The following is a 72,089-nucleotide window of genomic DNA, read 5'->3' as shown; positions in this document are numbered from 1 at the left end:
GCTGTTGACGATGTTGAAATTCCAATGAAGGAGACTTGGATCTAGGTTAGAGAGCAGCTCTTTCTCTATTGGCAAGAAATTTTGAAATAAAACTGAATGGCAAACATACACACACATACATCAGGTGTGACTGTGAAGTTTGCTTCACAACCACATTGGTTTTGGGTTCAGTCCCACTGTGACACCTTAAACTTCTAGTATAGTCCTTTAGTGGAAGTTGACAGACAGAAACTGAAAGAAGCTCATCATGTGTGTGAGCGAATATGTATTATTTGGGGGTCATCTTGTCTTGACACTGTAATACTGTCATACTAGTAACAACATTCATTTCCAATATCCTGGGATTGCATGTCTGGTCATGGGGAAATATCACCTTGCTTGGAAACGGGTGAGTAGAAAAACTACTGCAAATAAACTCCATCCAATATATGCAAGCTTGGAAAAGTGGACATTAAATGGTGATGATGACATATATATGTGTGTATATAGACACACACATAAGAGTAAATAATATCTTTAATGGTTTTTAAAAAAACCAACAATTATTTACTGGTAGATTTCGGCATGTAAGTATCACCATTAACGGTAGGAACTTCTATAAAAGTTCAATATATATTTTTGTAAATAAATAAGAGACAGGCAACAGGTTGCTTAGCCACATACCGAAAAAATTAGAAATAGCAGTCAAAGACTGTTTATGTCTATTTTCTACAAATGAGACTCCACATACAATATATCCCTTAAGGAAGAAATAACGAAAACAAAGTCTAACGGTCGTTTACGAACGCATTTCTAGATTAGGAATATAATAAAATATAAATTCCATGTTTTATATATATATAAAGCAAACCATCAATTTAAAGGACTAATACAAGGAAAGGCGTATTCATTAGTGCTGAATATCCATTGAATCAAAACTTAATTTTGTGTTTAAGAGAAATAACCCCTAAGTTTACCTTATACACATTTCATCGCACTTTGCTTTGATTGTCAGCCACTCTTGTAGCATCTGCCATCTCTGTTATTTTTTATGTTCTACTATTAAGCACAAGGACTGAAATTGTGGAGAAGTGGGATAGTCAATCACATTAATACTAGTGCTCAACTGGTATCTGTTTTATCAACCTCGGAAACTGTGAAAGCCAAAGTAGATGTGAAGCAGAATTTGAACTTAGAACATAAATTTGATCATTTTCTCCTGTTTTCTTTCTCACTCAAAATCATCTTTAGTTTATTCCATTTGTTTACATTTTAAGCCTGTAAAATCATTTATTAGTGTTGTTATCCAGTTCATTTGATCTAAGGGCAACTGGTTGTCCAGTACTTTCAGAGACTTGTCGAATATAAAGAGCAGGGAATTGGAAAAACAAGAAGGGCTGGCAACAGGAACAGCATTTGGATATAAAATCCTGCCTCAAAGTCAATTACTGTCCAAGCCACATTAGCATTGGAAAAAAGGCATTAAACAAAATAATCAAATAAAGGCATGTCGTTTTTCTTAAAGACTGTGTGATTTGAGGAAGATTGGCTCTTGTTTCAAGCAAAGTGAGTGACATGGGTCAAATGGAATTTGTTGAAGCAAATTTTGTCTGGATGCCCTTCCTGTCACCAACCTTCAGAGCAGATTGAAAATGAAGGAAACCTCTTGCATGAGTGACACTTGTTTACAACCATCATCTCAAGACAAGGAGAGGGTAACAAACATACAATCCTATACACATTCTTTTATTCCTTTACTTTTGAGTCATTTGTCTGCAGCCATAATGGAGCACAGCCTTGAAGGGATTTTTAGTCAAACAAAGCAACCGCAGGACTTATTCTATCAGTCTCTTAACGTCAAACCACTAAGTTACAGGGATGTGAACACACCCAACGCTGGTTGTCAAGTGGTGATGGACAGACAAACACACATATATATTGACAGGCTTCTTTCAGTTTCTGTCTACCTATTTCACTCACAATACATTTTGTCATTATAGTAGAAGACATTTGCCCAAGGTGCCACAAAGACTATGTTTTGGAAACAAACTTCTTACCATACAACCATCTCAAATTTTTTTCCGCAATACATTTAGAACAGTGAGTCCCCGTTTATACTAGCAGGGTAAAACCTTTGTTGGCAGATAAGGTGACAGATAGGAGTGCCTTTATTTAAATTCATACCATGAGGCACTCTTGAAGTATACTGCCCTTCCCCCACCTGCAAATCCTGATGAATGTTATTTAATGTACAAATTATCCATTGCTCAATCAAGTTTGGTTATGCTTTGCTGATATTCAATAACATCAAAACAGGACTGCAATGTCACCTTGCTTTTAAACGAAGATCAGAGACTTCTCTTATCTTTTTCATTAAATATTATACCCATTTCACATTGTCAATACTTTGACACCATGCTGAAAAGATAAAGTTTAATTCAAAATACGTTTACGTGGATCTTTTCGGTTGGAATGGCAGTTTTTTTCTAGTGGTGTCATATGAAACTGTCACCCATAATTATGACCCTACTATTGATCTATTGCATTTCAATCTGTTTTAGGGTTAGGGGTGGGAGGAAGGGTATCTTTTTTTCTTCACACATGTAAATAAACCCAATCTGTTTCCTAAATGAGGGACATATTCATACGGCACAGAATGTTTTCACCTCAATAGACAGTCATTGATTGGTTCTCAATAAAGCCAAGAGAAAAAGATGTTTTATAAACACATTCTACCAGTATACGAAGTTTAACATTTTTTAGTTACCTAGCAATTATGTTAAAAACTGTCATTCAAACCGAAAAAAATCCGTTTACATAAATCATTCCTTATTTCATTAATCTAAATTCTCATCATTGGCTCACTTCAATTCATTTCCATTTGCTTGACATCTGAAATCCATAAAGATTTTTTGTTTTCAGTCACAAAAGGAACACTCATTCCCTTTGAAACTATTGGAAGAGCCACAACCCATCAATTCCAAACGTTGATATAATTTTTTTTTCCATCATAGGAAGATGGGACACAAATTCCCTTCAAACTACCGAAGAGTCACAATCCGATTATTCCAAACAAATACGGATAGTGAGATTTTGGACTCAAAATGATTATTTACAACATTCACTTTCAGTCTTTGGATATTGGCCCCAGGGGAAACTGCTTTGCAGAATTTAGACATCAACCTCAGTACTTTTTAAATTTTGGTACTTATTCTATCAGTCTACTCTGCCAAACCACCAACTTACAAGGATATAAACAAACAAGTCGTCAAGCGGTAGGAACACACACACACCCCATAGATACAAGCTTCTATACATTTCCTGTCTACCAAATTCACTTGCCTAAAACGCCACGCAGCAGGACAGAACCCAAAGCCCTGTGGTTGCCAAGTAAGCTTCTTAACCACACAATGCCTTGTCTGCAGCAACAGCAAAGACTTGCTAAAAGGTACCAGATGGTTTACCCTGTCACTATCATATTTGTAATGAAATATCCTATGTCATTACAATTTTCAGTCAGTTGCTTTACTAAAATCAGCATTTGGAACCTTCAATTGACCAAAAGAACGGACTATTGCAAGTAAAAATATTGAAAAACATGCATTTGGCCATATAACAGTTCAACATAATAGCAACAATCATCATCGTTTAACGTCCATTTTCCATGCTAGCATTGAAACCATCAAATCAAAAGCAGTTTCAGGTGGGTAGGTAGCAGAAAGATTTAACCAGGATTAAATTTTACCAACTTCCAACTACTCAATTTCAGTCAAAAAGCTTAGGATGTAGCAGGCACTTGCCTACGGTGATAAAGTATTAAACTTAGCACCATATAACTGCTCAGGAATCCAAAGAACAAAACAACTATCTTAAATTGCTAGTGAAGTCAGTAATCCAGGTGCCATAATTTGCATCGAGCCTCAATAATTACTGAAGTATTTTAATTGAAATATACCATTAATATGTAAATAAAAATAAGTCATTATCAATGAAACTCAAAACATTATCTCAATGGTTCTAAATATGCATAGAAATACTGAACTGATGAATTTTATTTACCCTATATGCTAACTGTCTCATCTTTTATGTTCTGGAGTTTTGGCAAGCCCCTTGATGTTTTATAAATTTCTATTACATATCTGTACCTACACACCGATGATGTGTAGATATACATTACTCTATTGAATGGAATATACTAAATATTTCCTGCAGACCAACAGAAATAAAATGCAATGTCAAAGCTGACCTACAGGATTTGAACTTGGTCATTATACAAAATTAATTACTGCTCAACATGCTACCATCTGTTCCACCCTTATAGACCCGATAATAGTAATAATTTTTAGCCTCTCTACAGATTTTCTATAGAACTCAGAACCTGTAATAAAGAGGATTCCAAATTTTGGCACAAGGCCAGTATATTTCATGAGTGGGACTTCAAGATTATAGACTTAAGTTTGCAAGTTTTCAAAATAACTGATTGAAGTTTAACAGTTTCATACTTAGTTACCATTAGTTATGTCTGAGCAACATCTTGCAAGAAGCAAATGGATTTGGTTTCCCCAGCACAGCATAAAAATAGCTTGCTAATAAATGACTACTGTTGAATTGCTGACCATATAGAGATCAGATTAAAAGTAGTTAACAGGTAAAATATTGTGAAATCATTGATAAACAATACCCTAACGTTAAGAATTTTTATACACAGGGCACCTGAAATGTAATAGGTCACACATTCTTCAAAATATTAAGAATATTTCAGATTTACAATATTTTAGTGAAATCCCTACTAGTACTAAAAACTTATGTTAAAAAATGTCTATTTCTCATGTAACAAGATCTATGACGAGTGTCCCAACCCAGCCATGACCATCCAATAAATTTTATGTAGCATATCAATATTGCTATTTTCCTTGAATTTGTTAATCAACTGACGGATTAGAGGCACCATTTGCTTATGAATGTCATTAAAAATTAAATGTTTGTTCACCCCACCTATAGATGGTTGCATTTGGATTTACACAACAGTAACCCAGTCCATTACACAAGCTCAGACACAAAGGATTTTTCCTTTATCGTCAGGGGTGGGATAGGTACACATTCATCAACTATAAAGATTGTTATATATCTATACATATACGCACAAACCTTAGTAATTGTTTAGTACATAAGAACGATTTCTCAAATTATTTCAAATACCATTTTCACATAAATGTAAATATATTTTACTTACTGTTGTAAATTCTAGATGCAGCAAAATTTACCAACACATCAGCTACATAAAAATCACAAAATATGTTACAAATGCCATCTATATTTAAGCTTCATAACACCTCTCAAAAACTCAAAGAGAACCTTTCTGCAAAAAGAAAAAGATTGAATCTTCAAATCTGACATTGGTAACATATCTCCTATGATGTGCATAATTTAGAATCACCATCACATAATCTGAAGAATGTTTTTTTAAAACAAAAAAAAAAAAAAGCCATTGATATCATTTCCAATATCCTTACAGGTGGCTAGTATGAACTATAGGGATATTCCTCATCCCAAATAAAAGCTTAGAATAACCCAGTCAAGATCTGAAAATCAAGTAAGGTAGATAGTTAAATTGACCCCAGTATGCAGCTGGTACCTTTTTTTGCTTTTATATTTTTTTACACTTTTAAATGACCTTTGGCGGCGGAACACCACGAGAACTTAAAGTTTTAAAAAATGCAAATAAACAAGTCAAAAAAATTAAATTACCCCTTCTCTTTTTTTCTTTTATTGAATGAATTAGTCAAAACAGAATATAATCTTTTTATTTCAACAATGGACAAAACCAAGAGTATGAAACATTTCTGTATTCTCTTGTAATTCCATGATTCAGAGAATACAGACATACAACTGTTGTTTCCAAAATATCCATCAATCTGCAGCAAGGAGGAGTCAATAGAGTAATAAAGTCTGTCACCACTTAGGAGAGCAATAATAAGAGAATTGAAACCACAGCCATGTCTTTGGTCAATGTTAAAGAGGAAACACCAACAAAGCACATTTGAGGTTGGCTCAAAAATGCTAACTAGTTTTTCTTGCAGATCTGCAGAAACAAGCAGCATAAAACTTCAATGACAAAAATGGTGAAGAGACCTTAATACACAACCACTAAAAAAATGAGATGGTAAAACAGCTGCAGGAGAGGAATATATATCTTGGTTTAGTTTCCAAACTGCATCTGATAGGAACTGGAAAACAAAAAGCAATCCTTGCTGGCCTGCAATGCTGACTACTTAACCAAACTTAGGCCTTTTTTTTCTTTTTTAATATCTATTTTAACTTAATAAATTTAAATTACAAGGGAGAAAAAAAAAAAACCTTTTGACTGAATAAAAATGTACAATATAGAACTGAAGGAGAAATTTTTTAAAAAACTATTTTAATACCACATGAACAACCAGCCAGCTTGTTAAGGTAAAAACTACCGTATGATCTAAAATATAGCTGGACATATTCATCATCCTCATCACCCCCATTTGTCATCATTATCATCATCATCCCTGCTGACAAAAAAAAAAACAACAAAAAAAACTTGAACCTCACATTTTGTATATACTATATAGTAGCAGTAAAATATTAGTTAGAGATGCTATGAAGGATGGAAAACAGAAAATAGAGAAACATTTCATTTTCAGATTATTTCCATCATCCTCATTCTGGAAGATCCATTTTTAAAATCAAGCATAAAAATAACATTTAGTTCATATGCAGAAAAGAACAACATTTGAAACAGTAAACATTTAATAATATAACTAAACTTCTTAATGACTGCTTGATCAATTATGGAATGTTACCGGAACGCAAGAGTGGAGAATTAACTGTTAGGACAGCCATTTAAAATAAGACCCATTTTTATTAATTCATTTTCCATTCCTTTCACTTTTTCTTTATACATAAAGGATTAAGTAACTTAAACTTAGTAAATATAGTAAAGATTTTTCACCAAAAACACATTTTTTTTTTCTTTTAAATAACAATGACTAGTCAGAACAGGACAAATGAATTTTGATATGGTTTGTGTTATAAAGTATTATATACAATACCTATGAACTTAACAGCTATGTATAATTAAGAAAGAAAAAAAAAGTCATATATATATATGTATATCTACATATATATATATGCCCATACACAATGAGAAATTTATTATAGTTTTACTATGCTAACAAAAAACATAGAACAAGTCAGTAAGACAACCAAGGGATTTTTTTTTCTTTTTCTTTTAATCTTTTTTTCTTTCTTTTCTTTGGAAGAGAATTTCTTTGGAAAAGCTGTAGGAAGTTCATGATCTGCAGAGACAATGATTGTCTTCCAAGATTAAACAGGGTTGCTCCAAAATAAATTTAGATGAGGTCAGCAACATTCATAGGCATTTCAGCAACTGCAGTGTTATAAAAATGTTCGATGTCTCGAAGAGTCCGAATATCGTCCTCAGTTACGAAGTTGATAGCAACTCCTTTACGACCAAATCGACCACCCCTGCCAATACTGAAAAGATATTGGGGAAAAAAAAAAAACAAGTTTTTACTAACCACCACTTTAATAACAATTAAGTGATAAGCACATGCATTGTCTATGAAACTTAAAAAACTTTAATTACTATTTTTAATTTTGTGTTGATGCAAACTTATTTTGAACGAGCAATTTAAAGTGGAGCACTACAATAGAATTATGGAAGCAAGAACCTTCAGCTTCAAAAGCATGTATTTAGCAATAAAAAAACAGAAAAGCATCATAAAAATAAACAAAATTGATAATGAAATAATGAAACTCCACTCACCGATGGATATAATTTTCTCTATTCGAAGGTAAATCATAATTGATAACCAGAGATACTTGTTGCACATCTATTCCACGAGCTAATAAATCTGTGGTAATAAGAACACGGCTGGAACCTGTACGGAACTCCTTCATAATGATGTCTCTCTCCTTTTGCTCCATATCGCCATGCTGGAAAGATATAAATTCTTTGTTCAGAATAGCCAATGATTCAAGAAATCAACCAGTTTAGATAAATTAAAGGAGAAAATCAAGGATACTCCTGTTGCATTTAATGAAATTTAGGCAAAAAAAAAAAAAAAAAAAAAAAAAATCACAAACATTAGAGAGACCAGACAATAGAATGGGATGGAGAAAGTGTGCCACTGATAAGGTTGCAATCAAGTGTAAATGAGAACACAAGAATGGGGTCTCTGGGTGGGCTAAAAAAATTCATAGGCTATGAAGGAGTGGATGCTATGCATTAATTTCAACTCTTCTTAACTGCACCGTTTCTTTCCTGGGAATCTGACATCTAACTGTTCAAGTAATACTTTTCAAAAGTAATTAGTAACTTGTCTTGTGACACATCTGACACCCAATGAAAAGCACGCCAGGCTGATCACATCACAGGGAAACCCGACATTATTTGAGGCAGATCCTACTGGTTTCTTTGAACAACTCCAAACCTATGAGTTGGCTTCATCACTTTAAGCCAAAGACAAAGAGACAATCTATGCAAGGAGTCAGAAGTCATTTCATCTGCAGGGACGGGGATAGTTTCAGTTTTGGGAGATGCTAAAGATATTATTTATTGACTATTTTCAAAAGGGCCACACCATCAAAGGAGAGTATTATGCCATAACTGCTTAGGCAGTTATGAAAGGATATCAAGACCAAATGCCCAGAAAAACTGATGAAAGGGGTCTTGCTTCATTAGGACAATGCACACAAGTCCTTGACTTTAATGGTTGCTGTGCGTGACTATGACTTTGAAGTTGATAATCATCCCCCATATTCTTATGATTTGGCCCCGTCTGACTACAATCTGTTTCTGAACATAAAAAAAGCACTTGACTGGGAACCAGCATCACAGTGAAGATGGCATCACGTCTGCTGTTGGTGATTTTCTTTTTTTGCCTAACATGATGAAAGCTTCAACAATGAGATTCAAGCCCTGCAACACTGAGAGAAGTATGTAGACCACGAGGACAACTATGTTGAAAAAATAAACCTCAATTGGTCATATTCTGTGAGATTATCTTGATCAGCATGTAACCTTTTCAATCAACCCTCATAATTATATCAATCAATCCACCTCCAAATCGTACCCAACCCCACCTTTAAAAAAAAGAATTTGAATCACTACCATCATCATTGGATTGCACATGCTCAGTCCACTGCAGGATGAGGGCCTCAGTACGTTCTCTATACCAACCATGGTCTGATGTGGAGGCCATGAATTTGAACTCGAGTCATACTCATTTGATGAGCCTACTCTGTCACACTGGCTCAATGTGGTTTGGTAGGGGGATGCAGTTTTTATACTCCTACCCAGGAGTAGTTAAGTCAATATCACTGAACTCAGTGTTCAAATGGTACTTATTTTATCAAGCCTGAAAGGTGAAGTCAACCTCAGTAGAATTTGAACTCAGGAAGCAAGGACAGATGAAATACCACTAAGCATGCTAACAATTCTGCCAACTTGCTGCCTACCATCACCATGCCTTGAAAAGTATATCATATATTAACATCTGTTAGTACAATAATGAAAAAATTATACACACACACACAAAACTACATCTGAATAACGATAGAACCCTCAAAAGCCTCAGAGAATGAAAGGTTCCAAGACACTAAAATATTTTCAATGCAATTAGCAGTCATCAGAGGAAACCACCCTTTTCTTCCCCACAGAAATCTATAAATCTATTACATACCATAGCAGAGACAGTGAAATCTCTTTCCAACATTTTGGTAGTCAACCAGTCAACCTTTCTGCGTGTGTTACAGAATATGACAGCCTGGGTGATGGTCAGGGTCTCATACAGATCTGATAAAGTATCCAACTTCCACACCTAGAGAAAGAAAACAACAAACATAGTAAATATAACGCTAGCAACATCAAAATAACTACATTTGATTTAAATTCTATAAAGACAACTTCAACTTCTACCCCAGCAATATTCCATATGAATGCATGGCTCTAATACAGAAGAGTTCAAATCATTGAACAGGATTACCCAAGTACTTGCCATTCATGACCAACATTTTAAATCAATCAAAATTTAATATATATATTCCAAGCACCAGCTTAATAAGGACAAAGTAATTTTAATTAAATTCTTAATTTTCAAAATAACTGAAATAAAAGCAGTGTTTTTCAAAAAAAAAAAAAAGAGAAAATAATGCTAACAAAATAGCCCATCAGCTTTATGTTTCTCCAATGAAAATAGTCATTTTGATCAATTTAGTAAACCACTTACTTCACGTTCTACTTGAATGTAAAATTGTTTGATGCCTTCAAGAGTAAGTTCCTCCTTTTTCACAAGAATTTTTACAGGATCTCTCATAAATTGTTTTGTGACATCTAAGACATCTTTAGGCATGGTGGCTGATAACAAAAGTACCTGAAGAAAAGCAGAACAAAAAACAGTTCAAAGATTGTCAACATTTGACGAGATTTCATCCCTAACTGAAAATTTTTTCTACATTTAATTTTGGGGCAAATGAGCAATTTGCAAAATACAGGTAAGAACATCAGAGAATGTCTCACTGTATTTGCAATGACACTTGGTACTCAAAGTCCAAATTAAAAAAATCAACTTCGCTTTTACTGCCGCTTGGCTTTTATCAACCTTTTAGCATTCACATTTTATAAAATTGATCCTGTATTAAATTTGTAGCTTTGAGATTTCAAAAGATGCAGTTGTTTATTTCTAGAATGATTGCAGGGTGGGTGTGAGAGACTGGATCTGGCCAGTTTGAACATAAAAACAAAATATTTGGGCTGAATATGGCCGGTTTAAATGCTCATGGGTCAGTCCACTTGGTTGCAAGCATTTGGATCTGGTATCCAGTTTGAGGGTAACCTCTCCTTCCTTCCCACTAGTCTCAGAAACTGTAGAGAGTCACGGACACTGTCTTCTCTCCTGATGGAAAAAGGTTTTCTTTGTATAGAGTACAAGTGAACTCTTCATATCAATTCAAGAAAGGCATATCCAAATAATGAACTGCATTTCAGAATACATTCTACCACTACTACTACATGCATGAACTGCACTCAAATTCCACACTATTCAAATAGTTTTGCTGGTGGAGCAAAATCATAAAATATATAAAAAAAAGTCTCACTACTGTAAATTTGATTATCAGTGAGCAACAAGGAAACCTAATGAAAAATCTGCTTAAGAAAACAGCATGCTTACACTGACCCCTGTGAGAACATTTAAAGAAAAAAAGGATATGTGTGCATGTAAATAAAGAGTTTACCATTTCACAGAACCTGAGTTTCAACTGAAAATTTCAAGCATGAAATGTGGAGAAGTAACAAAGGATACTTTAGCTTCAAATAAATGAATATTCTGTATCCATACAATCAGACAAATCAAGAATGGCTTTTCATGCTCTTCTTTTGAGTGTCAGGCCTCATGGAGGTAAGGTGGCTGAGTTCCTTTTGAGCATTGGGCCTCAAGGAGGCAATGACCAAGAACTTTGGCATTATGTTATGCTTGAGAAGACCCATCAAGCTGAGCAAAATCAGTTGTGGCAGATACTGTTGTCATGCAAATCAAAACTCATGACGGTGGCACATAAACACATCCCGTGTCACACAAATGGCACATAAAAACACCCATTACTCTCGGGTGGTTAGCATTGGGAAGGGCATCCAGCCATAGAAACCACACCAAATCAGACTGGAGTCTGGTGCAGCCTTCCAGTGTGCCAGCCCAATCAAACCATCCAACCCATGCCAGCTTGGACAACAGAGCTATCAATTAATGACCCCACCAGGAGCATAGAATGTAACCTGTTAATCTACAAACAACACTTACTACAAAGTAACGACTCTGTCCAGGCCAAACTGTTCTGACCAACACATTTAACACTTAAGGAATTCATTAACTCTTTAGATTTTAACCCAGCCATATCTGACCAAAATATCCTACCAGTTTGGTGCTCAAACTAGGGGAGTTTGGCCTCTCACAGCTACCTGATAATTTGACAAACTAATTAGAATGCTCAAGTGTTAATGCTTAATCCTCCGATTCCCTTAAGGAGAACTCCATTTACTCCGCTGACAAAGTTTTTAAGTCCTTTTTTATTCTTCTTTTTACCTTGCATTAGGTAAAGGATGTCCTAACATTACCACCACTAATGAATTTTAGCAATACCAGCCCTTAAATTGATTTGTTTCAATAACTTCAAGACTTAAATTACTTTTACTTCTACTTCAAACCCCAATAGGTAAATCCATGAAGGTTTTATATGATCATTCAATCCACTAGCTCAGGGATTCTCAATGTTTTGCCTGTGGACCCCACTGATTCCTATTTTACCCTACTAAACCCCCATGTTAAAAAAACATACTTTTATAATTAAATATTACTAGGAATTGTCTATGAAAAATTAAAATATTCTGCATATTGTAGAAATATAACCCATTTATTTATCAAACTTTAACAAAATCTTAAATGGACTCTAGTTAAAAACCACTGCACTAGGTAGAAATAGCACCTAAGTTCTCCCTCAAACTATATCGTCTACTTTACATAAAGGAAGATAAGCAAAGAGAAAGCAATGACTGGTTAGAAGTTTGCTGGTCTAGGGCTAAATAACATGCAACAGTTGTCATATTCACCGAAATCACACGACAAAACTTCAAAGGGTGATATTACCTGAATGTTCTCAGGCATACAGCGGAACACACTATAGATTTGATCTTTAAAACCACGAGACAACATCTCATCAGCTTCATCCAATACAAATAACTTGATTTTATCAGTTTCTGAAATAAAAGAATTTAAAAATATTTTTTAATTTACAAAATTGCTAAGACAAATAATAGTCTTTCTGCCTCTCACTGCTACCACCAACTCAGTTATAAAAGCCTTACAAACAAACAAGTTAAAATTGGTACAATTCCATTATTGCCTAAGCTACTGACCACATGTGAAATACATTCATAAATATAAATTTTTCAACAGCTTTATCAAATGAAAGCCAATGGTTTAAGTTTACTGACTAGACAAAGAAACCAGATTGTGGTCAAATCACAAGACAAAACTGAATTCTGCAATTCAGTCGACATTACATATAAAATAAAATAAATTACAGAAGATGAAATTAAATAAAATAAGGAAATAGTAGTACCCAAGATATACAACCATTCAGTGAGCTGTATATGGCAAAAAGAAACATATCTCACCAACAATTCCTTTGAAGGAAAATATTAAAATCAGTGCTTGTAACCACAAAATGCTATTCGTCACAACACTGCAGCTCACACAAATGCTGTTGAGTTCCAGATGGATATTTGTCATTTTTATGATAGCCTCCACATTCACTAACATCAGGCGAGACCCTAGATCAATGACAAATTGTTTTAGCACCCAGTCTTCCATGATTGCATGGTTCAGATGAAATTCTCTGAGGTAGGATTTTTACAGATGGCAGCTCTTCTTGCTGCTAAACTGCATCTGGCTTCAAGGTAACATTTCTCCAGGTCTTTCAAACATGAACAGCACAATGGCTAAGCATGACTTCATGGAAGATTACAAATGAACACCACTACTTATATTGATGATGATGATGTTCGTTTAATAACTAGCATGTGTGTCAAGATGAAGACACAAGCATGCAGACATAGAACAGTCTTTCAGTTTCTGTCTAGCAAGACTTTCATTACCCCAGGACTATAGTTAAAAAAAAAAAAAAAAACCCTCCTCCAAGTTGCCAGAAAGGAATCGAACCTGAAATCACATGGTTACAAAATGAACTTCTTAATCATGCAGCTCTACATGTGCCCATTTTAATACACTATTACAAAACATGGGATTTTTACCCATTAACTTAGTCCAGTGGGAAAGCATAAAATGATGAGCATGTAATAAAGCCTTGCTTCTTCCTAGTTTTTTTAAGCAGCTACATTACAGAACCTGTTTGCCTGCTGAAGGCCTCCAAATCATCAAGTATGAAGTGTATTCTTTGTAGCTAAAAGATTATCTCGTAATTGGATTTTAGATGGTACTAGTTCCACATCCTGGCAGAATACCCAGCCCATCTCATCTAAGGTAGTTCTTTCTGTTTAGCTTTACAGTCACTTCCATGATTTGGTCCCTCAAATGTCTAGTTATTTCTTAGGCATCTCTTCTGCCTTTATAACAGTGCAGGAGTATGCTACTACAACTATCATCAAGACAGTACCCCTGTCCTGCCTTACTGGGCACGGTTAAAGAACTGGTATTGATTGCTCTTAATATTTCACCTTTGTTATCAAAATGACTGACAGCTGATCCATTACTTTATATCAAGAGCAGATGAAACAACACAACATACTTACTTAAAAAGTTCCGAGTAATCATGTCTTGAACACGGCCGGGTGTTCCTACAATTATATGCACACCTTGGTTGAGACGTATCTTGTCATCACGGACATCTGTACCTCCTATACAAGCATGACATTGTGCTTCCATATAGTCTCCTAGAGCAAGTACAACTTTACGAATCTGAAATTATGAAAAAATACCACAAGTAAAATCTTCTGGAAATATTTTTGTAAGATGGTGTTACATTTAGCTGTAAAATAACAGACACTTGCTTGTCTAATAAGGATGAAATTCTTAGTGCAGTAATTGGTATTAGCTCTACATCCCGGCAGAAAACTCAACCCATCTCGTCTAAGGTAGTTCTCTCTACTTAGCTTTACTACCATTTCCATGATTTGGTCCCTCAAACGTCTAGTTATTTCTAAGGCATCTCTTGTTTTATAACAGTGCACAAGGATGCTACTACAACAATCATTGAACCAATACTCACGTCCTGCCTTACTGGGCTTGGTTAAAGAACAGTGGTATCGATTCCTCTTAATAATTTACCTTGGTTATCAAAACGACATCGGAGAACAGAAAAACAGAGTAAGCAGCTCTAATATTGATATATTTGTAGAAGAGTCAGTGAACACAGACCAGGAGGATAGTACAATTAACAGAGTGCCTGAAATGTTAGTTTGGCAACAAAATGTAAGGAAGGAACCACTCAAGTGCTTTTTCATGTTGGGGAACAGGTGATAGACAGGCAGAGCAAATCAGGAGAATGGGGGGAGGGGAGAGGGGAATCAACCAGTTCAAAGCCAATCACACACAGCAGCCATTGAAACCCAAAGTACTTGTGCACTGGAGGATGGTCCTGATGAAATAAGACTCCTTTTGTCAGTTTTCCTGGGTGTTCGGTCTCGATAGCCTTTCATAACTGCCACAGCAAGTTGGCATGAGGTAAAGTGAACGATAGGTAATAAGTAAATCAAAGAACACCGATTTCTCAAGTGTACAAACAATCCCTCTGCCATCAATTAGATTGAGTGTGAAGGTGATGTCAGCAGAGTAAGAGCAGTCAACTTGATGCTAAAGCAGTCATGAACTCTGTAGATAAAGTCACATCAAACTAGCAACCGATACTAAATCTACTCACACTTCTTAATTAGTGATGGAAGTTACTCTTAATCAGAAGCATTCCATTTACAGAGCAGCATCAGTGTAAAGACATTGCTGTAGAAAGTGTATGCGAAATTACAGCACCACACTTGACTTCACTGGCACTGAGAGAGACATGGAAATCATATTAACATGCAGTTGTGAAAGAGAATATCTGGGGAAGGGAGATAAGACGACAGTGAACTGAGCAGAGGGAGTAACAATTGAGGCTGACTTATGCAATAGAAAAGGCCAATGAAGAGCAGTTGGACCGTCAGTGAACAGTTGTACTTGGTCTGAAAACATCAGGCAAGATAAGATGTACTGATTAGTTGCAGGGAGGTATTGCCCCAATGACTAGTGTGGCAGCATTCTTTTGCACTGTTACAAAGGAGATATAGAAGGAACTAAAGACATTCATTAAATGCAAAGAATTATGAAAGTGGCCACAGTTGCAGTAAAGCTAAACAGAGAATTGGCTTAAATGAATGAACTGGGTTTGGGTTTCTGCCAGGATGTGGAACCACTGACACCACAAGGAAAGATTTTAGCTAAAAGCGATTATACCTTATACTCAATAGGTTTTTGGCATCCTCACCTAAGAGAGTAAACCACAAGAAAAGTTTTTATCAAAAACATTATCAGGTATAATGGTTTTTAGCTAAGCAAACTCTACAGTATGGTGGTTAGCTATAGGTAGAGGAATGGCTTCTTATGACACATTCAAGGTATGTACTGGTTATCTGTCAGTAATGCAAATTACTCACAACCCAAGTGAGGGACTTTTCCTCCTCAGTGTTGGGGGGTGGGGCAATTACAGAGCAAAGAATTCTTGATAAGCTCAACTATGCAATTAGGACAAGACTTCAATTTTCACTCCATTTAAAGTCTGTTTTGCAAGCTGGCAGCTGCTCAGGCGCCAATTACCTGTTTTAGCATGGTTTTTACAGCTGGACGCCCTTCCTAATGCCAACCACTCTACAGAATGTACTGGGTGCTTTTTACATGGCACTGGTATGTATTATAGACCACTCTGAAGTGTAACAGAATAGTATAAGACTAGGCATCCATAAGAATTCTTACACTAGCAATTAAAAAAGACTCAATTATGGAAGCAGAGTCAAGAACTAAAAGCTGCAGCTCAGTTTAGCGCCTATGGAAACTAACAGGCAGAAACCAGCTAGAACGTTAACCCTTTTGATACCAACCCGGCTGAAACTGCTTCTGGCTCTGTAGTACAAATGTCTTGTTTACATAAGTTTTGAATTAAATTCTTCCACCAAACCTTAGTCACAATTTATGTTCCTAACACCAGCTTAATGATAACTAAGTTAAATGAAAGAAACACAGAGCATCTCAAACTAAATACAGTAACAAAAGGGTTAACAGCAGTGAAGAGGCCTTGCTCAAAATACAGAAAGGGAGTAAGTAAAACCTTATAATATAACACCAGTGCAAAAAAATTGGCTTAAATGATGCAATGGGATTTCAGATAAACTGACAAAGAAGTCCTTCATATGTAATAGATTGAAAGCAAAAGATTTCTCCCTTCGAAAAGAGAGTGGGCTATATGATGCTCGTGCACAATGTGTGAAGTTGGCTGATAGCAACATGGGACAAGCACACTAATAGATGTGTAAAGGTGTCTCTCGACAAACAAGGATGCTTAGAAAGGAAGGCAAAAAAACTCATGAGAGTTATTTACTGTTGGGTGCCAGAAACAGGATTGGTATGTGAATGTGATGCGGTTGGGAAAGAAGTTTGAAATGATGAAAGCTGGCCAAAAGATGCTGAATTTTGCAAAGGAGACAACGAAGGACTACATGTGGAGAAAGAGTGTGCTGATAACTTATGCAATCCATGTCAGCATGTGAAAGCAGACATAGAAATGATGCTCCTTTGCCAAATCCAAGCTTTTAAAATGAGACATAACAATGCAGAACATAATCTCAATATTAAATGTACTGAATGCACTTCAATTTTGAGAATCAAGCCAGCTTGTTAGAAAAGAAAGATCAACACTCCAAACATGATACTATAAAAATGGATAGATCTGATTGGACTTCACAAAGAGATATATGGCACAATATGCTTGAAGTTCAGGTGCTGGACATCAGTTCCAATATTACTACACCCATTGTATCATGTCCCTGGACAAAGCAACTGTACTTAGTTCAAGGTGTCTGTAGCTTATTCTATGGGTAAATAAGGTCAACATCCATAAGTAAAAAAACATCTCTAAGTAAATATCCAAATTTTATCTCGTAAAAAGTAAATATAGTTTCTTTTATATACAAAGAAAAGAACTCTACCTGCTGAGCCAATTCTCTTGTTGGGGCGAGCACAAGGGCTTGACATTCTTTCGTACAAATATCAAGTTTCTGCAGAAGTGCAATAGAAAAGGTTGCTGTTTTGCCAGTACCTGATTGGGCCTGTGCAATTACATCTAGTCCTGAGGTAGAGAGGAATACAAACATACAATATATAATTAATCAACACAATCACTGGACACGTATACAAATTTTAACTAATTGTCATAACTGAGTAAGAAATAATTAATCAGTAAATACTTTCATGTGGTAACAAGTTTAATTTTTGAATACATTGGGAAAAAAAACATTATTAAAAACAAATTCTATTTCAAATGGTGTAACATGTCTACATGCACATCATTTCACTGGACTCCATATTAACCCAAAAATATTACACGAAATACATTCTAATGTCTCAATTATCAGCTTCACTCAATTTACAATTTAACCTTTTAGAAGTCAGATAACTCTGTTAAATGTAATATTTATTCACAATTTTAAACTAATCATGCATTATCTTGTAGCTCTGAGATTTTGATGGGGTGTGTCTCTTTTTCTCTTTTTTAAAGGACATTCTAGGGTTGATACAAGGGACCAGATCTGGCCAGTTTGAACATAAAACAAGACTATTATGGCCAGTTTAAATGCTACAGGGTTACATGAAGTAGGGATCACGTGGTCAGTTACAACTGACAGCATGATCCTGGTTCAAATTTTGCTAGTGTAATTTGTGTTCTCTTGAAGTCACTCAAGACTGTCATGACAATTTTTCACAGGCACCACTCACACTTCATAGTCGAGTGCTTAATGTTAGGAAGAAGGCATCATCTGGTTAAGAAAATAGCTACACCCGTTGATAAAACTACCCTGTCAGAAATAGATGTCAAATAGAGACAGGTCATATTTTATTTTGAACAACCTGATCTCAGCAAAGAAGGGACAGTACACACGACTACATTGATAGGCTTAAAATTGGGCCTATCACTAGTTAGCACCTTTGATTCATAAATGAAGCTTTTGAGAAGGCTTTATCATTTCTAACCAGCCATTTCATTGAAAACACATCTAATGAGAAAAAATGTGTATCACCTTTCTATACAACGGCAATCTACATCTTGAAGGTTAACGGCAGCTCACACACAAATGCATGTCTCTGCTCTATGACGATTCCTAAAGACAGTAACAGGTTTTAGAATTTCACTTTAACCATTTCATTTTTTAAATCAAATTACGAACAAGCAAACAACTGTGGTTAAGATCAAATTTCTATATTAGTTGATCAACACAGCTTATATTAAAGTATTGAGCTAATAAAGCACACTTATGACTTAATCCTATTATAAGAGGATTAATACTGATATTAGCCCCCAACGGTTAAATTGATTATTATAAACCTAGTCCATCTATATTGACAGTTGAATCAATAGACTTCCTGTATATAAAGTTAAAATAGTTATACAACAGATGGCCTATGTGTAATAAACTAGGTAAGGTGACACATTAAATTGCTATATATTCAAAACTATCTCAAAGTTGGTATGGCAATATATTAAATTTTTCAATAACTCAGACCAGTACCACAAACGCAGTTCAAGCTAGTGTTGTTGTCTGAGGCTTAAAAAGAAAGAAAAAAAGAAACTAAGTGTTCCTCTGTGTGAGAAACCAAATTTAGTCTCATTTTAGTACAATGTGCACTTTTTTTTATAGCTTTATCAAATGCATTTCTTGAGATTTTCCTTGACTTTTGAGCATCAGGGAAGACAATTCATCAATATTTATTAATGATTAAATTAGAGAAAGAGATCATGGACTCAGAGAATTTCTACTAGTCTTGAGCCTTGTGAGTGGATTTGATAGACAGAAACAAAAAGAAGCTATAGGCCCCTAGCGTTGACATCATATGATTGTTGTAAATGAGCATCACTGATATGAATGATGCACTTCATTTCAAAACTGTGAAAATATGTCCAGCCACGGGGGGGTATTACCTTACTTGGAAACAGATGACAGTTGGTGACATTGAAAGGCTTTCAAATCCATAGGTTTGCATGGGTCAGACAGATTGCCTGACCCATGCAAGCAAACAGAAATGGATATTAGATAAATGATATTTCAGTGTCATCAACACACAATAGCTATCAAGATTTATCAATTCTGAACACGGGTGGGGTTATGTAATTGATCGTTGCACCAATGTTGTCAGTCATTGTGAACCCTTTAAAGCATGCAAGTGAGCTTTTCTTTTTATTTTTTAAACAATTTCTTTTCTGAAAGACATTTGGACAGGGTAGTATAGAGATCACAAAGTATGAGTACCAACAGAGCAATGCCACCCACATTGCAGAAATGGAAGAGATACAGGGCATACTGCACAATGCTTTTACTGATAGTTGCACAGCTTCCAAAGGTACAGGCACTAAACTCCGAGTCTGGAAATTGATGCCCAGGATTCAACATATATTAAACATGCGAAAACACCTGTGTAATTAACTTACCATTATTCAATCTACCTGGCCAGGTGAAAGTAATAGAGCACCAATCATCATGGTATCAAAATTCATGCAATAGTTATAGTTTCATGATTTTTAAACTGAACTGCATTTCATCAAAATCTCTGATTCCCAATAGGACTGGGAGATTTAAGCCATTAGCGTTTAAACCAACCATATCTGGCTGAAATATACTGTTTTATATTCAAATTGGCCAGATCCAGCCTCTCATATCAAACCTATGTCATTCTTAAAAATAAATAATAATATCATCAAAATCTTGAAACTACATGATAATGTATGTTTAATTCAAAACAATATGAGTTAAGAATTACATTTGACAGAATAATCTGAATGGTAAAGGGTCAAAGAAAGTACTACTTGAATTTGAATTTCATTTAATCTGGTTTCTTGTAAAATTTGGGTCAAGCTGATATACTCCCAAAGAATAATGGTTGTATGAAATCTTTTTTAAGCAAGACGTTTTCCTTCCCATAGAAAGGAAGCAACAGTTCCAAAGATAAGCAGAGATCAAATGTCCTATTCATGATGGCATTCACATATCTTAAATTTTTATTAGATTAAAACTCAAAAATATAAACCAACTGAAATGAAAATACACTGAGACATCCATGTATAAAACTATCTCAGCTTTTTATCTTTAATTTTTCAGACAACAGATAACATGAAAGAACTTTAGAAGTTCTTTGTAACTAATACAGCTAAAAACTATGGAAAATCGGAACTTACCTCTAATACAAGGAACAATGGCTCTTTGTTGAATAAGTGAAGGCTTTTCAAAACCATAAGCATAGATACCACGAAGTAGGGCTTCTCTTAAGTTCATATCATCAAAAGTTTCAACAACTTCATCCCAATTGCTCTGCAAAAATACACGAGTATTTATAGGGGTTTCAAATTTTGGCACAGGGCCTGCAGTTAACGAGGAGGGGGAAGTCAATTACATCATCCTCTCCCAGAACTTGACTGGTACTTATTGACTCCGGGAGGATGAAAGGCCAAGTCAAACTCTGTAGAATTTGAGCTCAAAACAAAGACTAACAAAATGCCAAGTATTCTTTGTTCAGCATGCTAACAGCTCCATGTCTTGAGTAATAATAAAAGGAATTATCACATGTTATATGTCACAACTAGCACTATGACCCGGCGTTACCGGGCCATAGTGCTAGTGCCTGCATATACAGCTGCGTGCGTGCGCACATACACGCAAGTACTGTCCAAATCTCCGACCAATCACATACAGCTAGCTGGCATTCAATTGGCGTATCAAGTTTCAGGCATTTTGATTGGGTTTTGGATAGAAAATTCACAAAAGTCACTTCTATTGATTTTTTAATGGCTTTGCAGGGTGACTGGGGGAAATGTAAAGATGTGCACGACCACCCTTGGATGGCTTTGAATGACCATAGAAAGTGTGAGCCCTCTAACTGAAAAATTGTGGATTTGTATAAAGGACACGCATACACAGACACTTTGCCGTTTATATATATAGAGAGAGATAATCAATTCTATCAAATATTACTGAACCTCAGCAAAGGTAATCAAAACTTATCAATCTTTAGGAATCATTCTAAACAAAAGCAATTAAAAACTAAAAGTTGGCTTGCTGAAACAAGGGAATTTATTTGGATTAATGATTCTAAACGTTTCTACCTAACCTCATTCAAATCATCGAACCTTTCTTCTACATTTGAAAATATATTTGAGAACCCTGCAATTAGTAAATTGCTATGTAAAGTATCGAACTTCAGGGAGAGAGAAAGGAGTGGCCTCCAATTTATAGGTTACCAACAATGACTAAGTGATATATTGAGTCTAGTTAGCAAAGGCAATATGTTAAGTTGAACAGTAGTAACCTAACTACTAACATAGGATTTTAGGAAGTAATCAAATTTTATGTTCTACATTGAGTACAGGAAATATTCAGAAGGCATTTTATTTTTTTTTTTAAATTTCTCTGGAATAAATTCCTCCATTTTGCTGTATCTAGGGAGGGTCATTATGTCAATATTACCTACACATGCACTAGTTCAGTTCCACAATAAAATTTGTTTCAACATAAATTCACAAGGAATCTTGCAACCGAAATTCTTCTATATTACATCAAAATATAAAATTAAGGTTTGAACCTCAAAACCATCATCATTTAGGTAAACAATTGTTGCACCCATCTTTTGTGACAGCAATTTCTGTTGGAAATATATATTTGCTTCTAGAAATAACTTGGGTATTTTATATTGTCACGAACTAGCTATTTTTTTCATAAACGACTATCATTAAAAATAAAATTGAAAAACAAACACAAAACAATACTAATATAGTTTGTATCTTAACAACCCTAAAAACATTTTTGAGCTAAATATAAATCTTGTTTTGTAAAGCATTTCAATTGTGCTTAATTCAATGTTGCCAACAAGATATGTACACCATTGTTATGGATTAAACACACAAACAGTGCCAAACACCAGGCATCACACCAAATAAGGCACTGACCACTTCTAAATACCCCCACCACCACCACATCATAACCAACAGTCTTTCATACCATTGTATGCAGAGATGCTGTATTTATTACTAAGCTAAGCTCATACCACATGAACTTACCTACTGCTCAACATCAACATGTTATAAGCACTAATTACTATTATTAGCTAAGAACAGGATTGATACTTTTTTAACGGCAAACACTTGTGCTGACTTATTTGATCTTGCAATGAGTCCATGTCAAAGATGACATAACATTGCAGCATCTCCCTCCTCCCACAAGCTTCATGATCTTGCGGTGAGGCCCAGGTTGAATATGAGAATGCTGCATCATTTCTTTTGCCTCATGAATACCACCAGTATGCAAAATCTGGCCGAACTCCCAACATCTGGCATCTAATTTAATCTGAGGCACTAAAAAAATTCTCAATTGTAAAGATCTTTTTTTGTGAATGGTAGCACAAGTTTTTGCTTCCTTTCTTTCTCTTGGTTTGAGGCTTCACTGAAACTGAAAATTCCTATGAACCCAACATTTGGAAATGGTCAAATTTTAGTTCATTATTCACTCACCAAGGGACCCTGCTGGTCTTTCAATTCTGGGACCAACCACCCCACTCAGAGCATCATAGAGATTTGCAGTGACTGAAATTCTGTTCAATAAGCCTTGCTCAATATACCAATCCCATAACCAAAACCAGTCACTATATTTATCTATATACAATAAGTACCACAAATTTTGGGCATTGAAAATACCAAGGAAAAATTTTTGTTAGTATTATGAAATGTTTAGTGAGATTACCAATAAAAAAAATAATAAAAAATACATAGAAAACTTTCATGCATGTTAAATGAAGCAAAACGATTTGAGAGCAACCTTTCAACTTTACAGGTGTAAGTCATACAAGTACACCTGGTGTGAAGTTAACAATGTGATTTTCACAACCATTTTTTTTTCTATGTATGATACACACAGTTTTACTCTTCAGTCTGTTATAGTGGGGCATAGATAAGCAATGCTGCCACACACACACACACAAAAAGCTAAGACAAAGCATTTAAAATTTTCAGGAAGTGAAAAAAGAAACAATTCAGTCCATATTTCCTACGCAATTCTGTGGAGCAAATCACGCTGGTATTGTATGTGTACTTTGTAATCATAACTTGTTTTTGTCAGATAAAAACAAAAAAGGTTTCATTATTGTCAATTTTATTTTCTGATTACTTTGTATCAACACTTATGAACAAAATTTTGCTTGCTCTACTTAGACATTGAGCAGTACAATCTTCAATGTAAGCATACTTTTAAGAATATAAGGTATTTATTACTGTAAAAAATAACAAAAAATTTTTTTTTAAAACTAACTCTTCATAACATATTACTTAGCTTGGGCATTAAAAATAACTAGCTTCCAATCATATGAACCCAAGTATGGTCACACATTTAACTCAGAAAAAAAAAAGAGTAATATTTAGTTCACAAATATATGTATTGGATTTGATGTGGCTGATTAAACATTGAATTTTTCTACTCTGCAATATGAGTAGTGCTCCAAGAATGGATACACCTTATTTCAGGAGGGTTTTGGAAGTAGTGCAATGAAGCTTGCGAGGGCCAACGAAGAGATTGACCAACCAGACTTCATAATTAATGAAGATTGCATCGTTAGTAACATCTAATTACTGCATGGTAGTTTTAATAAACTCACTTGGTCTTTGAACATCTTTTAGCAGAATTCAGTGTTAACAGCATTAGCCCAGACTCTGAATACTGCTCTGCCCAAATTTTTCATACAGATGTTCAGTCCAGGTTTTAACCTCATTAGTCTAAAATAGTCAACAAAAGCCTCAGGTACTGCTGGTACTACTTAAGAAGGAGTGGTCCCGGTGCGCGCACTCGCGCAAGCTAGTCGTGACTAGTCGATCCTTACTTTGCGTTTTTTGTTTTATTTACTTTGCTAGGTAGTCGTTGTAGGATCGACTAGTCACAACTAGCTAGCGCGGATGCGCGCACCGAGACCACTCCTTAAGTAGTACCGGCAGTACCTGAGGCTTTTGTTGACTATTTTAGACTAATGAGGTTAAAACCTGAACTGAACATCTGTATGAAAAATTCTTAAGCAGTACCGGTACTGCCCACCCCACAACAAATCTATGGATGTATGATCAAGTATGAACACTACTTTTAAAAACTGTTTCACTAAGTACGTCGTATTCTTTTTAAGAGAGACAGTAGCTTTGGCTGAATTAAGTTTAAAATTACGTTTGATTACTAATTAAGCACCATAGATTTAAAACAAAAGTTTCTGAGAAGAGCCAAGTACGGTGCAAATTTAATCCAGAAGGGACCGAAAATGGCCCGAGTTACCACTAAAACAAGCCACAAAATTACAATCACTTGTGTTATAACGGATCATCGAAGACTAGCTCGAACTGGTAGAACTAGTGGTACTACTTAAATACAATGGTCCCTTAAATAAAGGTTGTTACGTACAAAACATTTTAAATGTAAGGTGTGTGCGGGCGTGTAAATGACACCTTAACCCTAACCAATCCTAAAATCAACCCTCCCCTTTCATATCGCTACGCAGATGCATCGGGACCTCTCTATTGAAGTAGTACCGAAATAGCAACCCCCGCTCGGGTAGCATCCATCTTTTAAAAAAATAAATAAAAGGATACGTAAGACAATGTGGCCCTTAATAAACGACACTGAATAATTAATTATCAGAGGGACGCCTTCGATAAAAGCTGCTCGACTGGAGTTAAAACAAGGTTAGAGAGAAAGGAAAGCGAAAACTTCAAAAATACATTACAAAGAAACGTGATTCGAGAAATCTTTGAACAGGCTGTTGAAAACGTGCCCTTCAAATGATTTTTTTCTTAATTGGAAGTAAAAACTTTACGAAATGAATTAAATTGGTTAGGCGTCAAGAGACTCGGGAATTTTCAGTTTTTTAAGTTAACACATACCTCTATTAGATCACAACTCGCGCCGCGACTATCGGATTGTTGTAGATTTTCATCCATTGACCTGAAAAATACAAAAAGGAACGTCGAAATAGTTATTATGGATGTCACTGCCCATCACTCACTCACACGCACGCATTTATGCATGCGTGTGTGTGTAAATGTGTCTGAAAAAGTTCCAAACAGTTGCCTACCGAATTAAATACATTTACTTTCATTTTATATATATATATAATATATATTAAAATGGGAAACACTCACACTCGCACTCAGCACATAACAAAGGATGGATGGGAGAGAAAATTCTCACATCTATTCACATGCTTTTACACTGGTGCGGGTTACAAAAAGGAACGAGATAATGGAAGTTCATTTCAAACACCGATGTCCAATATCAAACAACAACCGAACTTTGCATCTGAATCCATCGACATTGCAAGGGAGACACTGTCGGCATTGTAGAGACGAGCTTTACCTCAGTAAATTACAAGTATTTTCGTCGTCCAACTCTCTCTCTCTCTCTGCCTTTCATCGGGGGAAAATCGAAAGCAGCAAAAAAGTCCAAACTCCTCCAGCGGCATTTTTTAACGAGTTAAAAGCACCAGGAAACGGAATTTAATGTGTTGCAAAAAAAAAAAAATGGGGGGGGGTGAAGGATTGATTCCCTCGGGCGGGTTCGTTCCAAGACATATTGGCTACGAAAATCGTCGATGCGGCTTCTAAAACATACACAGAAAACAACATTGTTCGAATATCTTCGCCCACATTCTTCCTGCCATGTTAGGAATACAGAGTCGCCCTCCCTCCCTCTCTCACGGCGACGAAGGCACTCCTCGTCGAAGACAATCCGCCATCTGTAACCAGAGTTTAGAACATATACTACACACTGGATACCAGTGTAGCAAACTTCTTGTAGATTCTATTGCGTAAAGACAAACGAATATATATATATATATATACATACACAACTAAGCTATACACATATATATATATATATTTATTTATACACACACTCACAGGCATCGGTGGTGCGAGGCATACATAATATAGACATCGATATGTACATTGCACCGATATGTATGTTGCACACACCGACTAAATTTTCTCCCCCCGGTTAAAAGACAGCGAAGAAAAAATGAATTAAAATACCCCATATCCCAGTATAAAGTACGAGGGAAGGCGAGCGACAGAGGGGGGAATTATATAATAGATAGATTAGTCGGCGGAAAGTTATAGGAATATGGATGGATGTCCATTATGTGGGGGGGAAGAGAGAGAAAAAAAACCGGTCGGCCATCCATGTCTCAGGGAGATGATGATGATGATGATGGAGATGAAGAAGGAGAAGAGCTGGCATTACATATGATCTGGCATATGCTCAGAGAGACACACAAGAGACAGAGACGACGACGACACCTTCCATCACGACAGGAAGAAGAAATCTACAATCTACACTCACACACACAAATATATTACAATTCGGCAGAAATTTAATTTTTTTCTTCTTTTTTTTTTTGCTCAAATGAATCAACAAATATATTTTTTTTCGGGGGGAGAAAATTAGAAAAAAAAAACAAGTATTCCTAATAAAAAAATAACAAAAGGGTATTTATAAAGACGAGATAAATTAGAAAAAAAGAAAGAAAATTTGGGGAAATGGGGAAAAAAAAGCACCAGACTTTTCATACTTCATTTATTTTCGTATGCAAAAAGCTTAACAATAGAAAAAATACTGAGACGAGACTTAATTTCCATCTATTTTCTTTTTCTTTATACTTAACGGGATTTAAACGAGTGTACGAGGCGAGTATACCAATGCCCGGAGATTGATTAAACTCATATATATATATATGAGCTTAATGTAAGGTCTCTCTCTCTCGTCTCTCTCCGGGTTGCGGAATGGTTTTCTCAAAGCAGGCGGAGTGAAGTGTTCGAGTGAAGGAGATGGAGTTGGAGTGAGATGGCGGCCATAGCAAAACCTGAGTGGAAGCAGACACTCCGACTACACCGAGTCGGAAGATGAAGAGAGAGAGAGCGAACAAAAAAGCCACATCCACCGACGTTTCACCGTCACAACACCAACTAAATGTTACCCAACTTGGTTATTGGAGTTCTTAAGATGCTAAAAACGCTTAGAATATGCCAGAATGTACCATACTTACCCCATATTATCAACTTCGAGTATAAAGGACCCGCTGGTAGCCTTCTTGACTTGCCACACGTGGATTAGAACAGAGTTCTACTCTGGTTTCGCAGCCGCGACTTTCGTATATTAAATAACCCCCTCCCCCTCCCGCCGCGACGAACGATCGAGATTTTTTTTTTTACTACAGAAACTCGTTTTACGATCGTTAAAAAAACAGACCCGGAAAAAAAATTCTCAAAAAACACACAACAATTAAAATTTATTGCAACGAATGTAACTACCGAAATAATTAGTTTTGGAAATTAATAAAGATAATTTTTTTTGTCGAAACCGAGTTCGGAAAGCAAAGTTGCTAGCTTTAATTTTCATTATGACGGCATTACGCATGGGCAGTGGATGGTTCACTCGACCTGCGCAGTGAAGATCTACGCACTTTCGTCTAATTATAGAAAGATATTAACGTCATAAAACTAAACAGTTCACCCTTTCGCCTCCCTCCCTCCTTCCTTACTTCCTTTCTCTTTTTTCTTTTTTTCTCTCTCTCTCTTTCTTTCTTTCCTCCCTCCCTCCTTCTTTCCTTCCTTCATGCCTTTCTCTTTTTTCTTCTGGGGGGGGGGTTTCTTCTTTTCTTCTCTCTCTCTCTCTCTTTCTTTCCTCGACTCTTGTTTTATTATTATTATTATTATTTATTATTCTCATCTTCCCTCTTTCATCTTTCTGCCCATCAGTTTAACCACAGCTGCTTCCTCTTCACTGAAACCTCCGCCAAGCAACGTCCACTCTTACATTGCCGCTCATTCTTCTTTACATACATACATATATACACACACATATATATATAAACACACATATATATATACATACACACACACTTATATATATACACACAAACACATATATATATACATACACATACACACACATATATACATACACATACATACACATATATATTTACATACACACACCCATATACATACATACATATATACATGCACACACACACACATATATATGTGTGTGTGTGCCAACCAACATTCAGACGTATTCGCTTCTTCTTCATCATTAGCCAAACTCCTCTCATCTCTTCCAGCAGTATTTCTTTTCTTTTCTATTCACCCATAAATCCAAACTAAATATTTTCACACCAAATATATATATTTTTTTTAATTCCCAAACTCCTCGATATATTTTTTTCTTTGTTATATATCCATTTAATTTTTAATTTTATTTCCTATATTTTCTGGTGTTAGAAAAAGGACATTTAAAGCCAGTGGAATTTGGTATGTATGCTACTTCAAAAATTGTCTAAAGTGGTATTTGTATCAATAAACCCGTCTGGCAAACAACGAATTGTTCCATCATTCATTTCCACCGGATTTTTCTCTTCCTTTTTCTAATTTCTGCAGTCATTTGCCCTGGAAATTCTCACAATTAACGAAAGAATCCTACATAGAATTATGCCTGTCTCTTCGACTAGGCGCCTTTCTCTGCTTCTTACATGTCTTGTAATTACAACCACTTAATTATAGTGTCCAGTATTGTACCAGAATAGTGTTTAAGGGTAATTAATTGAAATCAGAACAGTTATTCAGACTTAGAGACCAAACAATGGGAAAAGTTCTTGTACTTTGCTACTACTACTCTGCAGTGTAGAAAAGTGTGGTGTCGAATTAATTTAAACTTACTATATTTTATTTAATCAAGAAATTGAATCTGCTTCTAAAATGTTTCTAAATGAATAAACGAACAATGGATTTCTTTCATTGCCGAATCATTTTACACATGTGAAGTTGGACACATTTAATATTGAAAGCGCATGGAAAGTTGGTGGCTGCCACTAACTAAACGAGTCATCATCTCTGGTTTCAGTTTCTTTTATCTATCTAAGACTATAAATTAATTAACCTGAAATTCAGCGGAAGAACTTAAAAGAGTGAAAAAAAGAAAATAGGTGAAAAAAATTCATCTGGTTTGGTTGCTTAATTGAAAGTGGTGTGAACTTTATTTGTTCCAAGGTTTTGAAGTAGAATGTGTGACGTAAAAAGGAAGTTGCATTTTGGTGAGAAAAATCCCTTTAGCAAGGCCGGGTGTGTAAAGTGTGTATATATATCCGGGTATCTATCTATCTATATATATATATATATATCCGGGTATCTATATATATATATATATTATATATATTAAAATCAACCGTTGAATAGTGTCTGTTCGATGTCTAACATGAACACGCTGGTTTCTACGACTTCCTCATGTTAAGTAGCAACATGTTGATCTATTAGAAACAGCGACCAGTTTTCGTTAAAAACAATCTAAAAGAAAATACATCAAGTCTTGACACGATGCCTCAAAGGAAGGAGAAAAATAAAAAAAAGAGTGTATAGTCAATGCCGAAACGCTTTTGATCAGCGATCTCTTTCATTCGGTGCTGAGATGAGGTGAAACGGCGTCGATACATGTCTTCGATTAAAGTATTTTTACCAAAAATGTATTAGTTTTTTTTTTACGTTTTTCTTGGGTTTTTACTATTTAGGAAACGATGTCTTCGTCAGAGTTCACACCTACTTTAGGAATCCAGCCATTGTTTTCTGTTCTGGACTGTATTCACATTTTAAATGAAGTTTATGAAGCAACACTGATGATGGAGCCGTCGGAGTTTGCCATAAGATTTAGCAATTAAGGAAGGATATTGGTATTTCACAAGCTTTATTTTATTATTATTATTATTATTAATTAACTCTTCCCCACTGTAAACTGCATAAGGTTAAATTTTAATTTTAAGCTTGGCTGAATTAAGAATGCAAAGTGACTCTACACACTTGGTATATATGTAGATAACAAAGAGAAAGTTCAACATTTTAACATCATAAAACACGGTGTTAAAGTAAAGGTTAACAGATTTTGTTACCTGATACTACTAATATCAAAGTAATAGTTAACAGATCTTGTTATTTTAGAGTTAACGGATCTTGTTACAGTACCTTTAGATATATAGTGAACATTATTAGAACTTGTTACATAATACAACTAATAATAAAATTAGGATGAAAAGATTTTAGTCGTGTACTTTAATGTAAAAGCAGTCAACAGACCTTTGTTACATGCAGATATAAAGGTCAATAGATCTGGATATGGAATCAACAGTTGTTACGTTACACAGCTGGGTATAAAATGAGGGCTAACAGGTCTAATCTTGGTAATTTTAGGTATTTTAATTTTGATTTTTTTTTTTCAAATCTATTTTAGAAGTGAGCAGGCTGCAAGTTATTTCTGGAAATGAAATCAAGAGTTGATAAAAAATATTTTATTCTGATCAGGGATATCCTGTTTCCTGGTTTCTTTAGTGAATTGGTGACTAACTTACTGATTGATATAACTTGGTTGAACATCATCTCTATGTCTTCAGCAGAGTTCACTAAATTGCAAGAATTCAAGCTAGGCCTCAGTTCTTATTGTTTCAAATTTTTATGCACAAGGCCAGCAATTTTGAGGGCAGAGGTGAATGTGTGGTCGATTATATCAACCCTTGAAGATAAGCAAAGTTAACCCTGGTGGTATTTGAACACGAGTAAAAAGCTGGCTTAAAATACAGCAGGACATTCTATCAGGCATGCTATAAACAATTCTGCTAATTCATTTTTGATGTCTCATAAGGAATAGATATAGTTTTATTCTTTTTCTTGTTTCAGTCTTTGGACAAGTGCAATATCTTTGGACAAGTTCTGCAGTAGGTTATTATATCAACCACAGTACTTTGGTTCTTATTTGCTTGTGGCACGTAAAAGACACCATTCAAGCATGATTGTTACCAGCATTGCCTTACTGGCACCTGTGCTGGTGGCATGTGTAAAAGATTCGAGCGAGGTCATTGCCAGTACCACCTGACTGGCCCTGTACTGGTGGCACGTAAAAGCACCCACTACACTCTTGGAGTGGTTGGCGTTAGGAAATGCATCCAGCTGTAGAAACTCTGCCAGATCAAGATTGAAGCCTGGTGCAGCAATCTGGTTCGCCAGCCCTCAGTCAAAATCGTCCAACCCATGCTAGCATGGAAAGCGGACGTTAAACTATGATGATGATCAATATTTATTAAACTAGTAAAAAGTGACTAACGATTTATTAATTATAGAGAACAGTGTATCTGGTCAAAACCATTCATGAATTATCAGAGACCTCACACATTTTGTTTAACCCTTTAGCTCTAAACCGGCCACATTAGGCCCAGATATTCTGCTTTATGTTCTAACTGGCCAGATCTGGTCTCTCACACCTACCCTATAATGTCATTCTAAAAATAAACAATCACTTCATCAAAATCTCAAAGCTAAGACATCACAGTGATAGACCTTGTAGGCATTTGTGCCTTAAAAATTTTTAATTTAGAACTTGTTTTACTAGTCTACTAGAGAGTTGAATTGTAATTATAAAAATTTAACCAAAGCCAATGGTACTACATTTACAAACTTATATCAATGTTATTTACAAAACATTGAAAAATGTACATGTACTTCTTATACTGGAAATTCTTTTATTTTCACTAACAGTACCTGTGGAAATTCCTCTTATTTTGAAAACTGTAAGATGGAAGTTTATAGAAAATCCTGGATGGAATGTTGAAATGACTGACCAAAATGCCCAGTATCTTCTTCAGATGTTCTTTGTTTGTTTGTTCCTTCTCAAGCCATGCCTGGCTCATAAGGGCAGTTTCCTTGGCGTATAGGTTACCCATCTGGACGGGACGCTGGTCTGTCGCAAGCGAGCTGCAAGATGCAGGAGGAAAGAGTGAGAGAAAGTTGTGGCGAAAGAGTCAGCAGAGGTTTGCCATTACCTTCTGCCGGAACCGCGTGGAGCTTAATTGTTTCTCTCATAATCACACACATCACCCAGTCTGAGATGCGAACCCGCAATCCCTCGACTGTGAATCCGCTGCTCTAACCACTAGGCCATGTGCCTCCACTAGATGTTGTTTACCTTCCAGTCCTCGGTTTATGTGGCATTGTCCCTGTTTCCATAAATTGCTGATGCCAGTTTCGAATCGACTGACATGCCACAGCTTGTTCTCCATTATCCAACTGTGTGATTACTTTGTGCTTGAAAATCTGACTGTGCTTCAGTAAACCAAGACACACATTGTGCCTTTTCATGCGGAGTAGTCATTGTCAGAAACAGAAAAAACAACATTAACTGTGGCCTGAAACAAAAGCATCTCATTAATAAAACTATTATCATCATCAAAAGAACTTTAATAACAATATTAATATGCAACAAAAACTTAGTTGCCACCTCTTCTAAGTATTTCATAATCATCATGATCATCATCGTTTAGCGTCTGCTTTCCATGCTGGTATGGGTTGGACGGTGCAACTGGGGTCTGGGAAGCCAGGAGGCTGCACCAGGCCCAGTCTGATCTGGCAATGTTTCTACGGTTGGATGCCCTTCCTAACGCCAACCACTCCACGAGTGTAGTGGGTGCTTTTTACATGCCAGACGAGGCTGGCAAATGGCCACAATTGGATGGTGCTCTTTACGTGCCACCAGCACGGAGGCCAGGCGAAGCTGGCAACAGCCACGATCAGATGGTGCTTTTTACGTGCCACCGGCACATTGCGTAAAGACATTTTCAACCTCCGGCATATCTATCTATCTATATATATACACACACACATATATGAGGTAAAGTGGCTGAGTTCCTTTCAGGTGTTGGGCGTCAGAGAGGCAATGACTGAGACCCTTGGCATTATGCTGTGCTTGAGAAGACCCATCAAGCCAAACAAAATCACAGTCATGGTAGATACCAGTATCATACAAATGGCACATAAAAGCACCCATTGCACTCTCAGAGTGGTTGGCATTAGGAAGGGCATCTAACTATAGAAACCATGCCAAATCAGACTGGAATCTGGTGCAGTTTGACAACATGTTAAATGCTGATGATGATTCTTATGTAGTTGGCTTTTGGCGAAGGACGGAGTTTGACATTACTACCCTCTTTTGAGTTTCCTGCTGTGCTGTAAGTTCATCTGGGACTTTGGACAGGAGCAGGCCAAGCTGTTTCTTGAAAACGTCTGACTATGCTGCGTCTCTGTAGCTTGTGACATATCATCCCGTGATCAACCTTATCAAAGGCTTTTGCAAAATCAAGATATGTCAGATCTCTGTCTGAGCGATTCATTAGTTATTTTAACACCCAGTCATAATGCTGCAGAAAATGTATAAGGCAACTTCTTCCTGAGTGGAAGCCATGCTCAGTGTCAAGGAGCAAGTCATCTTCCAAGAATGCAATAAGGCGGCGGGCTGGCAGAAGTGTTAGCATGCAGGGCAAAATGCATTAGCGGTATTTATGTTCTGAGTTCAAATTCCGCCAAGGTCGACTTTGCCTTTCATCCTTTCGGGGTCGATTAAATAAGTACCAGTCACGTACTGGGGTCAATATAATTGACTTCATCCATTTGTGTGTCCTTGTTCGCCCCTCTGTGTTTAGCCCCTTGTGGGCAGTAAAGAAATAAGAATGCAATAAGTTTCCTCCCAACGATGTGCTCCTATACTTTGCTGAAATGGGAGGTTAGAGAAACAAGCTTATAATTTGTAACATCTCTGCTACCTCCTTGATGGATAGGACATATATATATATATCATCATCATCTGCCAACCAGTTTGATGATTAGTCTGCAATAAACATCCTTGTCTACAGTCCATCTCTTATGAATTCATGGGCAATGCTCTAAACATACATATAGACGTGTGTGTGTGTATGTATATATATACAAATTAATATCATAATCATTTTGCTTTTCCATGCTGTGAGAGTTGGATAAGTCTTCAGTACATCATCACACCACTTCTGGAAGTCCTACGGATCTCACAATGATGAGCTTTTAACAATTAGTGTTAAACACTCCTTTCATCCTTCCTGTCTTCTGCTGAAAGTTTCTTTCACTTCAATTTCCAGTATATTCAGTATATATACATCTGATATATTTACAATTGTGTGTATGTATGTATGTATATGTATATATATATGTCATTGTGTCTTGGGAGGGTCATTCTCTTTCAGAGTCTTATTACTTAACACACTCACCAGTTTGATTTCCACTCATTTACTTATTTATTTTTCCTAAAATTTTCGCTGCATCTTGCAACCACTTCAATAGTTGTTGACTCTGATATATATATATCATCATCGTCATCGTTTAACGTCCGCTTTCCGTGCTAGCATGGGTTGGGCAGTTCGACCTGGGTCTGCGAAGCCAGGAGGCTGCACCAGGCTCCAGTTTGATCTGGCAGTGTTTCTACAGCTGGATGCCCTTCCTAACGTCAACCACTCCGTGAGTGTAGTGGGTGCTATTTACGTGCCAGGGGAGGCTGGCAGCGGCCACGTTCGGATGGTGCTTTTTATGTGCCACCGGTACCCAGAACCATGCTAATAGCTTAGGAGTGAAATTTAGGATTTCTTGGTTTTCTGTGAATTGATTTTAATAAAACATTTCTCAGTTGGTTTGTGTTTGGCAACACCATTGTTACTGTTATGTTTCCATTATTCTGTGTAACATCCTTTCTCTTTTTATTTCAGATTCTTCAGTTTTGGGGTGAACCATGCTAATAGCGTTTGAATGAAAATAGCCCATCTCTACAGTTTTTGTTTTTTCAGAACATGAAGGGTAATGATACATATTAAGTATACATTGAGTATATATTTAACAGAAAACCATAATAATATTAAAACATTCATTGACATAATGAATTATTTAGCCACATGAGTGCCATTTCTATGGATAACTTCAAAAACCCTAGAAGTCATGGAACCTGTCAATTTCTTAATAGTAGCAAGTTGGACTGCTTCTGCTGCATCCATCAGCATGAAAACATCTTGTTTATAATGATGGACCAAAGATTTTCAATAGGGTTGAAATCTGGAGATGCTAGCGGCCACACCATCAACCTTTCATATTGTATGCCAGAAGACCCTAGGAATGTTTGGGTGGTCGTAGCAGAGTGGGAGTGAGCATTGTCATGCAAGAATACGAGATTCCTTAGAAGTGACAGCAGTATGTCATCTAGCCAGAGATCCAAGGCCTCCTTCTGGAGATTGTTGTAGGTGGCTGTGGTCACTTTAACCTCTTTAGGCACCCTGACTGGGCCACGTAAGTCTGTCCCTAATGATACCTATTTCTTTATTACCCACAAGGGGCTAAACATGGAGGGGACAAACAAGGACAGACATAGGTATTAAGTCGATTACATCGACCCCAGTGTGTAACTGGTACTACATTTATCGACCCCGAAAGGATGAAAGGCAAAGTCGACCTCGGCGGAATTTGAACTCACAATGTAACGCAGACGAAATACGCTAAGCATTTCGCCCGGTGTGCTAACGGTTCTGCCAGCTCGCCGCCTTGTGATACCAGCCCACAGGACTCCTCCATCCTGTTATTGATGTCATAAATGTTGGTGGTGATCATCTCCAAAAGAGACCCAACCATCAGGTTCATCAGGCTACATCCAAACCAAAAATGTATATATGTATACATATAAAAAAGGTCCAACTTACACAGAATATAAATGATATATAGAATGAAAGGAGTTGAGGAACTGTATTACAAATCCAACAGCTTTTTCTGAGGGCTTGGCGGTCCATAATGTTTGTAGATTGAATCCATCATAGGACGAGATGAGCCTCTGTCTTCACGGAAAGACGTTCAAAGATCATATGATTGATTGATTGTAGTTTCAGCTCACGAGCTGTGGCCATGCTGGGGCACCGCCATTTGGTGTTGCTACATGGTTTTACTTCACGAATGCTTTTTAGCAACTGCCATTTGGTGCATGAGAGAGTTCAATGCAGCTGCCCTCATATATACATTTTTTGTATTTTGTGTATTTAATATGCTTTATATATTGATCTAACTTGCTTTTCCCTGCATTTACTTCTATAGATATTCTCTATAGAAGGCCCATATCTATGAAACCAAAGTCCACACTTTAATTTCAGAGGAATCACACCACACCTGTTTTAGATAGTATGTTTTCCTATCGTTTGTCACGCATTCTAGTAATATATCTTTGTTGTAGACACTGAGCAGAGATAAATAAAATAAGAAAAAATTTTGTGTTATCTCTCTTAGATATCACGATAAATTTGTAGATACTAATTATCTATGTTTATTTAATCAAGCCAATTCAAACTTGGGGAATTTGGTTCCTGAAAAATTGAAGGCATCTGTATCTCTTTTATTTATCAGATATTTTGTTGCTATCTCCCGTTCCCGAGTAGCAAAGTCATAACTGATAAAGAGCTTTACTCGAAACATTAGTGCTTTTGGTTTCCTATGATATACAAACTTAACTGAAGTCGTCAACATTACTTGTGTGAAATAGTTTTCTTTTCGACTAGGTGCAAAGATGATATATGTAAACTGCAGAAAATGTGATGTAACATTTATGCTTTTCCCAAAGAAATTATTAATATATAAGTGAAGTGAACCCAACCTAGGCTCCCATATCTACGGTGTTTGCCGCTGGAATGAGTAGTTGATCACGCGGTCGTTAGTCTCAAATTGCCAGGCCTGGTTGGCGTTTGTGAGAGATGCAGCATTGAGGATGAATGAAGCCAGCTCAACCCACTCCGGGTGAATGTTGTAAGAAGAAGTGAAATTGCTCTAAGTGAGGACTGAAATCAAATCACTTAATTTGCCAGAAATTTACATCACTCACCTCAGTGTGTAATCATTTAGCATTATTGCTTGACCTCTTGTAAATAGCAGCCAAATGTTCCTTAAATAAAAATTAAGAAATTTGACAACAAAGTCCATGATAGGCAAAATTTGAAACTAAATCCACCCACTTGTTGCTTACAAAGACAGCAGGAAATTTCTTTGTCCTGTCAAGAGGTAACAGTGATTGACGTGTTTCCCCTTGACCCACGACCTCGCTGAGCTGGATGTCAGAGAAAACATGGATTTCCATAAAGTGGAAAAATAAACGGAAGGAAAAGTTGGTAAATATTTCGGTGTGAACACAAATAGCTGTTACGTGATAGCAGGGCATGCTAGAAATAGCAGCCAAAATCTGTCCTTTTCTGAAAAAAGGAGCTGTTTACATGTGATTTCAATGCCACACTCATTAAAGGCATGCAAAATAACCCAGAAAAGGCAAAAAGAACTGCGAAACAAAACTCCCTTGGTGGGAAACTTCAAGGTCGTCACCACCCCTCCTACCCTTCTTTTCCAGGAAAAAGTGGCTTGTGGCAGGTTTGGAGGTTAGACATATCCAATGCACCCGAAAAACCTGGAAAAAATTATTCCACACTGAGGTACGAAATATTTACCGAAAGAATAAAATCTGGTACTAATTATATCTATATTTAAATTAATTCAAATTAATGTACCTTATCTTGAAATGAGGCAAAATATTTGCCAGTTGCCATTTGGGATAATTATAGTAATAAAATCAAACTTAGGATTTTCAGTCATTATGACTGCAGCACCACCATTAGTCGAGCAAATTGACCCCAGGACTTATTCTTTGTAAAAGGGGTAAAGACCCCCTTCGGTCATGAATGACCATGGGATTGCACCTAGAAAGTTACCCTCCTAGACACAAGTCCGGGCAAGGTTGTTTATGGAAGACCAGCAGTCGCCCATGCATACCAGCCTCCCCTCTCCATGCCACCAGTGTTATCCAAGGGAAAGACAAAGGTCGATACAGCTTGGCACCAGTGACGTCGCAACTCATTTCTACAGCTGAGTGAACTGGAGCAACGTGAAATAAAGTGCCTTGCTCAAGAACACAACACGCAGCCCGGTCCGGGATTCAAGCTAACAACCTCATGATCGTAAGCTCGACGCTCTAACCACTGAGCCATGCGCCTTCACTTTGTAAGAGCAGTAAAATTATCAACCATCTTACGAACAATAACTCTGAGCACCTTTTCAAACTCCACCCGTGGACATATTTACAAAGTCAGAAAGCAGCACAGCTTCCATGACTTCAGGAAACATTTTTTCACGCTGAGAGTTGCTGGAGCATGGAACAAACTGCCGGCATCAGTTGTTAGTTGTCACAGCCCTGCATCCTTCAAAACTTCCATGCTTCCTGAGATTCGTCAACACTACACCTGATTTCCTCCCCTCCATACACTCGCAAGCATGTATCTGACTCATACATTATTCGCTTTCCAGACATTTGTACATTACTGCATACACTTTATATGCACTTTCTGACAAGTTGTGGTGCACCTGAGAACTGTATACAATAATTTCATTGTATATATTTATTCTATCAGTCTCTTTTGCTGAACTGCTAAGTTACAGGGACATAAACACACCAGCAATGGTTGTTAAACTATGTTGGGACACAGATAAACATATATATATATATACATACATGACTGGCCTCTTTCAGTTTCCGTATAACAAATCCACTTACAAGGCTTTGGTTGGCCTGAAGCTATAGAAGACACTTGCCCAAGAGGCCATGCAGTGGGACTGAACCTGGAACCATGTGGTTGGTTAGCAAGCTACTTACCACACAAATATTGTGGACACCCCTCTTGAACCTGAATAATTCAAATTAACGTGAACAAATAAGCATTACATTTGACAGATTAATCTGAACACTAAAGATGCTTTTAGATGTTTTTTTCTTGTGTTAGGAAGGGCATCCAGCCGTAGAAACATTGCCAGATCAGACTGGGCTGGTGCAGCCTCCTGGCTTCCCAGACCCCAGTTGCACCGTCCAACCCATGCCAGCATGGAAAGCAGACGCTAAACGATGATGATGATGATGACACATACCACAGCCTCGCTCGGTTGGGACTACACATGTGTTACTCTGACATCATCATTCCATAAAATTTGTCTATGGGGAGAAAAATATTGAAAAGTATGAATAGATGTGTGAGAAAGAAACGAGGAGGGAGGTTTTGGGATGTGTTAGAAACAACCAGATCTCCCTTAAATCACACAATGGCCAAAATTGTTTCAGACTGGGGTGGTGAGAGTGAGAAAAAAAACCAAAAATTGCCAAAATTGTTTTCTTTCTTTTTTTTTTGTGAAAAGATGCTTCCCATCATTCTGAAGAATTTAGTGAAAAACACTAAAAAGAGACCCCGTCAAAATGGAGAAATTCCAACACACGTGGGCCGTCTGATCCAAAACTCCTCTCCCCACCTCCTTCCAAAAACTTTGCCTACAAATTTCTTTGTAATCATAATCTACACCGTTTGAAAGGTATTTGTATAAAATTTCATTAAATAATACCTATTTCCCCAGAAAGTTATGAGGGAGAAAATGTTGTGTCCTGTGAATTTTCTGAAACTCTTCTCCCCAACATCTTGGAAAGTTGTTTCCAACAAATCTTTACACATACTCAATCTACAGGATATAAGCAATTATTTGGTGAAAGTTTCATTAACCCTTTAGCATTTAAACCGGCCATATCCGGCCTAAATATTCTACCTGTTCTATGTTCAAACTGACCGGATCTGGCTTATCCTACAATGTCATTCTAAGAATAAGCAATCACATCCTCAAAATTTCAATACTATAATGTTTTTGCATGATTAATTCAAAACAATTTGATTACATAAGCATGACATTTGACAGAATAATCTGAATACTAAAGGTTTAAAAAATATCCATTTTTCTGGAAGTCAGCGGTGGCCTGAAACTGTAGTTATGTCTTTTTTCAATAAATGTTAATGCTAACAGATTAACGAAGTTAACTTTCCAATTAACAGTGCCCACCTCTGTGAACAGCCATGGAACTCTTCTACAAGAAATGCACAGGTATTTAAATAATAAAAAAAATCCTTTAGAGTCATATTTGCAGCTTGTTCATTACTCTTTCTCTTACCCTTTTACATGTTTCAGTCTTTTGGCTGCGGCCATGATGGAGCACCGCCTTTAATCAAGCAACTCGACCCCGGGACTTATTCTATTGTAAGCCCAGTACTCATTCTATCGGTCTTTTTTGCCAAACCGCTAAGTAACGGGGACATAAACACACCAGCATCGGTTGCCAAGCAATGCTAGGGGGACAAACACAAACACAGACACACAAACACACACATGCATATATATATATATATATATATATATATATATATATATATATATATATATACGACAGGCTTCTTTTCAGTTTCCGTCTACCAAATCCACTCACAAGGCTTTGGTCGGCCCGAGGCTATAGTAGAAGACACTTGCCCAAGGTGTCACGCAGTGGGACTGAACCCGGAACCATGTGGTTGGTAAGCAAGCTACTTACCACACAGCCACTCCTGCGCCATTGTTGGCAAAATAATCACCTCTAAAGACATTAAAACATTTATAACTACAAGATGTGGACCCTACTTCTTCAACACGCACCAATAAAGGGAAGACAGAACCGACGACCAGTAGTTACCTTTTTAATAGTTTAAAAATAAAAATATTAATAAAAAAAAAAATCATAAAAGTGTTCATTGCCCAACATTGGTTCAAATGCTAGTTAAAGAGATTTTATTAAATTAGACTCACAGACATAATAGTTACAAGAAAATTTTGAAGTAAAAAAAAAAAAAAAACTTAAAATGTTGTTGGGGGGGTGAAAATGTGTTTTTAGTGACCTCAAGAGGTCGCATATAATTCTGCAGCTGAAGATTTCTGGCCAGCAATACTGAATGACACTTTCAAATATAAAAATTTCTTTATTTATACAAATTACGATACAGTCTTTAAACACAAAAGGTTTATCACCGATTCATTTAATTTAAATTTGCAGAGAAAACTATCAGCTTTTAGAATCAGCAAAATTCAAAAGAAAATCTAAATAGCAATATTTTATTAAAAAGAACAAAATAGATTTCTCCATATATGTGTGTATTACATATATTTATGTATATATATATACACACATATATATATATACATATATATACACACATATATATATATACATATATATATATATACATATATATATATATATATACACACATATATATATATATATACACACATATATATACATATATATATATACATATATATACACACACATATATACATACACATATATACATACACATACATACATACACATACATACATATATATACACACATACATATATACATACATATATAAATATATACATACATACATATATACATACATATATAAATATATACATACATATATATATATATATGTTATATACATGTGAGAATTCAGTTTAGAGAACTCAGTTCTGAAAAATGTTTCAAGTATAACCTTATGAGGTATGAATGGAAATTTACCTTTTACATTAGAAATTTTAATCGAATATCTTGGAGATGCTAGCTTAATTGAATGTCGAAGTTTCCTGACACACTTTCCATGTGTTTTAGTGTAAACATTAAACTGTATTAAACTATATTTAATCCATAACATAAGAAAAAAAAAAAACCAGAAGTTGATTAATACATGTTAGGGATGGGAGTGGGGAGAAAAATACACGTAGAACTTGAGCGTGCATGGGCAGTGTCAACAAATGAAAAGGCCCTTGTCTTTGTTGGAAAGGAAAAGCAGTTTGTACATATTTCAAATATAAAAAGAAAGAGAGAAAGGTGTATATTTGATGTCTTGAATGACAAGCAATGCATGTTGTCTTTCCGAACAGCAAGAGGGGGGCAACCTTAAATCAAGTCAGCCACATTCGTTGGCATCTCTATGATGGAAGTGTTGTAAAATTGTTCTATGTCATTGAGTATTCGAACATCATCCTCGGTGATGAAGTTGATGGCAACACCTTTACGACCAAACCGTCCTCCTCTACCAATTCTGAAAAAAACAAAAAAAAAAAGAAAAGCATATCAAATACTGTGCTAAATGAAAGATGACTTACGACTGACAGTGACTGATGATTTAGGACTCCTACCACTCACCTGTGAATGTAGTTTTCTCTGTTCGTAGGTAAATCATAATTAATGACAAGGGATACTTGCTGAACATCAATGCCTCTTGCAAGAAGATCCGTAGTTATGAGGATACGACTGGATCCACTGCGGAACTCCCTCATAATCATATCCCTTTCCTTCTGGTCCATCTCACCATGCTACAAATAGATATAATAATTATTCATCAACTACACACAATACTTATGAAGTTAAAAAGACACTAGATTATTTCTGACTAATTTCTTGAAAGGTCAAAGCTCACAACAGTCAATGTGCCAATGCCCTTGTAACTCTGGTTTTCTGAGTTGCCTTTCTTGGAAGGATGGAATAAACATTCAATTCTACTTCAAATTGAGTGATATGTGGTAAGAGGGAATCAGTTTAAAAAAAAAAAAAAAAATCAATACTCCATTGAAAAATATGTAAGCCTTAAAAACTAAGATTCCCAACAGATTGCCAGCACTTGCTTAAATTTTGCAATTTCTCATGTTAGAAAGAGAGATAATTATCTTTTGTTTCACCCTTTCGTTACCAACCCGGCTGAAACTGGCTCTGGCTTTGTAGTACAAATGTCTTGTTTTCATAAGTTCCCAATTAAAATCTTCCACCATTCCTTAGTCACAATTTATGTTCCTAACACTAGCTTAATGATGACTAAATTATTTTACTAAATTCTTTGTTATATTTAAAGTAATTGAAAGAAACACAGAGCATCTCAAAATAAATACAGTAACGAAAGGGTTAAAAGGGCCTGGAACTGCCAAACAATCAAAAAGAAACATTTTTATTAGCAGTTTAAAGTTACGTTCATTAAATATTAGTACTGTGGCATGTCTGATTTATTTAATAAAGCATGGCTGTGCAGTTTAAAAAATATGCTTCACAAAAATATGTGGTTTTGGGTCAAATTTCACTATTCAGTACCTGGGGCAAGTGTTTCAACTACAGCTATGAGATGACCAATGCCTTGATAGTGAATGAATGTAGAAGGCAGCCCAATGTGTGCATGCACATGTATAGGGCCATTTCATCATGTTGAATCATTAAGCCCGACATGCTTTTTTCTTTCTGTTTTTTCCCCCACTTAATCCTTTCTGTCAAAGACTTCCATTCTTCCCAAGGATTAAACTAATACACCTGCTTGTGTTGTTCCTTCACCTGTCTTGGTCTTTTATTTTCTGTAAATTTGAACTATATATATATATATATGGCTGTGTATGTTTAACATTTGAGTGCTAAAAATCACTGAGCATCATTTTCCTGCTGGGTTTGCAGTTTCAATGAGGGATAAAATAAAGAGAACCTTTAGTTGAAAAACAAGCAAGGGTTAGCAACAGGAAGCAATGCCACAAAAATATCTCTGTCTAATCCTTGCTTAGAAGAATGAAAAGAAAAAAAACAGCTCTACATCCATAGATGCATAAGAATTGAGTAAGGAACAGATATACAAACACTCAAGAAACGACTGCAGGGACTGCAAAATGCCCAAATCTCATATAAATGCTAGATCTAATAAGTTTAGTAAAGAGTATCAATATGATAAAACAGTTATAAGGTGGCAAGCTGGCAGAATCATTAGCAAGCCAGGAAAAATGCTTAATGACATTTCGGCCATCTTTACATTCTGAGTTCAAATGCAGCCGAGGTTGACTTTGCCTCTTATCCTTTCAAGATCTATAAAATAAGTACCAGTTGAGAACTGGGGCTGGCATAATCGATTTATCCTTGCCCTCAAAATTGCTGGCCTTGTACCAAAATTTGAAACCAATATGATAAACTGTTAGCACAGGGTCTCAAGTTGTCTTATTCTTAGAAAATGTTTTTGTGCTGAAGCCATTAACTGTAAAATTGGTGAAGTGAACCGTACGAAAATATGTGTGTGTGCATGCACCGCATTTTATCAGTCTATATTTCAACACAATACTGCTTTTTTAACCAGTGGTGCTGCACCAAAAACAAATACATTCTATGACATGCTTCAGCACAGTTTCTATCTAACCCAAAGTCATAGAAGTCACTCAAGTTGCTGTCCAATGGTATTGCACCTACAACCATGTAGTTGTGAATCAAACTTCTTAACCATACAGCCATGCCTGTACCTTATGTCTCGGGAAAAAGGAATGACAAGTGACTTATTTTCAAAAAACACAAAGCTTTATAAAATTATCATCTGGTTGCATAACGAAGTTGAATACAATAATAATATTAATTACAACAACAAAAACAATGGTGAAATTACCATAGCAGAAACAGTGAAATCTTTTGCCAACATCCGATCGGTGAGCCAATCTACTTTCCTACGAGTATTACAGAATATAACGGCTTGAGTGATTGTCAGAGTTCCATATAAATCTGTTAATGTGTCTAGTTTCCATTCCTGAAATTAAAGAAAAAAAATAAATAAATAGCAATATGATAAACAAACATGAAACATTAAAGAAACATATATGGGCGCAGGAGTGGCTGTGTGGTAAGTAGCTTGTTTACCAACCACATGGTTCTGGGTTCAGTCCCACTGCGTGGCACCTTGGGCAAGTGTCTTCTACTATAGCCCCGGGCCGACCAATGCCTTGTGAGTGGATTTGGTAGACAGAAACTGAAAGAAGCCTGTCGTATATATGTATATATATATATGTGTGTGTATGTGTTTGTCCCCTAGCATTGCTTGACAACCGATGCTGGTGTGTTTATGTCCCCGTCACTGAGCGGTTCGGCAAAAGAGACCGAAAGAATAAGTACTGGGCTTACAAAAGAATAAGTCCCGGGGTCGAGTTGCTCGACTAAAGGCGGTGCTCCAGCATGGCCGCAGTCAAATGACTGAAACAAGTAAAAGAGTAAAAGAGTAAAGAGAGAGTACTGGGTCATCCCATAAATAATGCGGTTTTTTCAATTGCACGAACTGAAATTATATGTATATATAGGAGCAGGTGTGGCTGTGTGGTAAGAAACATCAAAATTTCGTGTTAATTTGTCCCAACCACAGCTTAATAAAAACAATTAATTTTCAAAATAACAAAGAGTATTTCAACAGCAAAAGGGTTAAATGAAATTTAAATAACTTTACAATTATTTATAACTAATTAGACTAGTTTTGAAATGAAAAATTTCACTATCAAATGCAAAGCTAGTTTACACTCATATAATACATGGAGAATGTATTTTTATACTTAGACCAATAGTAAAAGTGTTAGACATTCAAATCACATTTCCTCTTTCGAGGAAACAGTTAATTACCTTTAAAATGATAATTGCAAGTTTATGTGTTATTGCAGTTTAGCTGAGTTGTGTAGTAATGGTTGAGGAGGATGTAATTAGCATTTATATGCCAACAAATCAACCAGATCTACATTCATGGGAAATGATATTAAGAAAACAGTAAAACATAAAAATTAATGTGATTTGTTCAAAATACAGTCTACGTTATGACTTTTGTCACAATTCCTGTGCCAGTGGCACCATCCGATCGTGGCCGTTGCCAGCCTCGCTTGGCCCCCCATAAAGAGCACCATCCGATTGTGGCCGTTGCCAGCCTCGCCTGGCCCCCGTGCCGGTGGCACGTAAAAAGCACCATCCATCCGTGGCCGTCTGCCAGCTCCGTCTGACACCTGTGTGGGTGGCACGTAAAAAGCACCCACTACACTCACGGAGTGGTTGGCGTTAGGAAGGGCATCCAGCTGTATAAACACTGCCAGATCAGACTGGGCCTGATGCAGCTTTCTGGCTTCCCAGACCCCAGTTGAACCGTCCAACCCATGCTAGCATGGAAAGCAGACGCTAAATGATGATGATGATGCATTTAAAAATGTAGAAATAAATATAAACTGATATCTGACTTACCTCTTTCTCAATATGAACGAAGAATTGTTTGATACCTTCAAGAGTCAACTCTTCCTTTTTCACTAAAATCTTAATTGGCTTCCTCATAAATTGTCTGGTGACTTCAAAGACATCTGGTGGCATAGTAGCTGATAATAATATCACCTGTTGAAAACAACAACAAAGGCAGAAATGGTAATAATTACCCAACGTTGAAAGAGTACATGCTGCTACCAACCACATTACTGCATCTGGTACCCAGAAAAAGCAGTTAACTATTAATTCTCAGTTGACTCTGATATGCAGATTCAGAGTAGAGGTACCCAATGGATGGAAGCACTCCGTCGGTTACGACGACAAGGGTTCCGGTTGATCCAATCAACGGAACAGCCTGCTCGTGAAATTAACGTGCAAGTGGCTGAGCACTCCACAGACACGTGTACCCTTAATGTAGTTCTCGGGGATATTCAGCGTGAGACAGAGAGTGACAAGGCCGGCCCTTTGAAATACAGGTACAACAGAAACAGGAAGTAAGAGTGAGAGAAAGTTGTGGTGAAAGAGTACAGCAGGGGTCACCACCATCCCTGCCGGAGCCTCGTGGAGCTTTAGGTGTTTTCGCTCAATAAACACTCACAACGCCCGGTCTGGGAATCGAAACCGCGATCCTACGACCGCGAGTCCGCTGCCCTAACCACTGGGCCATTGCGCCTCCAGGTACCCAATAATATTGTGCTCACAGCTGTAAACAAAGGCCTTCTACAAGAAATGATGTCACTGAATACTAACAAAATGCACAAACCCTATTTTTAGCCAGGAGAAAGCAACATGAAAGGACTACAATGCATTGTATTTTTGAGCACTACATGAAGACAGTATTCAGCGGTATACTAATGCCTAAGGCATGTAATAATAAACCATCACAATATTCCCAGGATACTCGGACATCATAAAAAGAAAAGTAAATCTTAAAAAAAAAAACCCCACTTGTAACTATGTTTGGGCTTTTCATTACTTGATAAACTAGGATTATAACCATGCTTGGAAATAGGTGAAGGTTGGGGTTAAGAAGGGCATCTGGCTGTAGAAAAATCTGCCTTATTGAATTATTCATAACCAGCTGATCTAGCAAGCGGGGCCTCATATCAGTGAGGGGGGCCGGTGCGCATTGATGCCGTCGAGAGGTAGGCCCCGAAACGGCGTGCATTCTCTCCTGATGACCCCATACACTTGCTAGCTTCCGGTATACGGAGCTTTTAACTGGTAGCACTTGCATGTGCGAGTTGTTTGCAAGACATCTTTTGATCTATGCAGGCATAGGAAAGTGGACAATTAAAATGATTATAATGAAAGCACTACAGGGAAAGCCTTTCCTCGAGGCTTTGTGCAGAGGGATCAAAGCCAGACTCGTGTAATTGCCAAGCGGACTTTGTCAGTGGCAACTCCTAATAGAAATAGAATTTTTTTTTTTTTTTTTCAGTGGTGGTTCAAGATGTGAACTCCTAATGTAGTCAGAACAGAAACTGACACTGGAGACTCCATCAACTCTCTGTCCTATAGTGTTTCATCTCAATCCAAAAAGAACGAAAGGTAAAGATGGCCTTAAGTAAATTCACACTTAGAACAAATTCAAAGCATTCTATCCAATGTTTCACCAGCTCTGCCAATTTACTGCATTAACAAGATCATATTCTTCCAGATTTTGCCCATTCTCCATTATTTGCATTAGTACTTAAAACCCCAAAATTTAAGTCTATTTCTCTTACATATATGCATAAGTGTATCAGAAAGTTTAATTTATCTGAATTTAACTCACAAATCTCAGGTAAGTGCAGAATGCTTGGCCTCTAGAAAAGCTAAACCCATGGCCAAGTACTTTTATGCTTTACTGTAACTGACATGACTGAGGCTGCAGCAGGACAAATTTTCAATGAATAGATTTAGAAATAAATAAATTGACAAACCTGAACATTCTGGGGCATGTATCTAAAAACACTGTAAATTTGATCTTTGAAACCTCGAGACAACATCTCATCTGCTTCATCAAGGACAAATATTTTAATATGGGAAGTTACTAAAAATTAATAAGAAAAGAAAAAAAGTTATGTAAATCATTGAAACATCCACTGTATTAAGACTTGACAAAGAAGCATCTTAAGTTTGTAGTTTAGCTATAGAGTAAATTTCAACATATTACCTCAATATTCACTCACCATCTTGGTTAAAAAAAAACTTTCAACATGTTACCCTGTCATTTTTGTTCTTCCTTATAAAATGGATCCATAAGTACAAACACTACAGCAGTCACAACAGAAATGCAAGAGAAGGATGGTCTAGTCAGGATGGTCACCGGCTTACTTTACTGAATCCAGATGGAGCCAACAAGGCCTCTATGCAGTTGCTCAACTTGTTAGAAACACCAACTAAATCTTCCTCCAATTACACCCTACCATTATAAAAAAGGACACATTATATAATTTAGTCCCAAATACATTATGTTTAAAAATAAGACAGAATGCTCACACTAGGAATGTTTTGATATAGCCATCTGGATCAGGGCCCACCTAGGGCAAAACAATAACTGAATTCAAGTCAAATCCTTAATCCAAAAATGGTAGTTTTCACTGTACTGCAGTGAAAGTTTATCTGTAACTATCTACGACTGGCAACTAAAGTCTCTGAGTGAAATATCTGAAATTAGGTTTTTAAACTCCAGAGTTGCATTTGTTTGGCAGATAAGCTGATTTGAGATTGTGTTGAAGCAAAGACACTGTGGAAAATAAAGTCTCAGGATAGTCATTTTTGTTTTGTTATATATCAAAAATACTTATATATATATATATATATACATAACGGGAAGGTTTACGAAAATAAACAAAAGACGAAGGCAGGTGGAGTACAAACAAACAATTGTATTAGTATAGCGCTCAGGAATAGAAGAAAAACAAGTCTTTTACGTTTCGAGTCTATGCTCTCCGACAGAAAGATACACAGAAAAGAAACAAGGAGAGAAAAAAAATGCGTGTAGGAGCTAACGGTCCATCATGGTGTTCTACACATACACACACACATGCACGTTTTGCAGACAAGAACAAAGCATATGAATTCTATGACTCGATTAAGAGAATCTTTGGCCCATGCAGAAAAGGTGACTGCTCTGGTGAGATCACCCATTGGCACCTTACTAAAGAAGAAAATAGTCATGATGTGATAATAAGTAAACTTACCAAGCCATTTTCGTTGGATTATATCACTGACACGTCCAGGAGTTCCAACAACCGTGTGAACACCTTCACTCAATTGTAACCTATCATCATGAACATTTGTTCCGCCAATACACGCATGGCATCTTGCGTCCATGTAATCTCCAAGAGCCACAACGACTTTCTGAATCTGCGGAGTTTGAGAATAAAATTGTTAGATTAGTTACGATCAAGAAAACTAAAGAAAGATACATTTTTGAAGAAATGAAGGTGCAGGAGTGGCTGTGTGGTAATTAGCTTGTTTACCAACCACATGGTCCCGGGTTCAGTCCCACTGCGTGGCACCTTGGGCAAGTGTCTTCTTCTATAGCCTCGGGCCGACCAAAGCCTTGTGAGTGGATTTGGTAGACGGAAACTGAAAGAAGCCCGTCGTATATATATGCGTGTGTGTGTTTGTCCCCCTAGCATTGCATGACAACCGATGCTGGTGTGTTTATGTCCCCGTTACCTAGCGATTCGGCAAAAGAGACCGATAGAATAAGTACTGGGCTTACAAAAGAATAAGTCCCAGGGTCGAGTTGCTCGATTAAAGGCAGTGCTCCAGCATGGCTGCAGTCAAATGACTGAAACAAGTAAAAAAGTAAGAGTAAAGAGTAATATATTTGGCTTAATCATCATCATCATCATTATTGTTGTTGTTTCATGTCTGCCATCCATGCTAGCATGGTTGGAATGGTCTCACAAGAGCCAGCCAAGCAGAAACCTGCACCAGAATTCTGTGACTGTTTTGGCATGATTTTTACAGCTGGATGCTCTTCCTGGTTTCAAATTTTGGCACAAGGCTAGCAGGTTTGAGGGATGGGCCAAGTCAATTACATCGACCCCAGTGTTCAATTGGTACTTATTTTATCGAACCCAAAAGGATGAAATGCAAAGTCAACCTTGGTGGAATTTGAACTCAGAACATGAAAATGTAAGCATTTTGCCTGGTGCACTAACAATTCAACCAGCTCGCTGCCTTAATCATCATCATCATCATTTAACGTCTGTTCTCCATGCTAGCATGGGTTGGACAGTTCGACCGGGGATCTGGGAAGCCAGAAGGCTGCACCAGGATCCAGTCTAATCTGGCAGTGTTTCCAAAGCTGGATGCCCTTCCTAACACTAACCACTCCGTGAGTGTAGTGGGTGCTTTTTATGTGCCAGGGGAGGCTGGCAACGGCCACGATCGGATTGGTGCATTTTACGTGCCACTGGCACAGAAGCCAGTCGAGGCGACACTGGCATCGGCTACAATTCGGATAGCGCTTTTTACGTGCCACCGACACGGAAGCCAGTCTAGGCAGCGCTGGCATCGGCCACCTTCAGATGGTGCTGTTTATGTGCCACCGGCTCAGGGATCACAAATGCAGTTTCCATTGATTTTAATAAGACGAAACTTTGCCCTGTTATAGGTTTCTTCTAAGTCATTCTTAATGGAGCAGAAAGAAATATTGATTACAAATGTGAATGTTCCATATTTTTAAGGATACATCGTCTACATTATCCAACACAATAATGTATTTAAAGGGTCTGGCTACTATTTTCAGAAAGTCAAGGGACAGCACAGGCATGGCTGTGTGGTAAGAAGTTTTTTAAGGCGGTGAGTCGGCAGAATTGTTAGCACGCCGGGCGAAATGCTTAGCGGTATTTCGTCTGCTACGTTCTGAGTTCAAATTCCGTCGAGGTCGACTTTGCCTTTCATCCTTTCGGGGTCGATAAATTAAGTACCAGTTAGGCACTGGGGTCGATATAATCGACTTAATCCATTTGTCTGTCCTTGTTTGTCCCCTCTATGTTTAGCCCCTTGTGGGCAATAAAGAAATACGAAGTTTGCTTTCCAACCACACGGTTTTAGGTTCAGTCCCACTGTGTAGTACCTTGGACAAATGTCCTCTTATATAGCCTCAGGCTGACCAAAGCCTTGGGAGTAGCTTCGGTAGTCAGAGACCGAAAGAAAACTGTTGTATATATTTGTATGTGTGTGTGTGTGTGTGTGCACAAATGTACGTATCTTGTGTGTGTGTTTGTCATCCACCACTGCTTGACAACTGGTGTCTTTACGTTCCTGTAAGTTTGCAGCTCAATAAAAGAAACACAAAAAAAAAATCAACAACAACAACCCTGTACTGGGGGGTTGATTTATTCAACCTAAAAATTCTTCAAGGCAGTGCCCCAGAAAAGGCCACAGTCTAATGACTGGAACAAATAAAAGACAAAAAATTCTTTAAAAACTACAAAGGGATATTCTCATTGATTCTTTATTTATTCTGTTTATTTCACATGTTCTCCTAATTCGGACATCAGCACGTTCAACCGTAGGCTTACATATCTGTACATCACACCAACATGTCTTAATTAACACAGAAGTCTATAGAATGTACAATGCTTCAAGCCGCATTCTATGGCCTTACAAACTACTTGTTTGGTTAATATTGATTTCAAATTTTGCTGCAAGGCCAGGAATATCGAGGGAAGAGATAAGTCAATTACATTGACCCCCAATGTTGAACTGGTATTTCTGCTTGTTTGGTTAATATTGATTGGATGATTCAATATTTAGAGATTTAGAAGAGTATATAGACATAAATGAGAGTTGTTGACATCACAAGAATTTAGAAATTATGAATCTCAAACCAAATAAGGCTATAAATAATAGCATGTAAATCATCGTCATCCTTTAACCCTTTTGGTACCAACTCAGCTGTAACTGGCCGAAAAAGTTTTGGGTTCAAATGACCAACCCAGCCATGGCTAGCCAAGCGTACACATTATTATTTAAATGTGAATTTTAACACAAATCCTGTTAGTACATTCGTGAAAACATGTGATTTCACTTTGTAAATAGTTGAGTTATAGTATCTGACATTGTTTGAAATGATATCTGAACTTAGTGAATTTTGGGAGATTTTTTTTCCACAATTTTTTTCAACTTTGAAAATGGACAGGAGTTTCATGCTATGAAGCAATGATTCCGAATTTGAGGGTTTTTTTTTAAAGGAAGATATCAAGAAAAAGAATGAAGGAAGTACAAAAGCACGTGGTGTTTGAGACTGAAGCGGATATTTCTGTATCCAAAACAGAAAGCAGCAATCCTGAAACTGAAAGTGCCGATAGCGAAAGCGAGGATGATTTTACACCGGAATGGAGTAAAAAGTTAAAAAACATTTTTATTAGCAATTTTTCTGAGACAGGGTCTACTCATAGTCTTTCTCAGGAAGCGAAACCGTTAGACTTTTTTTTCTTATTTTTTTCCAGTAAGCTTGTTTGAAGTCATCACTGCGGAAACAAACTGTTACGCAGAATATAAACGAACTTGAGAAAAAGATAGTTCGTGGTTTCTCACAACCGTAGATGAAATATGGGCATTTTTTGCCATAAATATTATTATGGGTATAAGAGAGTTACCCAGGATTACAAATTACTGGAGCAATCAGGAACCTTTTGGAGATAAGTACATTTCCAGTATAATGTCATGAATGATTCATGAAATTGAACCAGTATTTACATGTGAGAGACACTAGCAGTACTCCAGTACGTGGAATACCAAACTTTGATCCCTTATTTAAAATAAAATCCCTCATCAACAGCATTCAAAATGCATATAAAACACTTTGTAACTCTGACAGATACTTATCTGTCGATGAGGGCATGGTGGGGTATAAAGGAAGGGCACACTTCCGACAGTATATGCCTGGAAAGCCCACGAAGTGGGGGATCAAAGTTTAGAAAGGGGCTGCTGCTGGATATAAAAAAAGCAAAATCAAAGAAAAAAGTGATGAATTAATCCAACAGCAGAAAGGAAATCTGCTAGTGACCGCATACAGAGATAAGACGCAGATAAATTTTCTATCTACCAGTGCACAACCATGTGTAGATGAAAATGGCACCCCGTTTGTAACAGGTACATGGATGGTGAGGATTGGCTGAACCAAATGATGAGTTAGGGTAGTTGGTAGGCAGGGTAATAAATGGTAGTGATACCTGGTTTGGTACATAGTAAACAATAGCATTGTAAATGCATTTATATTATTTACCAAATCAGGAGGGGCTCGCAAGCAGTGCGACCATCTGCAATTCTGAGCAGATGTAGCAACATAGTTAAGGGCAGGTTATTCCTCCAAAAAAAAAAAAAAGAAAAAAGAAAAAATAACTGCAGGAAGGAAAAGCAAAATCTGCCAGAGAGACATCCCCCTGAGTTCAGCCGATCTCCATAAATTAGAAAAAAATCAGTGCTGTGAATGTCTACATCAAAGAAAAACTCCCAGTGAGTGGCCAGTTGAAACTTCTTTCCAATGTGAGTTCTGCAAAGTTGCAGTATGTAGAGTGGGATGTTTTACAAGTTTCCATCATCATCATCGTTTAACGTCTGCTTTCCATGCTAGCATGGGTTGGACGGTTCAACTGGGGTCTGGGAAGCCAGAAGGCTGCACCAGGCTCCAGTCTGATCTGGCAGTGTTTCTACAGCTGGATGCGCTTCCTAATGCCAACCACTCCATGAGTGTAGTGGGTGCTTTTTACATGCCACCTGCACAGGTGCCAGGGGAGGCTGGCAACGGCCACAATCAGATGGTGCTTTTTACATGCCACGTTCAGATGGTTCTCTTACGTGCCACCGGCACTGGTATCACAGCTACAATTTCCATTGATGTTGATCGATTTTGATTTTGATTTTCACTTGCCTCAACAGGTCTTCATAGTGTGAATATTGTATATATGTAGATTAGATTGTATAAATATTTTTCATATTTACTTTTTATCTACTTGTAATTTTAATTTACCTGTAAGGTGAGTGACAAGTTTTGATTTAATTTCCACTGTAAATCTTCATTATATAAGTTCTTGTGTATTTATGTATGTGTGTGAGTATATTTCATTTAGTTGATGTATTTAATTTTCTAGTTTTCTTCAAAAACAAATTCCAGTATTTCATTTTTTTTTTACCATTACCTGTTGTTCTTATGTGCATTAAATTCAACTGATGATCTAGTGATGTGCACAATTCTTCTATACTAAAATTTTGTTGCATACGCAAATGAATATTAGCTGATAACTCATTTTCTATGGTGATGTTTAACCCTTTCGTTACCAACCCGGCTGAAACCGGCCTTGGTTTTGAGTACAAATGTCTTGTTTTCATAAGTTTTGAATTAAAATCTTCCACCAAACTTTAGTTACAATTTATGTTCCTAACACTAGCTGAATAATAACTAAGTTATTTTACTAAATTCTTTGTTATATTTAAAGAAATTGAAAGAAACACAGAGCATCTCAACAGAAATATGGTAACAAAAGGGTTAAATAAAATTTTTATATTTTTATATTTTGCTCAGTTTACCTGTATTTACCTGTAATTAGAGTTGCTTTGAGACAAAAGTTATGCAACAGAATTGATAAAGAATCTTCCAAATATCACATTAATATGCTGATATGTAAAAAAAATTAACAGTTGTTTAATGAAATTAGTCTAAATTCATGAATATTTTAGAATTTAATTGAAACTCATGAAGGGTGTATTTTGGTCAGAAATATAGTAACGAAAGGGTTAATATCAGATTTCCATAGTGATATGAGTCTGGGCAAAAAAACCCATTGGGATAGAAAAAGATGAAGGCTACCTGTAGGACATGAACCCACATGATAGGCAGTCTACTTTAGCCCCATGGGGGTGGGCTCAGTCCTTTTCTGTCCAAACAGTTTTTAACCCAATATTTACATACTGTTATTTATAGCTTTATTTGCTTCAAGATTCACCAGTTCTATAAATAACAATTTTTGGTTCAACAGAGCATAAATTTCATATTTTTGTATAATTATCTTTTGTTCATTTCACTTATTTAACTGATGGTGATAAAAAAAACCCCAAACATTTGTATCTTTCTATTGTAGAATGTCTTTTAGTAGGACAATGCTGAGAATTAAAAATGAAGAAATGAGTTACCTGTTGGGCCAATTCCCTAGTGGGAGCCAGGACCAGAGCTTGACACTCAGGGAGATCCATATCCAACTGTTCCAAAATGGCAATAGAAAAGGTGGCAGTCTTTCCTGTGCCCGACTGAGCTTGGGCAATAACATCATGACCTAAAAAATTGGGAAGTATTCTGGGGTTAAAATGCAAGATACAGACGTGTGTGCATGTATATATATATATATATATATATATAATTAATGTAGGATAAAATTTTTTTCGGGAAAAAATTTTTTTATCAATGGCCAGCATATCAAAAAATACCTTGAAAGGTTAAATTTATAAATAATTTACAAGATAAGGGCAAAAGAAAAATTCTAATGTCAAATATGCTGAAAAAAAGACAAATTTGTCTTTTTTTCAGCATATTTGGCATTAGAATTTTTCTTTTGCCCTTATCTTGTAAATCATGTATGTATATATATATATATATATATATAAAGCAAACATTATTCATTTAGATAATAAATGATGTATGAAGACTGTGAAAAGAAAAGATAACAACGATACTGACAAGTAACTGCCAGAAAGCCAATTAATATTTACCTTTTATACAAGGTACAATTGCTCTTTGCTGGATAAGAGAAGGCTTTTCAAAACCATAAGCATATATCCCTCTTAACAGTGAGTTCCGCAGTTTCATCTCATCAAATGTAGAGACAATTTCATCATAGTTTGACTAGAAATATTAAACAAAATTTAATTATCAGAGAGCTATTAACCCTTTTGATACCAACCCGCCTGAAACAGCCCTTGGCTCTGTATTACAAATGCCTTGTTTTTTAAAAGTTCTGAATTAAAATCTTTCAACAAACCTTAGTCACAATTTGTATTCCTAACACTAACTTAATGATAACTAAGTTATTTTACAAAATTCTTTGTTATATTTAAAATTAATGGAAAGAAACACAGAGCATCTCTAAATAAATATGGTAACAAAAGGGTTAAGTTCATTCCAGAATTTAGTAATCCCAATAATATTTTTTCATAGCTGAAGTGGCAGAATATTTTACACTCAGCTTTAAGGTAACTCTGAGAGAGCTCACAGTGATAATATATATCAATGACAATTCTTTCAGTTAGTTCATTTGATGGGCTTCCTCACAATCTCCATCAACTCATTTTCATTCACAAGGTTTAGGTTGACCTGATGCTATGTTAGAAGACACTTCCCCCAAGGAGTTGTGCAATGCAATGGGGTCACAAAGGATACTTCTCAATCATGCGACGCTCAACAAATATGTCAGCCAAAACCCTCTCTAAACTAAAATCACCTTCTTAAAAAAGGAGATATTGAACAGTGTAGTTATAAATAAAATATAAAAAATATAAACCTCTTTGATTAATTGTCAGCTCAGTTAAAACTAACCTAGAGAGGCTTATTACATATGTGGGTTACCCAAACCTTCAAAATTTATTTAAATAAAAAGGTAGATCCCTATCCCAGTAAAATCAATATTAATAATATCTATATTATTTAACTGTTTTCAAATGCTGAAGGTTTAAATATAAACCCACTTGAGCCTTTAACCCTTTAGCGTTCATATTAATTTGTCAAAAGCAATCCTTATTTATTCACATTTAAAAAAATTTATCTGATATTATTTTGCAGCTTCAAGATAGGAAAGCTGTAATTGCTTATTTTTAGAATGACATTGCAGGGTAGGTGTGAGATGCTGGTTCTGGCCAGTTTGAGCATAAAATGTGTAGAATATTTGGGCTGGATACAGCCGGTTTAAACACTAAAGGGTTAAAAAGCTTTTGAGGCTTGTGAGATGAATTTAGCTTCAGATCAGAAGACCTGGCTCAAATGCTTGCAACAAAATGGACTTTATGAAAGATGTTCAAGCATTGCATAGTGACGTTACCAATCCCTCAATGACTACAAAAAAATATTTGTCCAAGCTGCCATGCAATGGGGTTGAACCTGAAACCAAGTGGTTGTGAAATTAACCTCTCAACCACAAGCCTTGTTTTACTATGCCAGCATGTGTGTAGGTATATGAGTAAGAAAGCACTTGATACACATGATAGATTGTTTGTTTGAAGCTCATGATTAAGTCCGGCTTCTCTTTTCTTAATCACCCGAACACATAAAAAAAAAACTTTTAATAGTATTGGAATGATTCACCAAGTTTTAAATAAATATATAGCTATAAAACAAATTATAAAAAGTGATAAAAACTTACTTCAATCTCACTGCTACAATCTTCGTGAGTTGGAATCTTTTGCGATGATTCTGAAGACCTGAAAAGAAACAAAAACAGAAGCTGAAGGAATCAACAAGAAAACCATTCCAATTAGAGTTATTTCGGTCTCTCACAATCTGCTACAACATACACATCGAAAGTCTTTTGTGATAAGCTAAGTTTATGTTGCCTAAAAATAATTAAAATTATTTCAATAAGATATTTTTGTTTCAGAAAAGGTAAGCGTACACAGGTGTCCCTCAAATTAGGCATTTAATTAAATGTTTAATTATTGGCTCACTCTTAAAAAAGGTGTGCGTGTGTGTGTGTGTATAGTAGTAGTGGTGGCTGTTCATTTATTGTGTTCAAGTTGGCTAACTAGAAAAAGCAGGGTCATATGCTTAACTCGTGGAGACCAACACAATGACTGTGAGCACCTGAACTTCTTTTATTACAACCACAATAACCTATATAGGTAACATACACTAAGTGTAATCAATACTGAGATTGTAAAACACACACAAATGTAGACAATTGAGTACAAAAATGGGAGGAAAATCACTTGACATAAATATGCCTTCATTTGGAGCTTCAAGTCCACTTCATATTCAGTGAGGTTTGGTTCAGTTTTGACTGAACAAAATTTCTCAGCATTTTCAATGTACATGGCAAAATCAACAGAGGTTAATGATTCTTAACCCTTTTGTTACTAACCCGGCCAAAACCGGTTCTGGCTCTGTGGTAAAATGTCTTGTTTTCATAAGTTTTGAATTAAAATATTCCACCAAGCCTTAGTCACAATTTACGTTCCTAACACTAGCTGAATGATAACTAAGTTATTTTACTAAATTCTTTGTTATATTCAAAATAATTGAAAGAAACACAGCATCTCAAATTAAATACAGTAACAAAAGGGTTAAAGAACGCCTCAACAGTTGTTCCATAGTCTGTGACTGCTATAGTCACACATGGTGTAATTAGGAGCTGTATTCTAATTACACTGTGTGACTATTTGAGTGTGTGTTCCACCAACCCTAATTCAATTCAAAGAATTTTTTCCCTGTTCACTTTACGCCTACATTAAAGTGGACAGTTATTCAGCTGTCATCACTTACATTGTTGCCAAGTGTAGTAGACTGCTGTTTCTTTCTTTCCAGAGTTATTCCTGTGGCATTTGTTGTAGTGTTAGCCCTAAAGACAGAGAGGAGTGTGTGAGGAGTTATTTATCTATTTGGTGCCACAGATGTTCTTCAAACTGACTGCTAATCTCCAAATGGCTGGTGGAGCTAAGCATGCCAAAATATAGATTATGTCAGCGCTTATTGGTTTAAGAGCATGTTCTCAGTCAACAAAAAGGGCTAGATCATTCTCATACAGGGTCGGTGTACCCAGTTTAAGAAGAATCAGGGAGCCAGGGCAGTTAAAACACAGAGCCTGAAGAGTGCTGCCATCTTAATTTTGTGACCTTGTTAATAATGTTGCAAGCGCTCACATTTGTCCTTTGTGTTCTGGATGTGGGATTCAAAGATGAAAATCAAGTACAATTGGTATTCAAAGAGCTCAAGTTCCCTGGAGGTAGCACTTGTTTTGCTCTTTCTTAAATCAAAAGTACACACTTGTGTCTTAATGAATCAAGGAAATTAATCAACTCTTCTCTACTGAGAATATTTTATTTTGTGCAGTGGCATCCAGACCAGCGGCAAAAATAAATTGGCTCATGTCATCACTTTTGGTTGGACATTGTAGTAAATGTTGCAAAGTAATGATAGAGCAAGATGCTCCCTCGAGGTAGACCGTTCTTTAACTAACAGGTTCCATAAAGAATATCTTATTTTCCAACATTACTTTTAATAAACTGGATAACATCGGTGGCGTGAAGAGGGGAGGCTGGTATGCATGGGTGACTGCTGGTCTTTCATAAACAACTTTGCCCAGACTTGTACCTTGGTGGGTAACTTTCTAGGTGCAATCCCATGGTCATTCATGACTGAAGGAGGTCACCCCCCAGATATATATATATATATAATATGAACACTAACTCGCATTACACAAAATGCCGTTTTCACTCTTTAATCTTCTGAGCTACAAGTCAACCCCATTAGTGTTGGTGCCATGATAAAATGCAGTATACTCTTGTAATTTCCTGAAGATCACATAAGGGTATTGTAACTGATATCCCTTTTTTATACCAACCTTGGTTCTACAATAGGAGCTCCCCTTCATATATTTATACAATTTTGTTGTTCCAAACACCAGATTCTTAATGAGAAAGTTAGCTTTATTATTAAATCCATCCAAATTTCCTATTTTAAATATCAATTGAAATATCACAGGCGGTGGAGCTGAGCATCCATTCTGTCACCGTATTTGTACATTCTTTCACGTGGCAAGGAACACAAGAGAGAAACTGAACTGTACCACTAACTATAATTGTATTTTACAGTGATTTTCAACAAAATAATAATTGGTGTAATATGTTAAATGTCTGAATTTCATATATGCAAGTAACCACAGCTGTTGCAATCAAATATGATTTGGTAGCATACTTTCATTCATTGCAATTTTCAGGGTGTCCATGTTACTACGAGTAAACAGACATCCCCTATTGGGCCTCCCACTCATAATCTTGCAGAACATGTGACAACTCCAGGCAGAGAGGGCTGCACCAGCACACACAGCTGGATAGACTGGAGTTATGTAAAACAATGTAACAGTCCACCTAGCTGGCAAAAATGAGTGTTAAGACAGATGACAGTACTTGGACAGTGTCAAATTAACAGGTCATTGGTACAACAACAACAACAACAAAAAAAAACTTCAGACAGGAAAGGAAGTATGTCCAGCAGTGGACTGTTATATCCTATTTTTGTATTTATCCTTATAACACACAACAGGACACTGATAATTTGATATTCATTCTCAAATATAATCTTTCTAAGACTATAGATATCAAGTTGTATTTTCCAGTCTCTCAAAGACTACATTATTTAATAAGACCTTAAGGTGTGATTTGAGGGAAATAATGTTGCTATTTCTAGCAATGAGTTCAGGCCTTGCTATAGTAAATTTAGTCTCTCTTCCCCAACAACAACTAGTAATAGTTGTCAGTTTTTGAGCAGCGTCAGGCAGAGAACAGTTGCTTTAACCAACAAACTGTTACTCTATTTGAACAAGAGCAGTTAACCACGGACCGCTTTGATTACTATTTTATTTGGTGAACTCCCCTTAGCCAGTCAATGTTTAAAACTGGTTTTATAGAAACTTTCAAAATTCCTATTTTATTATTCACATATTAACTCGTGTAGTTTGAACTATGTAAAACATTAGAACAAAACCTAGTCGTTTCTTGTGACTGACACACTAAACCCGTTAGCATTTAAACCGGCCATATCCGGCCAAAAGTATTCTGCCTGTTTTATGTTCAAACTGGCCAGATCTAGTCTTTCACACCAACCCTACAATATCGTTTTAAAAATTAACAGCTACCTCATCAAAATCTCATAGCTACAAGATAATGCATGATTAATTCAAAACACCGTAGATGAAGAAGCATTAATTTTGGCAGAATAATGTGAACACTAAAGGGTTAAAATACTGCGGTGGATCCATAATTTACCATCTTTCTAGCATATGAATTAGGGTTCATCGTATGTGAACCCCAGTCGAGAACTACTAACTTAGGACAAAAAAGGATGATGATGGTCTACAACAAAATTTAAACTGGCCATATCCAGCCAAAATTTTCTGTTTTGTTTAAACCAGTCAGAGTAAACCTTTCACACCTACCCTACAATGTCATTCTAAAAATAAAGAATTATATCACTGAAATCTTGAAAGTATAAGATAATACCTGATTAATTCAAAACAATGTGGATAAATAAGCATTAGATTTGACAGAGAAATCTGAATGCTAAAGGGTTAAGCAATAAGTTGCACTCTGCTGTTAACTTGTCCAGTTTCTGACAGCTCATATAATAGCAATTATCCATAGCTTTACAATGCAAGATTTTAACCCTTTAGCATTTAAACCAGCCGTATCCGGCCAAAAGTATTCTGCCTGTTTTATGTTCAAACTGGCCAGATCTGGTCTCTCACACCAACCCTACACTATCGTTCTAAAAATCAACAGCTACCTCATCAAAATCTCATAACTACAAAATAATGCCTGATTAGTTCAAGGCAATGTGGATGAAGAAGCATTAATTTTGGCAGAATAATGTGAACACTAAAGGGTTAAAACCCAAGAGACCTCTATCGGTAGCTACTCAAACTGCTAAAAATAATATCAAATTCCTTGTCAAATCATATCCAACAGTCTCTTAAAAACAAAAACCAAAACCAGTGACATTATGTCTGAAAAACTGGATGCTTATCTCTAGAAAGCATTTAATCAGAAGTCTGCTTGATCAGAGATGACCTGAAACTAAATAATGATATTATATTGGAAACTCTCCAACTATTAGTTTGCACCAAGCTGAACTGGACATTTTTTTGCCAGATATGTGCAATAAGTGGATTTGAACCATTGCTCCTTCAACCAGCAGTCTGGCATGCTACAAACTTGGTCAACATTAAGTCTTTAATTTAGAATATATTTAAATAAGCTGCTGCTTGTTTCCATAAACAGAATAAGTTACAAAGACACCAAGTGTTTACACGACCTGCTAGAGATAGTAGCCAAAACTTTCTCAAGCTACAGCTTACTGTCTAAAAAAAAATAATTAAAGAAACATACTTTGGTTAACACAGAATATACTAAGCAAGTTGGTTCTGGCTGGAATGCCTCTGCTCAACCTGTTTCTGAACAAGGTAATATTTCTGCTAGCCTTTCAAACAATGAAATGCTCAATAGCCAGACATGTTTTTGTGGAAGATTGTCAAGGCACAGGAAAGAGACAAACACAACAAGCTTCTTATATCTTCTCCTCTACCAACTTCACTCCCAAGGCACTTGTTGACCGTGGTTATAGCAGAAGACATTAGCTGACTGCTCACAGCAGGAACAAATCTTAAACCATTGTTCTGAAGTAAACTTCATGACCACACAAGCATGCCTGCACCTAAACCCCATTCTTAATACTGGTGTTTTAATTCTTGAAGAGAACATCATCATCGTTTAACGTCCGTTTTCCATGCTAGCATGGGTTGGACGGTTCAACTGGGGTGTGGGAAGCCAGAAGGCTGTGCCAGGCCCAGTCTGATCTGGCAGTGTTTCTGCAGCTGGATGCTCTTCCTAACGCCAACCACTCTGAGAGTGTAGTGGGTGCTTTTTATGTGCCACCTGCACAGGTGCCAGACGAGGCTGGCAAACGGCCACGATCGGATGGTGCTCTTTACGTGCCACTGGCACGGGGGCCAGACGAGGCTGGCAACGGCCACAATCGGATGGTGCTCTTTACGTGCCACTGGCACGGGGGCCAGACGAGGCTGGCAACGGCCACAATCGGATGGTGCTTTTTACGTGCCAAGTTTGAAAATCTGAAGTACATTTGCAGTCCTATGTAGAGATCTGAATGATGTACATAATGGAAGTGGATGATCAGTGTGACAGATATAATGAAATTGAATACACAAGAGAATAGTTCAGTTTTGTTCCTCAGTTTGACATTTGTTCTCTATGATGACAAAGGTTAGACAAAAAATAAATAAATGAATAAAATGATTATATCAATTTTTAATAATCCAATCATCCCTACAGCACTGTTCTTCTGGTTACTTTAGAAACTGGTGTATAAAATAGCCAACAGATATACAAAAACCATCCAAGTCTTCTGGCTCCACCAACAGTTACATCATAATTGAACATCAGTTTCCCATGCTTGCATAGGTTGGGCAGTTTGACTGGAGCTGGTAAGGCCAGGGACTGCACCAGGCCCCACTGTGTTCTGGCACGGTTTCTATGGCTAAATGCTCTTCCTAAAGCCAACCATTCCACAGAATGCACTGGGTGTTCTTTATGTGGTACAAGCAACCTGTACAACCAATTCACACCACTTTCCCAACAGCTTTTGATGCATTTTAGTGGTTCAATCTACAACTCAGCTTTAATCCCAGAACAGGTAAGAGAAAGAATGGTTTGAGGTAACTGGTAGGCGTCAGATTTTGTTCCTTTACAGCTCTGCTATAAATTCCTCTTATCACTTAATATGATACTGATTGCTTTAACCCTTTAGTATACAGATTATTTGGTCAAATCTAAAGCTTATTTACTCCCATTGACTTGAATTAATCCCATATTATCTCATACCAATGTGATTGTTTATCTTTAGAATAACATTGTAAGGTAGGTATGAAATGTTGGATCTGGCCAGTTTGAACATAAGAGAGGCAAATATTTTGGCCATCGGATCTGGTCGGTGTGAATGCTAAAAAGGGTTAAACATCCCATAACTTTTCACAGGGGCAGTTAGTGGTATCAGGTTCCACCAGTCAACTATATCATCAAATGGATAATAATCTTAAAATGGTAGAATTAATCTTGTCAAGTGAGTGACATTTCCTTCCTTCCCTTTGCGCTTTCATTAGTAAATACCTCCTAAATTATGGCCAATTCTCTTGTTCTTTTTATTAACCCTTTAACATTCAGATCAATCTGTCAAATGTAAAGCCTGTTTAATCACATTGTTTTAAATTAATTGTACAGCATCTTGTAATTCTGAGATTTTGATGATGTCCCTGTTTATTTTTAGAATGATATTGTAGGGTAGGTGTGAGAGGTCAGAGCTGGCTGGTTTGAGCATAAAACAGGAAGACAACTTTGGCCTGATATGGCCGGTTTAAACACTAAAGGGTTAAAGATACCCCATTCCACATCCCACAAACTTAGTGTCAATGACTAGACCAGTGCTTTTCAAACTTTTTGCTGGAGCGGAACCCCAAGGAAACATTCCACTGGCTCGGGAAACCTCTGTGCAATAATTTAATAGTCTTATGCACACATATCTGCACAGGAGAATTAAAAATTACTGCCGATTTTAGCAGTTTTGTAACTTCTTGCGGAACCCCTGCACTGTACTGGCAGAACACTAAGGTTCCGCGGAACCCTGGTTGAAAACCACTGGACTAGACTAATCCACACTATCACCAGAAAGTACTAATAGTCAGGCATTATATATTGATTCATTAATGTACCAACTTCTTGTATTCTAATAAACCTTAACTCTATTAGCTCTCTTTTATCCTTAGTGCTGAATGTGAATTGAGCATGAAGAGTTAAGGGCAATATTCCAAACTTGGACATAAGTGAAAAAATAAAAAGATATTTGAGCGTGACCATTGCCAGTACCGCCTAACTGGCCCTCGTGCCGGTGGCATGTAAAAAGCACCCACTACACTCTTGGAGTGGTTGGCGTTAGGAAGGGCATCCAGCTGTAGAAACTCTGCCAGATCAAGATTGGAGCCTGGTGCAGCCATCTGGTTCGCCAGTCCTCAGTCAAATCGTGCAACCCATGCTAGCATGGAAAGCGGATGTTAAATGATGATGATGATGACGATGAAGACATTCACCAGCAATAGTTTATAATCAAGATGCAAAACTATTTTTGCATTATTGCTTCAATGGGGTCCGCTTTGAGAAGAGAGAATGGGTACGATGAGGTGAATGCGCGGCGTGTGTATGAATTTTGTTAGAAGTCATATCGTGTGTATTGCAAATAACTATCATCAATGTGACAGCAGTTTTACACGAACTGGTGTGCTCCACAAGTCACTAAAGACCCACAGTTGGATAGGAATTTGGACGACTGCCTATTGACAGATGAGAAGCAATCGATTAAATTGACCACTTATTACCTAACAAACCTCGGAAAATTTGAATTTAGATCGTAAAGAGCTGGAACAAATATCAAAAGGCACTTTTGTCCGACACTCTAATGATTCTATCGATATAATGTTGGTAGGGTGAGAAACGAATGTATGGTGTGTGTGTGTGTGTATGTATGTATATATATATATATATTATATAATATATATATATATATATATATACTTTATTTAAAAGCTGCAGAAAATTCAACAAAACCTGTTACTCTGAGTTTCACGTTGCCGTTCGTCGGACAGTTTTTGCTAGAATAGAACCGTCCGACGAACGGGAACGTGAAACTCAGAGTAACAGATTTTGTTGAATTTTCTGCTGCTTTAAATAAAGCATATTACTCTACCACTGGTATTTGAGTACTCTTTTTTCCACCTTGTTCCACATTTATGTGCTTACTCCGGTATATATATATAAATATATAAATATATATATATATGTCAAGAGAGAGAGAAAGAAAAGATGACATTCATGATGTAAGCATTAATTTCCTGCCACATACGCGATAAAAAAAAATGTTAATTTCTCATCATGAGCTTGGTGTACGTGTGTGAAAACTGGGTGATATGTAATAAATGGTTTGTTTGCTGCTAAACCCCCGTGTCAGACCTCGCCATCTCGTCCTTTTCCCCCCCCCCAAGTACTGAGTATCTAAGACAATATCCGATGTGTACTTTTAAAAAAAGTTTTGAAGACGAATGATGGGGGGAGGGGGTATAATTTGTGGAATGTTTAGCTGCTCTTTCTAACAGACCAAGCGCTCGCGTAAGGGTCGCACATGTAGACCGAGGAGTGAAACGGCAGAAGGAATATATATTAAAAAAGTTGCCTGAATATTTCAGAAATATTATGAAATCGTTAATATGTTTTAAAAAAACCCAATAAAACTTACATAGTCGATATATTACTAATATATGGGGGAAAAAAATAGGATCAATTTAGGATTTACACTCAATAATAAACTCAGATATTATGCAAAATGGTCCTAAATCTAATTTTAATTAACACAAAATAGCATTTAGCTTCGTCTGTCAGCCTAAAAATTTATGTAAATTCTTTACACGAACGATTATACATGAATGCAAAGGAACATGTATGTTGAAGATGCAGTCTAGTTTACACTGTTTCTCTAGCAAAGGCGAAGAACAATTCGAGGAGAATTTAGGGTCGAGGTATACAGGAGTTTGACATTGATGCCTTTCCGAAATGGAATTAGTTCACAGAGACGTTAGTCGTTCTGTTATAACTGTTTAATCAAGAAAATATATTACTTCCCACTGAAAGGTCAACAATGTCGGTCAGAATTTTAGGCGTTCCACACGACAAGTCATTAAGAATCTAGTTTATCCCTTCCCCCACCATTGAATCAGCCAATTTACCACTACACAACCACCAAAACTGATCAGACAAAAGCCATTAGAGAATAAGTCAACGTATCCACCTTCTTTATTTTGTACTTAATGATTAAATATTCTGTTAGCACAGGTTAATTTAACTCATTGAGAGATTATTAAAAAAAGCATTAATGACTTTCTCTCATAATTATAAGGGAGAGGAAACTTGAGACACTGACCCCCAACCCCAAATATGAGTAGGTGAAATAGACATAGCCAAACACCCCGTCCAAATACTTAAACTCTTTCTCTCCATACCAAGCCAGTGGGGTCGCACGACCCGATACAAAATAGCAGCGAATTTTCCCTATATCCTCCAAGAAAATAAAAATAAAAGGATTGACTGGAACGCATGGGATAATAAGGTCTGCTCGATCAGGGCCCTTACCAAGGGGTTAAAATAAAAACAAACTAAACTACTTCCCAGAATAAATATGTAAAAAAATAAAAATTTCAAGCGAAGCAAAGTACTAGGAACCGAAAAGAAAACATAAATTTTAATTATTTTGTTAACTCCTTTGTGGAAAAAGTAAAGATTTTGTTGTATTTGGAGCAAATTATAACTGGTGTAGTTGCTTCTCTACGCCTGGTAAGTCAGAGAAACATCTAGACTTTTCGTTCTAGCTTGTTAATAGAACGGGGAGGACTTTATACAAATAACTACACGCACATATATAAATATGTTAGGATCGAGTGTTGAATCGTCTTTGTTTTATAACTAGGAGCCGCGCTTGGACAGCCGAAACAAGTGTCATCACGTTGGAACACTGTCTTGAGGAATTTTAGTCGAGACGAAGAACTGACTCCAGTATTTTGTAAAAAAACCCCTGCTACTTATTCTATTGCTCTCGTGCCGACCCGCTAAGTCACGACGACGTAAACGCACAAACACCGGTTGTCAAGTGGTGGTAGGTTAAACAGATATAAAGACACACACAGACACATGACGGACTTCTTTCCGCTGACCAAATCTACTCTTAGATTTTTTATTCGGCCCGAAAGCTACAGAAGCAGACACTTGCCCTAGTTGTCACGCAGCGGGACTGAATTCGGAACCATGTGGTTGGGAAGTAAATGTCTTAACACACCTTTTTTTTTTTCTTATTTTTAATCGGCAGAAAGTTCCAAGTGGCCCAAGGGCCAAAAGTTCTGTTCATACACTTTAGCCTCTCTCTCTCTCTCTACCGATTCGGTCTTAGGGTTGCGGCCAATACTGGGATATCGTGTTTAAAAGCTTTCATTAGTCCACCATATGTAACACTAGGAGTTAGTTCATCGAATGACTAAAACTACCTTTTGAAGCTTAGGGACAGCCGAACGTACATAAGTACAAATGACCGTATAGTGTTTCCATCAACGATATTCCAACTACAAGTGATTGGTCAAACAGTACTGTGCATTTGGATGAAGTCGAAAACCACGTGGTCGAGAAGCGAACTTCTTAACTACGCGGTCACTATATATATATAATATATATGTATATATTCTTTTCTATTTTAGGCACAAGGCCCGAAATTTCAGGGGAGGGAGCCAGTCGATTAGATCGACCCCAGTACGCAACTGGTACTTAATTTATCGAACCCCGAAAGGATGAAAGGCAAAGTCGACCTCGGCAGAATTTGAACTCAGAACGTAAAGACAGACGAAATACTACTTGCTAAGCATTTCACCCGGCGTGCTAACGTTTCTGCTAGCTCAGGGTGGATATTACCAACTACGTCCGAAGAAGGCGGTGTTCTAGCATGGCCACAAATACAACGATCATATCCAATAAAAGGATATTTCCCGCGGTTTACTCTCAATATTACATTTGCCTTGCCTTCCCCGCCTCTCTCCCGCGTTTTAATAGACATACTTGGGCGGGTTATGTTACCGGTTTGGCTACCCGGTTCATGCCCCCACGTTGACAATATCTCACAGAATAAGAACGAATATTGCAATATGCCATTAACTTGATGAATCTCGATATGTACATGCCATGCCCGACTCTCTCCCGCTTTTATCTCTTAATACACTTTGGGTGTGGGTTATGTTGCCGGTTTGGCCGAGAATAAGAACGAATAATTACAATATGTTATTATTAACTTGACGAAAATGTAAAATATCAATGTCTGTTTCAATGGGTATATTGCGTAGGTAAAAGTATCGATGTGTTTGTAGTGCAGTGCATTAGATATACTACAAATGTTCGACTCGTACACGCAAGATCATTCGAGTTTATTTTATTTTTAAATGTATATACATTAAACATATTATATACACCCATGAAAAGCGGACGTAAAAAGGTGATTATATGGCTATTAGCGGTGTAAATGAATTAATTTCAGAAGAGAATCGAAGTAGGTTTGCGGCTTGCTTCCATACTTAATTATCTTTGACACTCAGGCTGACAATACCATAAAAATGCTACGTTTTACTAACAATATTACATAAATGCTTTCCTTATTAAAAAGCACAGAAAGCTTTTCAGAGTGATATGAGGGAGACGATGTAAAACGATATGTGGCATTCATGCTTTTCTCGAAATTAAGCTCTAGTAACAATTTAACAGCTTCAATTAGCACAAAAAAAAAAAAAACGTAAATGACAAATTAATAAATTACAAATAATGAGTAACTGGGGCTAAATAAGTAAGTATTCACGGGACAAGGTTTGCACAATCGTATCTCATGATCGAATGATTAGCCATCTTGGGGATAAAGGCAAGCTGGTTGTTGACACAGAACAGCTTTTAGAATCAGACTTACTAGTTAAAAATAACCAACAGAATCGTAATAACTAATAAAGACTTGGTAAAATGTCATTGCATTTGGGAAACACATGATTGCCAGTTATTTGCAAATCACCCACAGCAATTCATAGCCACAATCGTCATGATTTCTTTATATCCTCCACCAATCGACTTAATTAATACCCAACGAAAGAGACTTAAGTGGTCGATCACTATTTTAAAAAAAAAGTATCAGCTAAATTTCCTTTAAATAACACTTTACTGTCGTTAATAAGGACTTATTAGATAATGTAGCCCTAGATACATTATGCTTCTCAGAGGTTTGAGGGAGTGAGAAGAAGGATGAAATGTACACTTTTGATCATATGTAGTAGATCAGAGTCTAAAAAAAATATTAAATACAAACAATTTGTACACAAGTTATTATTCGGTCGGAAGTTTGGACCTAATATCACGTTTTGAAGGGGGGAAAAAAACTCAGAGTCGTATCAGAGAGGAGTGTCGAACCAGATGTTTCTATTCGACTAACTGGACCGGTATTCCAACAAACCGGGAAACGACTTGGCTCATTTCTTTCAAAAAGGATCGATAGTAGAAGTTAGTAGTAAAATACTGGGGTGGCAATTCCGTTCAATCGAGTATAATCTACTCTTTTAAATATACATCTTTTTTCGTGTATTTAATTGCTCGTTCACTCCGAGTTTCTCGATTTTTCTGCGTTCGTTCCGGCAATATATATATAAAGAGTGTGTGTCTATGGTTAGTATATGCCGACAGAGTATAAAGAATATTACTCGGGATAATTTACCATGGATGAGTCATCAGTACACGATTGATACGTATAATGATTTGTAAGACCGAAACGAACATGTGGGGAGGGACATGGCTGATATAAATCGACCCCAGTAATTAATGTTAACGATGCCCACCCCGCCTCGCATGGATGATAAAAGGCGAAGTCGACCTCAGAGTACACTTCTTGTGGTAATAAAAACATTAGAAAATAAATAATTTGAGACGAGACATAAAGAATATTAAAAAATTGAATGCTGCCGAACACACAAACACACATAGATGTCTGTATTATTTCGTAAATGCTAAGCTTTTATATAGAGTTAATCTGTCAGTCGTTGATCAATGAGAGAAATATGTCGACATGAGGAGCAACAGAAGGTGGGGTGTGCGTGTGTGAAACAAGTGCTTCTTTTCCAGACAATAACAACGGAATACCTGCGATAAATTAGCGACTAATTAAATCAAACTCAACTCATTAGAGTAATGAAGATCCTCGTAGCAAAAAAAACAAAAACTGGTCGGCAATTGATGGCGCTAATGACAAATAATATCGATAATGATACTCACATTGTTCACACTTCGTCAGTTGTTTTTTTCTCAATTACAGAATTTCTGTTATGTCCGAGTGGAACAATAACTGACTTCCGGTTGGGGCGAACGGCGACGTTTCATTGGTTGAGGCGGCCTCAAGGGGGGCAGTCACGTGGATAAAGAGTATAAATACTGGTACCTGCAACTGTTCCAAATGCATTCACAATCGCTTTTAGTCGAGTCTTTCTCGTTAAATGTAACCGCCCCGCTTTTTCTTTTTTGATTTTTATCAAGTCATGGCTTTTTACATCGTAATTGTTCTCATGCTTTTACACGTTTGGTTTCGCCCTTGAAATTTTATAAGGCGGAAAGAATCTGTTTGTACTTTTCCTACGCGACTTAGCAACGAATTAAAATTACTAAAAACTAAGAAGCCGGGTCACGTATCACTCGCCGTCATGTCTAATTCGATCTTAGCGAACTCATCTGCGTAACATTGTACAACGTTTAGAAATAAGAGAATCTTCACCACATTTTTTTTTTTGCTTTTAATAGCCGACATTGGTTATGTAAAATTTCTGTTACATAACTAGTGTTGAGCAATCGCTGTTAATGATTTTTTTTTCTTCCTAATTACTACGATTAACGCTCTTCTAGAAAGGAAAGAAATATATATTTAAATATGGTTAATTAATACAGAAGTCTTTTCGCCTTTTCTAGATCTGTCGGTGATCAGAATATTAGCAGTGTGGAATGTATAATGTACATAGTAATCGTAATTATGTATTCTTTAATAATTGTCGCTTACGC

At 36.7% G+C, this 72,089-nt stretch overlaps 3 protein-coding genes across 3 annotated transcripts in view; all 3 read right to left on the bottom strand.

Annotated features, from left to right (window-relative positions):
* Positions 1–8,892, bottom strand: part of LOC115222150 (E3 ubiquitin-protein ligase rnf168-like) — a 33,589-nt gene extending 24,697 nt beyond the window's left edge. The window contains exon 1 of the mRNA XM_029792289.2: positions 8,888–8,892. The gene's annotated coding sequence lies outside the window, so the exon portion shown is untranslated. The remainder of the gene's footprint in view (positions 1–8,887) is intronic.
* Positions 5,719–28,037, bottom strand: LOC115221977 (ATP-dependent RNA helicase eIF4A). The gene is made up of 10 exons (XM_029792075.2): positions 27,903–28,037; positions 25,744–25,804; positions 21,019–21,151; positions 17,780–17,919; positions 14,339–14,504; positions 12,675–12,784; positions 10,263–10,406; positions 9,717–9,854; positions 7,799–7,968; positions 5,719–7,506 (listed from the first exon to the last, which is right to left on the bottom strand). Exons 1-10 carry the CDS (start codon positions 27,905–27,907, stop codon positions 7,362–7,364), a joined length of 1,212 nt encoding a protein of 403 aa, XP_029647935.1. The 5' UTR covers positions 27,908–28,037; the 3' UTR covers positions 5,719–7,361.
* A 14,270-nt stretch (positions 28,038–42,307) lies between these two features.
* On the bottom strand, positions 42,308–71,434 carry LOC115222004 (ATP-dependent RNA helicase eIF4A). The gene is made up of 10 exons (XM_029792114.2): positions 71,316–71,434; positions 58,016–58,073; positions 56,373–56,505; positions 55,800–55,939; positions 49,844–50,009; positions 48,581–48,690; positions 46,641–46,784; positions 45,043–45,180; positions 42,792–42,961; positions 42,308–42,687 (listed from the first exon to the last, which is right to left on the bottom strand). Coding segments are annotated over exons 1-10 (1,206 nt in total). The 5' UTR covers positions 71,318–71,434; the 3' UTR covers positions 42,308–42,542.
* Positions 71,435–72,089: the final 655 nt, after the last annotated feature.

This window comes from Octopus sinensis, linkage group LG19, assembly GCF_006345805.1.
Source record: "Octopus sinensis linkage group LG19, ASM634580v1, whole genome shotgun sequence".
NCBI lineage: Eukaryota > Metazoa > Mollusca > Cephalopoda > Octopoda > Octopodidae > Octopus > Octopus sinensis.
Note: the sequence above shows the minus strand (reverse complement) of the source record. Positions and strands in the feature narration are given on the sequence as shown.

Coding starts and splice junctions, on each gene's coding strand:
- LOC115221977 (XM_029792075.2), bottom strand. Junction 9,855..10,262: donor ACATTCAAGTAGAACGTGAA/GTAAGTGGTTTA, acceptor TTCTTTCTCTAG/GTGTGGAAGTTGGATACTTT. Junction 7,507..7,798: donor AGAGAAAATTATATCCATCG/GTGAGTGGAGTT, acceptor ATATCTTTTCAG/TATTGGCAGGGGTGGTCGAT.
- LOC115222004 (XM_029792114.2), bottom strand. Junction 48,691..49,843: donor AATCCAACGAAAATGGCTTG/GTAAGTTTACTT, acceptor ATTAATTTTTAG/TAACTTCCCATATTAAAATA. Junction 45,181..46,640: donor TCGTTCATATTGAGAAAGAG/GTAAGTCAGATA, acceptor CTTTAATTTCAG/GAATGGAAACTAGACACATT.